Below are 72,089 nucleotides of genomic sequence, written 5' to 3' on the forward strand. Positions count from 1 at the left end.
GTTGTGTAAACCAAAAGGGTTTCAAATTGTTCTTGGCTTAACTTGTTCTTGGTTTTGGGGGCAATAGTGACTCAAGAGGCTATTATCTGTTACTTGGCAGCACATAAATAGCTAGGTCTGATGTAATTAGCTTTAACTTATTTCTGATGGCATATAACATTAAACTTCTTCAAATTATTTTGTTTAAAATAATACCCAACAAATGATGTAGATATTTTTGCTTTTTGTCCAAAAACAGCTCTTCAAAAAACCTGTCGCAGGTTCGAAACCCCAGCTCATTCAGGCTTTGCCATCAAGCTGCCGGCGCTCAGAGGGAGCAAAATTGACCCTGCTCCCTCCGGGTGGGTAGATGGCGCTCTCTCCCCTCATCACTTCTAGGGTGATGTCCAAAGCACAGGGCGTCTGTGAGCTGATGTATCAGAATCACTGTGCTTTCCTCCAAGCGTGCTGTGATGCTGCTCGCCAATGCTGCATCAGCAGCGGCTCGAAAAGAAGCGGTGGCTGACTTCACATGTATCAGAGGAAGCATGTGTTAGTCTTTACCTTCCTGGTGTGTTGGGGCATTAATAGTGATAGGGGGAGTACTAGTGAGTGGGTTGGGTAATTGGCCGTGTAAATTGGGGAGAAAATGGGAAAAATTTTAAATAAAATTATAAAAAAAAAAAAAAAAAAAACCTGTTAAAAAACCTGTTAAAAGTTCTATAGGCAACCAAAGGCCAGCACCCTTACTGACACCTTTATTTTTAAGGGTGTTCAGAGGAGCATCTAAATAAACCATCCGATTCTTTTTTCCTCACTTCTTGTATGTAATATGACAGGAAGTCGTTTCAGAGCACTTGCAGGACACCTCAGTGTAAAGGTCACTGCACACTGGATGCAGAGGGTAGACAGCTACACCACTTAAAGCTTTACCATGTCAGGTTCAAGCTTTTTTACCCTTTGCTCATTCATAAAAATATAATGGAATAAAACTTTAGCATTAAATATGAATGTTTTGCATCAGGAAATGTAACTGAAACATATGAGATGAATAAATGTGAAGCTAAGGACAGGCTAAAAAAAACGTGATATCGTGATTTTTATTAAAAGCAATCTACTTATAAAGATACTACTGATTATTCTAAAATATTAAAATAGATGCTGTTTGTTTCTGTTTGTTTTTTTCTTTACAAAATAAGTCCATGTTTTTCTTCATACTTTTGACTGGTACTGTAAATCTACTAGCATCGCTAAATATTAAAGAAATGCATTCCATGGGATCTTTTTAAAAAACACTGTTATATTGATCCAGGACTTGCAGGACTTCCAGGACTTCCAGAATTAGAACAGGGTTGTGTATACAGGTGGACAGTCTCTATACGAAGAACCAGTGAAAATTAGGGTAACAAATTATAACAAATGATAAATTGTATTTCTCTGTTAACAGGCTAATACCAACCAACATGCAGTCAATCTCAAAAGTAGCAATGCATTTGGGGTTTTTTTTTTATTTACTTATTTTTATTTTAAGCATTTTTGTACCCTTGAAACTGCGGTTTGCCAAACACTGCTGGATGAATGAGAAGCTCCAGGGCAGCTGCAGTAAATTTTCTGTCAGAAACATCAGTCTACTTTAGAAAGCTTGCTTGATGTACACAGCGTATACAAAGTCCACATGGTTGATGCAGTCTGACGGATAAAACAAATCCCCGCTTGCTGGAACGAATTTTGAGCAGGATGTGAGAATATTGCCGTAAGATTGCAGCATAGCTGTGATTTCTTCATTGCGCCCGGCTCTACAGCAGCCGCTCGGCCTTGAGACAGGTGCTGCGAGACCTCACACAACAAAGCATACCGCGCATTCTGAGTTATTACACGTTTGACTTGCTAATCAAGAATGGCATAAATAATGCATTGTTTCCTGCATATCTGTGCGCATGGTGTCCATTGAAATAGCTGACAAAGGCGAAAATAAGTCTCCTCTACTACAGAATGTCGAATGCGTTTCTTTGCTTCGACTTGCAAGACTTTTTCCCCCCTAAGGAAATATGCAGCTGAATTTCTTTGTGATTGGTATGCGAGTTATAGTTGCAGTTCGTACAAAAACTTGATCAATATGTTTATTAATTGAGAAAAAGTCGAGACTTTGTGCTTAGACGACTTGCGATTTTATTTATAGCTTAAACTCATTCACTGTAAGACTAGATGAGTTGATTTTACTATTACATAATGTTGACTGAAAACGTGAGTTAATTACACTTAAAACTTTTACTTGCTATGCCTAAATTACAAGCTAACTTCATTTATGTTTTTGTGTTTTGTAATATATTAATTGCTTTTCACAATTGTTCTGCTTTGAATGTTATGGCCAGGTGGATAAAATAGATTTAAATGAAGTCTAGTTTATTCAATAAACAATGCAAAACTAATAAAACAAGATCTAAGTGAAAAATATTTCACACTTTTACTTATTGATAAAACTCTTACATCCAGACTGCAATTGAAACAACAAGAGGACCAGTGAGTTTTTAGGCTTTTTCGGTCACATGACATCGCGTTCAGTAGCTCCTCCATTTCCACTCACTGTTGTGTTTACATGGATCTCCGTGGAAACATGCACCCAAAGTGAAATAACATTGTGTGTGACAGTGGACAAATATCTAGTTTTTGACAAAACTCAGAGATGTGTTTACAGGAGGACTACAGAGTTCAGTAAAAAACTGTAGGTAATTCAACCTGTAATTTTCTAAGAGGACGACTGAGAAAAACACAGACATGGTTGTTCCAGACAGGAAACCCCCTATAAAAGAGAAAATTACCCCAGTCCGGAGTAGAAATGTGAAATATTTTCAGAGGCGTCCCCCTGAAAAACGAATTCTGTCCAGATAGAAAACCAAATTAGGAAAACTAGACTAAGAACATAAAACTAAGAACTCTAGAACTCTGGGAACACCTGGAGAAAGTAATGAGGGGCGTGGTAAGAAACAAGACAGGTGGGAACACTAATGACAAGGGAAGAGATGAGACAGAAACAGATAAGAAAAGAAACTGACCAAAAAAGACATGGAACATTAAGAGCAAAGAAAAAAAAGACAGACAAGGTCTAGGAGTCCTAAACACAGAGTTAGCAGCTCAGAAAATGAAAATTGTACTTGTTCTTACAGCCTACAACATAGAGGCCAAGCAGATATTCAAAGCTAATCATAATTAATGATCTATAAGTTTACCTAAGTTTGCCTGGAGGTAATCACTACACACTGATGGTAAATGTCAGAAACTGAGACACATACACTGTATACAAATATATTAGAAGTTGATTCAGCACAACTATCTCTGTTTGAATGTATACAGCTCTGGGGAAAAAAGAGACCAAGAGATCATTTAAAATTTTGAGTTTCTTTGATTTTCCCAAATTGAAAACCTCTGGAATATAATCAAGAGGAAGATGGATGATCACAAGGCATCAAACCAAACTGAACTGCTTGAATTTTTGCACCAGGAGTGGCATAAAGTTATCCAAAAGCAGTGTGTAAGACTGGTGGAGGAAAACATGCCCCCATGGTGGTTATACCACCAAATATTGATTTCTGAACTCTTAAAACTTTATGAATATGAACTTAATTTGAGGTCTGAAAGCTCTGCATCTTTTTGTTATTTAACCATTGCTGATTTTCTGCAAATAAATGCTGTAAATGACAGTATTTGTATTTGGAATTTGGGATAAATATGTTGTTTGTAGTTTATACATTAAAACGACAATGTTCATTTTATTCAAACATCTACCTATAAATAGCAAAATCAGAGAAACTGACTTAGAAAGGTCTCTTATTTTTTCCAGAACTGTATGTGTCCACAAATCTTACTCAAAAGCGCTATGCTTGGAAATATCCAATTTTACATAAAACAGACTTAATTATTTGGGTTGGGGGTTTACAGTGTACAACACAGGGCATGCAGCTGTGTTGACAAGTCACTGCCAAGATAGCAATGCACATCTGACCAGTTGACATCTGCCTAGGTTGTATTTAGTCAGTGGCGAACTTGTGTTTTCCATTGCCAAGATAGCAATACACCTCATTTCCAGACCACCATGCCGATCAGCATAGTAGATATATTTATAAGCACCTTTAACCGCTAATAAACGACACAGGCAGAAGGTGAGAAAGTAGACTGTTGGTAGGGTGTAAGATAACAATGACTTAATTGAGTCCACACAGTATAGACATAATATATATGTATATTTTATCATATCACAGAAAATTGCCAGGAATCATCAATCAAGTGTCCAGTGATCTGAAAGAAATGGGGCGTGACAACATGTCATGGTGTTTTAGACGTCCGAAGCTTGTATTTCTGCAAGCAGTTAGCATATAGATTACCTCGCGGTGGTCCTCGCACTGAATAAGATGTCATATTTTTCAGTTTAGGCATTCAGTCACTTCACGGTGGTCTTACAGATTTGCATGTTGAAAGCGTGAGCACCACATCAGGAATGGTGCAGCGAAACGGATGATGACTGAGAGATTTCACAACACGTACCCCAGGCAGAGATTTATACTGAGCTGTTAATTCTGTTTTTTGTTTTTTTTCTCTCTCGGAGCCACAGATGAATTTATGAGCGTGGTTTAAGTCCCAGACAGAGTTATTATGTTTCTGATGTGTTTCTTCAAGTGCAAAAATCCATAACAGATTATCGTGATGGGAAAGTGACTGGACTGTGGAGGCTGTTTTTCAGAATTGACAGATACAATTAGTTTGCGCGATGCCGGTGTGTTTTTAATTCACACCACCTAAAAAATGTGAAGAATTCTCCTTCGCTGCACAGTTCTTTCTCACTTTGACATTTAAAGAGACCATATTCTATGTTTTTTCCTGCCTGGTTTTGCCCCTTAAGGTTCACTTTGGCATTTGTGTGAGTTTTTGCTTAAAAAAAAAGAGTCTCTGTTTTTACATAAGCATTTCCAACTACGCTTAGCACTTACTTTTTGACCCTATTAGATGTAAAGGCTCACAGGGCCCTGTATTAGCGATCTATATGCGAGCAATGAACAGTACACCATGCAGCCTGATTTAGGGCATGTCAGTGTGTCTTTGCTATCGTAACAACGGGAAAAGTACATCTTGCACGGCTTAAATCATGCAAAAGGAATGTACTAATTCTCTGAATTAATAATGTATGTGTGTTGGGCGTATTGTGCCAGTCCATATTGCCTCACTTTAAGAGTCAGATGCACTCTGACTTTGGCACATTGCTATTTCAGTGGGGCAGCTACCTGCAAATGTCTTATACTGACCTCTTTCAGTTTGTTTATTGTTAGTGTAAAAGTTTGGCCTCAACATAGATATGCTGTGTGTACATTGGTTTACATTTTAATGAGCATAGTTGCAAATACAGTTTCAAGAAAATAAAACTGATTTGTTTAAAAACTACCTTGTGCCTTTAAATATATGTTTTTAGGGGCAACAAGTGGTCCAGCAGCGTATAGCGCTTCCCCTATGATTGGAAGATTGCTGGTTCGAAACCTGGTCATGCAGCTTGAGTGACATCAGCTTCTGGATTCCAGAGAGAGCACAATTGGCCTTGCTCTCTTTGGGTGGGTAGACGGTGCTCTTTTCCCACATCACTCCAAAGGGTGATGTTGATCAGCACAAGGCTGCGTCTGTGAGCTGAAGTATCGGAACCAATGATTTTAGTTGAGTGGAGCTAAACTACTCAATAAATCAATAACTCAATAACGTTAGTAAAATAAGGTTATGATGTGCAAGAATTAGTTCTGGATCACAAAAATCTCTCCAACTAATCTTAAAGGTAGTGGATGGAGCTCCGTCAGCTTAGATAAAGAAATTCGAACATCAAACTCTGGCTTTCTAGAATGTTCTATTTTCTCCAGTTTTGACCCTCCGTGCCTCATTATTTCAGCATTCGTCAGCATTTGTCTCAAGGTCGGTATACGGCCTCAAGCTTGTCTTCCGAGTCACTGTTAGCAGCACTGTGCTACTGTGTTTTGTGAGCGCATGTACAGTATGCTTGCGTGCTGCATGTGACTGGGCTGATATTTTTAGATCTAAAGTGGTTTCTGCAATCAATATTCTCAGTGTGGAGAATAATGTGTCGGCAGTCTCGTTTCTCTCTCCTGCAGATGGGCTGGAGCTGCTGGGAACGACCTACATTGATATTCAGAATGAGTTTGAAATCAGTTGGGATATTAATCATTTTTTGTATTTTAAGTACAGTAACAAGTCTGATCACAGCCTAATACCTTCTATTGTCTTTTCATATTGTTCTCATTATGTGGTGTGAGGTATGTGAGTTGTCTGGAAGCTGATCTTTACCCTCCTTCTTACTAGCAGTCCAGTCATGGCCCATTAGGGCTTTGTATTGGCAAGAACATGATATGAGAATCATCACCATACAAGGGGTTATGATTCAATACAGTGGATTGAATTTAAAATAATTCTTTAACCTTTGTCACACTTCAACCTCAAACTAAAATGTGGGACATTCCAGGATTTTGGTACATTTCCTGTCCCACCACTTAAATTTCAAATGTACATATCCAAAATATTTAAATGACTATTTTTTTGTGAACAATGTACTTGTTATAAGACAAACTGTAAAATGTGGTGGAAAAATAAGCTCCTTAGATATTATTCAAAAGACTGAATACCTTTGGACCACCTCAAAAAATGGCCGTTTTCTCTTGTCCCACACATTGGGTGACCAACTCCTTTGGCAAATTTAACAATTAAAATAAGCTCTAAATAAATGACTTCCTCTTGTATATTGTTGATATGCACCTCCTTTACTTATGAGAACAACTTCTTTGGTCTACATTGTATTGCATGTTAGAGTTTCTATGCTATTAAGTTGTGTCCCACAACATGCGCTCAACCCTGTTACCATAAGGAATTTTACCTGGCAGAGAAAAAGTTAAAAATATTTAAAGTCTACTGGCACAAAGGAAGTTACATCACAAGGACATTTTCTGCCCACATGGCAAGACCAAGAGTAAGTGCTCTAACAATTTTCAAGTTTTTTTTCCAAATATGTTTGTCCAAGTTGTGTGTGTCACTCAGTGAACGCAACCCTGTTACTCATATTGACTAATAACGAGTAGAGTCAAAATTTACTTTATATACTTATACAACCATGTTTGTCCTTCATCTTGTATACATAGCTAAATTTTACAGTTAGCATCTGTTCCTGGGGTAAACCACAACTTAGCCTAGATTTGCAACCCTGTTACTCGCAACCCTGTTACTTTAAGTTACCAAATATATTGCATACCAACTTAAGCATCTAATATAAAAAAAAATGCTTTGATACCAGAGCTTGACGAATCAAACTTTTTGATAGTTTATTACCTGTATTTAATAAATATATGATTAAAAATGATCAAATTGAAGATCAAATTTTCAGAAGTGACCACCCCTGAAATGTACCAAAATCCTGGAATGTCCCATGTATTTTATGTCAATGATACATGGTTTACACAATTTTAATCAAATCAAAATCTGAAGTGTGATGTGCAAAAGTATTCGTCCCTTAAATTAAAACCCAGTGCAATCAAATATCTTCATTAGTTAGTAGAGTCCAGCTGTGTGTAATTTAGTCTCAGTGTAAATATATCTCTTCTGTGAAGGCCTCAGTGGTTTGTTAGAGAACACTAATGAACAAACAGCATAATGAAGACCAAGGAACTCATCAGAGCTAAGGTTGTGGAGAAGTTATAAAAACTTATCCCAGGCTTTGAGCCTCCCAAGGAGCATTCTTCAATCCATCATCTAAAAATGGCAAAAGTATTCAACAACTCAAAACCTGACCAGACATGGCCGTCCACCTAAACTAACAGATCAAGCAAGGACAGCACTGTTCAGAGAAGCAGCCAAGAGTCTCATGGTCACTCTGGAGGAGCTGCAGAAATCCACAGGAAAACTGTAAGTCATGCACTCCACAAATCAGGCCTTTATAAAAGAGTGGCATAAAGGAAACCATTGTTAAAAGAAAAGACATTAGCCACAAGCCATTTAGGGACACAGCAAACATGTCGAAAGAAGCTGCTGTAGTCAGAGGTCAAAGTTGAAAACCTGTTGGAGGCTGCTTCCAGCAAGACAATGACCCAAAACATAGAGCCAGAGCTACAGTGGAATGGCACAGTGAAAGTCCTGACCTAAATTCCACTAAGCATCTGTGACAAGACATGAAAACTGCTCTTTACTGAGACTATCTATACTAACCTGGTTGAGGTTGAGCTAATTTGAATGGCAAGAGGAATGGGCAAAAATCTCAGTCTCGAGTCATAGATTCATAGATTCATAAAGCCGGTAAAGAAATACCTCAAAAGACTTGTAGCTGTAATTGAGATAGAAAGTGGCTCTACTAAGTGTTAATATAGGGGAGTTGAATACTTTTACACGTCACTTTTTAGACTTTTTTTAATTTTATTTTTATTTGGTAAAAAATTTATAATTTTCATTCCACTTCACAATTATGTGCTACTTTGTGTTGGTCTATAACTTACACTGTAAACACACAATTGGATTGAATTTAAACAAATTAAGTCTGTTTTATGTAAAATTGGATATTTCCAAACATTACACAACTACTATAAATTAGGCAACTATTATAAATTAAACATTTTTGGGCACGTATACATTTAGACAAAGTTCCTTGAGTAAAGTCAACATATAATAACTGAATTTAGTCTTTCAGGACAAACAATTTGCATATTGGGTGTATCCTCCAGTTTTTGCACTTCTCATGGACATAGAGGAGAGACAACAAAAGACAAAATGATAAGGTCTGTCCCTTAGCCCTGGCCAGAGCCGTGCTGATGGCCCTGTCAGCTTAAATGAGACCCTGGCAATAGCCACCTGCTTCGCTTGGCACCCCCGCCATGCTCTTATTGGAACCTTTATTAATAACAGCTTGGCTGCTGCCTGTCCGTCATTGCCATCACAGTGTGAAGGTCCAGATATATAACGGAGTGACAGTGACAATGATTCAGGTTTCTTTTCTTGGAATGGTTGATTGATGTCTGATTGGACTGTCTTGATATACACTAGATAATGACAAATGGCCGCAGGGGCAAAGCTCTGTAGCTCTGCTGTTTTTTCGAGGTAAAAAAAAACCTGGACCCAAGAGATTTAAAGGGTCCATGCAATGAAAAAAATAGATTTGCTTCATTTTATTAAAGCTATTAAAGCTTAATGAAAAAAGGGAGGGAGGAAAAGTACAGAAGCATTGTTTATTTGGGTCAATACAGAGAATATATGGAGAAAACCTGCAAAAACTAAACTTTTTTTTTTTTTCAAATGTTTAGCCCCGCCCATTCACCAAGAAGGTGAGGACCAAACAGCATTTTCAATAGTTTTCAAAGTGTGATCACACAACACTGCATATGTTTCGGGACTGTCTTGATGTGTTTAAGCTCTGGTCTAAAGTATCCGGTGTTCTATCGGATGTACTAGGTGTTGGTATCAGTATCTCACCCTCTGTTTCTCCTTAAAAGGTCCATGCAATCAGTTAACAGACTGTGCTGACTCATAATTTGGGGAGAGAGCATTGCTAATTGTTCTCTCTCAGACTCCGGCTGCTAATGGAAAGCAGCATGATCCAGCATTCAAACCTTAAATCCTCAGATCATACTGGCAGCTCTTTATAAAAGGGATTTAAAAGGTCCATGCAATAGAAAGTCGAGTTTTACTTCATTTTATTAAAGCTGTTAAATCTATCTATCCATCCATCCATCCGTCCATTCTTTACCCCGGCTCTCCTGTCCACAGTACCTTCGTACTTTTACAGCTGCACAAAAATCTATTTTACAGTTCTGGTTTAACCCCACTCTTTCCTTATTCCAGTTCTCTGTCAATAGCTATTCATCAACAATCATACACTAGACTTCAAGGAGCTTCAGGTAAAACCATTAATATGTGGCCATATACTAAAGACCCTTTTAAAAAAGGTTTTGTAACAGGCTTCGTCTTTTTAAACTGCAATAATGTATATTTGTTTTTGTCTTTCTTCTTCTTGTCCCTATATTTAATCTCAGTTAAGCAATTGTGTTTTTTCTATTGCTATAATACTGTGTATATTGACTATATATCCGTTTCATATTATCCACTGTACTGACCTGTTCCACTGCTCATCTTTTCAATAAAGAAAAAGTTGTTCACAAAAAACAAAGTGTGATCACACTTTATATACAATTTATGTGTTTGTAATAATTGTGTAGTTACAAATTAACAATCTATGTTATAACAACGTAACTTGTAACTGCTGATGAATACAGATGCATTGCAATGGTGAACTTAAAATTTCTGTAATCTCACATGATTCATCTTGACTTTCACATGACTCATATGAAAGCATCTCAAATCTGTGACCAGTGACTGTAGCGAACACAGACGCCATGCTTCCATTCTTGTCCAGCCAATAGAAAGCCAGACTCGCCTACTCATTTGTTAACAACTATTCGCAAGTCTCTCAGACCATCTTCACTGAAGCCCCAGCCACACAAATCCTGGTTTTTGTCTCCATTTTCAAAAATATACCCATCTACACGGAAACTTAACTACACTTAAAAACGCTAAAATGAACATGGAATTTTTTATACATGGGATTCTTCAGAATGTTTCTAGCCACTCCTCAGCAACAACTACTTCATTGCTTGTTCATCCAGGCCTGGTCTAACATCTGTATTCGCGGTAAAGTTTGTACCTCCGGACGGGAGGATCTGAAAAAATTGCAAAAAGGGCATTTTGGTGCCTCCACTGTGTTAGATAATGTGAGAGTGACATTAAATTAAGCTGTAAACATGTTATTAATGCGCCAATCGCATGGAGAACCGAACCAATCCAGGTGCTTTCCCTGTTTCTGGCTGATTTTGACCAGGCTAAGCTAATGTTAAAAATAGCTTAGCGGTATACTTTGAGCTAACAGTTGCTTTAAGAGTAATTGCTAGATTGCTGGATAGAATTACTCAACAAAGTGTCATCACCAGAAAAGAACATCATTTTGTTCAGCTTTGCCTGAAAAACATTATTTTTCAGGAATTTCCTCAGCTTCATTGAAAACATCATCTTGAGAAGTCAGTTACACAAGAGAAACAAATTGGTGGGCGAATCTGCGCCATTTGCAGAAGCAGCAGGTTGCAAGTTGATGGTTTGTTTGGAATAAAAAACCATTAGGAGTCGAGGCTCATTGGTTCAAACAGGACACTTTAACAGGCAGTTGACAATGCGCTGGAGTCTACAAAGTGGTCGTAAAAAGGCAGCTTAAAGACACGCTTTAATCAAGCTTAGACAATTTGCCCCACATCTCAGAGTAAGTCTGTCATGGCAAGGTTGGTGCCTGATGTTTGCTTTTGTAATTTCGCTCTGAAACGTGATAGCTGAAAAAACTATCTTGGAAAGGTCCCCAAATTTGTGAAATAACACTGTCACTAGCAACCGGAGGAGTCTGTTCAGTGACCAACTGCTCCTCCCCAAGTGGAGGACCAATAGGTTCAAAAACTCCTTTGTCCTTCATGCCATTGGACTGTACAACTCCTCTCTGCAGGGGAGGAGGGGTTTCAGGAGGACAGAGACTTAAACATAAATCAAATCAAATTTATTTGTATAGCGCTTTTACAACAGGTGTTGGCACAAAGCAGCTTTACAGAAACATGATTACAGGGCAAAGAATCAGGCAAAACATTAAACATAGAAAATACAGAATACAGAACCCCCAGTGAGCGCGGAGGCAAGGAAAAACTCCCTCAGAGCTGCAGGAGGAGGAAGAAACCTTGGGAGGACCAAGACTCACATTTGAGGGGGGACCATCCTACCACTGGTCAAACGGCTTTTAAATTAAAATTTAAAAAGTCTTTTATACATCCATATAGGTTTTATGTATTCAGGAGTATAATAGCGCCACTAATGGCTTGGATGTAATCAGTAGTGGAGAATAAGATGGACGATGAGCAGCTGATCTGTGGTGGTGGTGGAGAAGAGCTGACTTCAGAAACTTCCATCAGTCTGGCCGGACAGGAGACACGAGAGCCTGAGGGTCCAACATCGGTATCGGGTCAGACAGGTGGGCAGTCAGTAACTCGGAGGAAGGCAGAGAGATGGAATTAGTTTTGACTGGATTTATGCAAAACTGAGAATATTAAAACATTATCAGAGTGTGGCTAATGACTCCGGCAGAACTGAATAAAACAGCCTAACTAAAGGCAGAGAGCCAGAAGGTAACATAGACATGGAGGCTCCCTGAAACACCGGCATCCACCCACTCCACCGTCCACAAACCTGAGTGACCGTGTGCAGTGGGAGAACAACAGCACCAGCATCTCAGTTTACCACAATTCCCTCTGTCCATGAACCCCTGAATCTGCAGCCTTATCTAAAGGAAAAAAACATTAATTACCAAAAGCTAAACTAAACAAGTAAGTTTTCAGTCTAGACTTAAAGATTGAGACTGTGTCTGAGTCCCGAACATATTCGGGGAGATTATTCAAGAGTTGAGGCACTTTATAAGAGAAAGCTCTTCCTCCTGCAGAGCTCCTCTGAATTTTAGGGACTACTAAGAAACCAGCACCCTGAGATCTAAGTAATCGTGGTGGTTCATAATAGGAGATGAGGTCTTGTAAATACTCAGGAGCAAGCCCGTGTAGGGCTTTATACGTTAACAGGAGAATTTTATAGTCTATGCGGAATTTGACTGGAAGCCAGTGCAGTGCTGACAGGACTGGACTAATATGGTCAAATTTTCTAGTAGGACCCTGGCTGCAGCATTTTGAACTAGCTGAAGTTTATTTAAGTGACTGCAGTAACATCCAGACAGTAGCGCATTACAATAATCTAGCCTTGAGGTAATGAAGGCATGGACTAATTTTTCTGCGTCATGCAGTGATAGGGCATTTCTTAGCTTGGCGATGTTACGTAGGTGTAGAAAAGCTGTTCTAGTAACATGAGATATGTGTTTATCGAATGCTAGATCTGAATCTATAATAACTCCAAGGTTTTTAGCTGCTGAACCAGGTGTGGCTGAGATTTAGCATTAAGTCTGATAATTTATTTCTAGCAGCTTTGGGGCCTAATAGGAGAACTTCTGTTTTTTCACTATTTAATAGGAGGAAGTTGTGCGACATCCACAATTTCACATCTTTTACACAATCCTCGATTTTCTTTAATCTCTCTCTGTCGTCAGGTTTGGCTGATATGAAGAGCTGCGTGTCATCCGCATAACAATGAAAATCTACGTCATGTTTTCTAATAACTTTGCCCAGTGGGAGCGTATATAATGTAAATAATAATGGTCCTAATATAGAGCCTTGTGGAATTCCATATCTTACCTTGGTATAACTGGAAGACATATCATTTATCCTCACAAACTGGTAGCGATCGGTTAAGTATGATTTAAACCATGATAATGCAGTTCCAGTTACACCAACCATGTTTTCTAGTCTTTCTAAAAGGATAGTATGATCTATTGTATCAAAGGCTGCGCTCAGATCGAGAAGTACGAGTAGGGAAGCACAGCCTTGGTCGGCAGCTGTAAGTCTATAGTTAGACAGTACAGTAGGATCAAGATTTGGTTTCTTGATCAGAGGTTTTATTACAGCTGTTTTAAAGGCTTTGGGTACATGGCCTAGGGTGAGTGATGAGTTTACTATCATTAACAGAGGTTTAATTATATCTGGCAGTACCTGCTTTAATAATTTTGTGGGAACAGCATCAAGTGTGCAGGTTGTGCTGTTTGAAGAGGAGATAATTTTCTCTAGTTCTAGCTGTGGAAGTGGGTTAAAGACTTCCAACCTAACTTCGGTGACAGGGTTTTGTTCTAAATTAGCCACACCAGATGACAGAGAGGATGTAATATTTATCTGTTTAATTTTATCCCGAATGTTTTCAATTTTACTATTGAAGAAGTCCATAAAATCATTGCTGGTGTGAATGGCTGGGATCTGAGGTTCAGTACCTGCCTGGTTTTTAGTTAATTTGGAAATAACACTAAAGAGAACTCTAGGATTATTTTTATTTATCTCTATCTGTGAGGCCAGATATGCTGAGCGGGTTCTTTTCTATATTTTACAAGACTGTCTTTCCACGCAGAGTGAAACACTTCCAGTTTAGTTGACCGATATTTACGCTCTAAATTTCGTACTAACTGCTTTAAGGTACGAGTTTGATCATTGTACCATGGTGCGAGCTTTTTCTGTCTCTCTATTTTATGTTTAAGGGGTGCTACCACATCTAAGGTAGAGCGAAAGGTATTTTCTAAACCTTCGGTTAGTTTGTCTAGTTCTACTGGGTCTACAGGAAAGTACATTATAGATGATAAATCGGGAAGCTTATCTGTAAATTGTTGGGCTGTAAAAGGCGTAATTGAACGTTTTACAGAGTAGCTAGGGGATGTAAGTATATTATGACTAAGATGTAATTTAAATGAAAGAAGGTAATGGTCTGAAATTGCGGAGGTTTGAGAACGAATATTTGGGTTATCTATGCTCACACCCAGGGTCAAAACTAAATCCAGAGTATGATTACAGTAATGAGTAGGTCCTGTTATATTTTGAATAATACCAACTGAGTCTAAAATCGATGTGAATGCCTTTTTTAATGGATCATCCAATTTTTCGAAATGAATGTTGAAGTCTCCAACTACAATCACTTTATCACTACTTACTGCTAAGTCTGTGACAAAATCACTAAATTCTTTTAAAAATTCTAAATAGGGCCCTGGTGGTCTGTAGATGTTAATTAAAGAAAATGCATTCTTTTTTGTAACTGGATTAATTATACTGGTGTAAAGAAGCTCAAAAGAAGTAAAATTTTCATAGTGTTTCTGATTGCTAACTAAGGTACTTTGGAAAAGTATGCAGACCCCACCTCCTCTACCGGACAATCTCGGATTGTGTATATAAATATAGCCTGCAGGGGTGGCTTCATTTAATGCTACATATTCATTTGGCCTAATCCAGGTTTCTGTCAGACACAGAACATCGAATTTCTGATCAGTTATGATTTCATTCACTAGAACTGCTTTTGAATTTAGAGATCTAATATTAAGTAAACCAATCTTTAGGCTTGAAGTGTTAGTACTACAGTCTGGATATGATTGTTTAATATAAGTTAAGTTATTTAGATTGACTGTTTTGATTTTTTGATGTTTTTGTTTGACTCGGGGGACAGACACAGTCTGAATACATTGGTATCTAGGTAACGTCTCTTTGCAGCTCGCAGACGGTTGGTTAAGCCTCTCTGTCTGCGGCCTGGTCCCGGCTCTGGATTGTCAGCAGCTTCTAATACTACTCTGTCGACTAACTAAAAGACTATGAGCTATGCTGCATGAAAGTAAGGCAGCACCCTCCCGCGTGGGGTGGACACCATCCCTACCTAAAAGACCAGGCTTGCCCTCAAAGTGTAGCCAGTTATCTATAAAGCCCACATGATTTTCTGCACACCACTTGGACATCCAGCGGTTCAGCGAAGAAAGCCTGCTGTAAGCTTCATCACCACGCCTCATTGGGATGGGGCCAGAGCAGATTACCTCCTCGGACAGCGTCTGGGCTTGTTTAATCACCTCTTTAATATTAGCCTTAGTTACTTCAGACTGCCGCAGACGAATATCATTGGCCCCTACATGAATTACTACCCTCGAATATCTCCTATTCCCTATCAGCCTAAGGTTGCCACTAATGTCCGGTGCTCTGGCTCCCGGTAAACAAGTAACTGTTGCCGCTGGTGCCCCTAAAGGAGTAGCTAATTTCACGTGTCGGACGATAGAGTCTCCTATCACCAGTTGGAGCGGGGCAAACCTGTTTGACACGTGAACTGGGGGAGCGTGGTGTTCAGGTGGGCTGGCTGTGGCCTTTGCGGTAGCATTTGCCTTAGCCTTTCGACTATGCCGCCGAGACGTTACCCATTCGCCCCGCTGTGAGGGCTCTAAGGCCGGAGTCAAGGGGGTACTAACTCTCCCTGAGACACCCGGGGCTGCTAACAGTGAATCCTGCTGTCTATCCCTTATTAAACCCCGGACGTGCAGCTCTAACTTATTCACCTTATCCACCAAGGTGCTAACTATCTCACACTTAGTACAAATACCACTATTGTTACCAGTATCGGTGGACAAGGGATCTAAGCTATACATGCCACACTCTAAACAGGAGTAAACCTGAGCAGAAGCCATGGAGGAAAAAAAAGCACTCACCTTGTTTCAGTTGAAACTAGAAACTTACACAAACAAACTGCAGCAGCAAACAGCTAATCCAGCAAACCTGAGGAAAAAGTCTATAAAAGTAGACTGAGAGGTGTGTAGAGCAAAGAGGAAGCAGACTAAAAGTGGATTAGTAAGTGTGAAGAGAGTAAAAGATAAGAAAACAGAGAAAAGTGTAGAAGTTTAAGATTAGAGCAAGCTTTCAGCAGCAGAGCAGCAGACCAGAGTAGTAGAGAGCAGAGCAGGGAGCAGATTATGTGCAATGATTTCTAAAAGACTGATTAAAACACAAACCGGACTATATGCAATAATTCAATAATTGGATACTTGTAAATTGTATTTTATTTATTTATTTCCCTCTGTTACTTGTGTGTATTTCTTGTGTGCATTTCGTGTACCCTGTTATGATTCTACTGGAATCCTAATTACCCTGAGGGAACCCTCCCAAAAGGAACTATCTATCTATGTATCTACATATCTATATAATCCGGTGCGCCTTATGTTTTATTTATTAATTTTACCAGTCAGGTTGTAAGAAGCAGTAAAGCCACTCCATTGAAGTGCAGTGTTATAAAAGAGTTTCAGTTTAGTTCTCCATACCCCTCCAGCTTTAGCTATTCACAGGTATGTGTTATTGGCCTGTAGCTTGCTGCTAACCCTGGCTAGCACTGCTGAAGCAGCATTAGCACTTTTGCATGTTTAGCTTGTTAAAACAAGCTACGTGGGACAAACCGCTAGGTAATATCGTCCTGGCTTACTGTAAATAAACGGGAGTCCTTTACTCACCCAAATAAACAGTTGTCAGGAGAGAAATCTGTTTAGATTAACATTCAGTGCTTGGTTGACTTAAAAAAAATGTTTTTATTTTTAAGAATTACAGTTTTGTTTACTCAGCTGTGCTTAGCCAGCCAGCGGCGAGACCTGATGATTAAATCTCTAAAGCTCTAAAGAGATATACTTGCTGTTTGGCCATTTGTGAACGTAACTGTTCACACTTGCCTCTGTGCTACATGTTACTGATGAATGCTGAATGAACAGATGCAGGATATGCGTGGTTAACAGCAAGTGTATCTCTATTGTTACAATTACAAAAATCCAACAACAGCCTATTTTTAATTAATTGCATTTGTGATGTAAAATCCATCAGCACACATTACAGCCATGTTAGAAAATGAAGTCACTTTTTTATTGGAAAAGTTCAAGTGTTTTTGAGCATATTTAAACATATGGACATTCAGAATATAATGTGTCTTGAACTGTTGGCACGATGCTGTGTGGTGGGATTACATTATTTGTGAGCTACATTAGCCTCAGAGCTCCAGTGGGACACTGAAGGTGTGGATGAGGCTTAACTGATTAGCCACAGCTGGGGTAAAGAAGAAGAAAATTGTGGCAAATGTGTTATTATTGATTTATGACTTTGGGATGCAACCCCAGTTGTTGCTTTTGCAAACAGATATCTCAGTATATCTCTAGGTTGTTTTACTTTTTGATATATAATCTGTACTTACTCTTTACAATGTGTCAGTTTAAGATGAATGGACCAATAGAAATGCTCCAAAGTTTTTGTATTTTTAAGATACAAACTATTGAACCCAAGAACGCCTTGCAAAAGGACAAAGTAAAAGAGGGAGGTAGAGATAGACAGATTTAAGGAGAGATGGGGAAATTAATGACATTTTTTATGAAAGCCTGAAAAAAGAGAGAGAGAAATAAGGAGGGAAAGAGATTTGGGAGAGAGACAAAAGTAGTAAGAGAAAACAGAAAGGACAGAGCAAGAGAGAGCGCAAGTGAATAAGAAAGGGTGCTAAAGAAGAAGAGAGGGCAAGCAAAAGAAGTCATTATGAGAGAGACAAATAGAGAAAGTAAATGAAAGAGAGAGTAGGACAGAGATGGAGAAGGAAAAAAGAAATAAAGAGGCAGTAAATGAGAGATAGAGAAGGAAGTAAGTGAGAAAGAGAGATGGAAAGGGAGATAGAAAGATAGAAAGGGAAGAGACAGTAAAGAAGACAGAGAGAGGAAAAGAGAGAGAGGTAGACAAGAGAGAGTGATGGAGACTGAGGGACAACGTAAAGGAGAGATAGAGAGTGAGGGATAGAGTGAACGACAGATAGAGAATGAGGGACAGAGTGAAGGATAGGTGGAGATGGGGAGAAATGGAAGTGATTTGTTTTTATTAATTATGTTTACATTGACTTCCACTGTTTCCTCCTGTTAAGTTTGTATTTTGAATATTTGAATATTTTTGCACACAGACAGAAAGGACAGAGAAGTCAGTATGTGGAGGTCAGTAAAGTGATTTTGTGTTTGTGTGTGTGTGTGTGTGTGTGTGTGTGTGTGTGTGTGTGTGTGTGTGTGTGTGTGACAGAGAAGTCAGTATGAGAGAGGAAAATGGGATGGGAGAGAGGGATGGGACAATGGAGAAGAGGTAGAGAGGAGGAGAGACAGAGAAAGATGGAATGAAGGAATAAATAGTAAATAAGTGAGACACAGAGAGAGTGAAAAAAAAGATAGAAAGGGAAGAGAAATGGTGAATAGACAGAGATAGGGAAAGACAGAGACTGAGTGACAGAGCAAAGCAGAGAGAGTGAGATAAGAAGAGGAGAAGAAAGTGTGAGTGAGAAAGCAATAGAGGGAGAAAAAGAGAGAAAGTGAAGGTTGATGGAGTAAAGGAAAGATAGTGAGTGAGGGGCAGAGAGAAAAGGAGAGTCTGAGAGAGAGATAGCATGAATGAGAGATGGGCAGTGAAGGACAGAATGAGACTAAGGGACAGAGTAAAGGAGAGAGATAAACAAAGAGCGTGAAGGAGACCTATAGAGAGGGAGAGAGGAAATGAGACAGTATAGAAGAGATAGACAGAGGTACAGTGGACAGAGAGAGATAGGGAGATAGAGAGAAAGAGTGAAGGGTAAAGAAGAGATAGAAAGAAAGAGAGAGAGGGGTAGAAAAAGAGGGGGAAAAGAGATGCAGGGTGGGAGAAATGGGCACAGAGGGGGGAGAAAGTGAAAGACAGAGAGGAGAAAATTGTGATTGAGAGATAGAAATAGGAGAGACAGATAAAGGAGAAAGGGAGAGTGAAAAGAGAGAGAGACAGAGAGGGGGAAGGAGAGAGTAAATGAGAAAGAAAGAGTAAATGACAATTAGAGAGAGTGAAGTTTCAAGGCAATAGGGAGAAAGAAAGTGAGTGACAGAGAGAAAAAATAGTAATAGAGTAAGAGGTGCAGAGAGAAGAAGAGAGATGGAGACAGAACTAGAAAGAATGAATTCGAGTAGGGAGAGAAATCGCAGTAAGATATAGAGTGAAGGAAAGACAGAGAGAAGAGAGAGAAAAAGAGAGACAGAAATAGAAAGAAGGAATTAGAGAGGGAAGAGAGCTAGAGATAAGAGTCAGTGAAGAAAGGAGGGAGAGTGGAAGAGAGACAGAGAGGGGGAAGGAGAGAGTAAATAAGAGAAAGATTTTAAGGGGATAGATAGATAGATAGATAGATAGATAGATAGATAGATAGATAGATAGATAGATAGATAGATAGATAGATGTAAGAGTAAAGTGGTAGGATAAAGAGTGAAGGAAGGACAGAGAGAAAAAGAGAGAGAGGGGGAAGGAGAAAGTAAATTAGATAGATAGATAGATAGATAGATAGATAGATAGATAGATAGATAGATAGATAGATAGATAGATAGATAGATAGATACTTGTAAGAGTAAAGTGGTAGGATAAAGAGTGAAGAAAGAACAGAGAGAAAAAGTGAGAGAAAGAGAGGGGAAGGAGAAAGTAAATTAAATAGATAGATAGATAGATAGATAGATAGATAGATAGATAGATAGATAGATAGATAGATAGATAGATAGATAGATAGATAGATAGATAGATGTCACAACTGGCACATACGCACTGCTCATTCTGTGGAGTGCCAAGTGTGACACCAGAGCTAACACTATGATTTTATCACTTTCTGTTGTGTGTGTGTGTGTGTGTGTGTGTGTGTGTGTGTGTGTGTGTGTGTGTGTGTGTGTGTGTTTGCGCTCAGTCACATGTGGCGCTCTCTCTTCCCCGTTGCCTGTGGTCAGATGCAGCATGTGCACTGACGCACATGTCAACACCATGAACTCACCTTCCCAGACTGCAGAGAGAGAGAGAGAGAGTGCTGCCCATCAGCTGCAGCTCCAGACCATAATATTTTATTTACCATCAGAGAGAGATGCAGCGTATACATCACAGCTGATGAATATGAATTATAAAAAGAGCTCCAGCACAACTGCATACAGCACACGTATACTGAGAGGTATATAATATGTACCATTTATCAAAAGACAATTGTACCCAGGGTAGCAATTTTTTACAATGCAAGATCACACTTGGTCTTCATTACAAGCACTGTGACAGCCCAGCATTATGTTAATAAGGTCTTCGGCTCAACACCAATGGCTCAACACTATGACCAGACAGTGAACAACTATATAAAATGGAAAAACTAAATACCTGCCAGGCAAGATCTACACAATCTGATGGTGAATGAGGTGGGAGGTGGGAGGACACACCTATTATGCAAATAAAGTATGTTAGAGGCCAATAAGAAAGATGTAACTTTTGTGTAACATACTTAGAAATGATTGCCTTTTAGTTAATTAAGGTAATATTTATTTAAGTCAATGCTACGTTATTCTTTACCGTGTATTACAGTCTAATTTACTGGATAGAATTTACAAAGCTTCTTCATGCGTTAGATTTATGTGTTTTTGCCTGGGCTTTAATCTCAGTACAAAGAAGCAAATTGCTGGGAAACATATTAAATATAACCACCAAATACTACTGTAATACATACAGGTGGCAGCTGTTTTCATAGGGCATCCCAGGATGCATTGTGTTCTACACCAACAATCTGAATGCAGCACTGAGCTGAACTCTTATAGGGTTAGGGTATAGGTTTATAGTTAATCAATTGCATTTTTTAAACACATATTTTATTGTAACTTGAGCATCTATGAGGCATCAACAATGGACCATCCAAGTAAAGTGTTACCAAACATTTTATTAATGCATATTTAATAAGCAGTCATACAAATAAATCACTGAAACATTGTTATTGAAAATCACAGTGAATGGATTTATCTCTCAATGCTGGTTTTCTGGTCAATTTCTTACAATACAATACTGACATCTAGTGTTAAAGTTCAGAACTGCACTGGTCTGCTATTGTACAGAGTTGGAATAATGAGGGTGATGCAACCGCAGGATTTCTGCTGATATTGTACAATAAATCTCTAACATACACTGCTGAGCCTGAGTCACCAAACCCTTGAAGGTCTACTGTAGGACAGTGGACTGACCATGTGGTCACTTTTCTAATATGGATCTTCTTTCTGTGTCTACATGGATGGAACTTGTACATTTTTCATCCTGGTACCTGTCAGGATCTAAAAGTAGACTTATATAAAGTATAATGTATAATGTGAAAACCTACAGGCGACCTTAACATTTTCTGCTCATTTTTTATCTTTTTGTCCCAGAATTGAGTCAAAATGTGTCAAAAACTTAAAAATAACCATTCTGTTGAATTTCTTGGCGCATAATTGTATGGAAAAGTGTGCTCATTTGTCTGTATAGGATTTTTAACTGAAGGAGCTATGCCAATTTCTTCATCCTTTTTAGGTTCAGATTTGGAAAAAGGTGTAGTAAAGGGTTAAAAATAAGCCCCACAGGACATTTTTTGTCCTGTTACCTGTCAGAATCTCAAAGCAGACACTTAGAGGATTTTCATTAATTTTAATTTTTGATATTTTTGTCCCAGAATTAAGTCAAAATGTGTCAAAAACTTCAAAATAACCATTCTATTGAATTCCTTGGCTGAGATTTGTATGGAAAATTGTGCTCATTTGTCTGTATAGGTTGTTAACTCAAGGAGCTATACCAATCTCTTCATCATTTTTTTCCGGTTCGAAATTGGCATAGATGCATTAAAGGGTTAAAAATAAATGTCATGGGACATTATTTCATCATGTTTGTCAGAATCTTAAAATAGACACTTCAAAGATAAAAAAAAAACAGGTGGGGGGGGGGGAAATCCACTATGTGCTCGTGGACCCCTGTTTCCATCTAGACTAATATATATGGGTTTATACACAAAATAACAGCCATAATATTCATTTTTTAAATGTTTTTAAACTGTCTTTTCCAGACTCCTGGAAAAAAACTGATTAATCAGGTTTTTTGCTGATATTGTGACTGATAAAATCTGCAAATTTGTGTACACTCCTTTTTAACCCCAATTAAAGATGTGGCATTATGGCGTCAAAAAAGGGTCAAATGTTTTGGGCACCAACAATATAATCCATAACCAAAACATTTAGAAATGTTTAGAAAACAATAGGACTATTATTGATATAAAGAATTTAAAAATCCTGTGTGCAAACAGAATATTTAATATTGAACAGAGAGTTTAATTGTCCGGTTTGTGTTTTGCCTTCAAAAGAAATCAGTTTTTGCTTTCAGTATTTTTATTCACAGTCAGCTTCCATAATTTTATAATAACAATGAAACCTAAATAAGTTCTATTACAGCCCAGAAACTTGAAGCTGCTTTTCCACTGCGGGTTTGCCAAGCGTTTCTGAGCATAGAGAGGAGTTCTGTTTTGGTGGTTTTTTCACACGGACCGCTTACCAGAGGCATTGCCTGGCCTGGGCTTCCGGGGCTTTAGCCCCAAATAATTTTCCTGTAGGCCCGAATCGTTTCTCAGCTCAGCTAGTTCAAGGATAAGATTCAGCCTTTCAGGAGAAACAGGCAATCAGCTTGCTGCTTTTTTGGAGCACGGTGGGGTATTAGGGTAGAATTAGCTAGCTTAGATAGACAGTCATGGTTTAAGGGGAAAAAAAAAAAATATATATATATATATATATATATATATATATACATATATATATACATATATACATATATGTATGTATGTTTAACTTGCCCTGATCAGTGTTGGGAAGTAACGGATTACATGTAACGGCGTTACGTAATCAGATTACAAATTATGAGTAACTGTAATCCGTTACAGTTACTGCTTCAGTAAATGGTAATCAGATTACAGTTACTCTGCTAAAATAAATGGATTACATTGCGGTACTTTTCTATTTTTGGTCTTCCAATCCAACACTGACAAAACGCAAACACATTCACATAAATCACGACATCAGAATATTCTGTGATTCACAACCTCCTGCTCAGAATGTTTTCACTGCAGAAGCGCCCCCTAGCCCGTCGGCGGGCCCGTTCTGACTATGTAAAGTTGAATGCTTATAAGCGTCAAATATTCTAAACACACCGACCAAATAACTGACTCATATTCTTTAGTACTACTTTAACTACCTGCATGCAAATTTACAACCATCTACATGAAACCAGTCGCCAGAAATCGCCAACTGAAAACAGCCTGTTTTTTCACATTGTTTACATGGGGAACACGCCTCCCCAACAAAATAGCCTTATAAAATATTATTAGTATATAAAATAACATCATATTACATTATAGAAAATTCACTTACTATCACAGCATCCACAATACAGCACTGAACCGCAGATAAAATATCCATAAAGTCCTTTATTCGCCTGCTCACTTCTCCTCACAAACATGCGTTTATTTTCAGCGGTCCACAAACCACTATTTTTCTTGAGTGATCGTCTTTTGAACCAATAACGTGAGCGCTGGATCAATCCAATCCAATCAAATCAGGTCATAGCCTTTCTCCAGCGTCACAAAAGTGATTGACACCTATTTCAACCAATAGTCCACCCTTAGACGAAAACATTGGTACGTAATTTGCCCTGATTGGTCTCCTAATGGCTGGGGGAGGGGCATGCCTAACCGCTGTCACCAAATTCCCTCTGCTAAACATAAGTGCGCCCACAGCGCGCATACGTGTGATTTTGTTTGTCATTTCATCAAAAAGTATTAATATTACTCTGAAATAGACTTACATTCATTTATTTTATCACAAACAAACAAAAAAATTACAAACTCTGGCTGTATAAAGACAGATTTACTGGAGAGGTTTTGAACACTTTGGAGACGCCTGGTGGACACCTAATATAATGCAGTGTAACTCTTCAATGCTTTGTGATATAAATTACAAATTTTGTAATTTGTTTGTCAAGACCCTACTGAATCAGGAAATGTAGAGAATGATTGACTATTCATCACCAACATCCATACACACATTGTAAACTCTAAATATAACAGGCGCTTTTTTTTTTTACATTTTCTTCTGCATTTGATGTTCTCAAATGGAACTTAAATAATGGAAATTAAAGTGTTGAAGTGAATTATTGTTTACTGTTTATGATTACACTGCATTTGACATTTAATAATAAAACATTCAAATTATATTTTGTTTGCATTTGTGAGTTCTTAGAAAAGGAACAGATTGTAATCGCATTAAATCCTATTGGACCGAACTGTATCGTATAAAGACATAATTTGAGGTATCGTACATTATCGTATCGCTGACTAAAATAATCGTATTGTATCGTATCGTAATGAATCTTGTGATTTACACCCCTAGATAATCCTGGCAAAAAATCCACCTGTGTTAAAAATATAAGTGTGTTATAAAATTGTTTGATTAAATGGTTTCATAAGTATTTTTATAGGGTGATTGAAAAGGCTGTTTTATTTGTCTATCTATTAACTGGAAGGAAAAATAAAACAATAATATGCAAGATGTGGTTGCTACATTCATTCAGGCTTAAAAAAACGACAATATTGTAAGTAATCCAAAGTAATCAGATTACGTTACTCACTTGAAGTAATGTAACTGATTACGTTACAAATTACATTTTGAGTGATGTAATCAGTAATCTGTAAGGGATTACATTTTAAAAGTAACCTTCCCAACACTGCCCTGATGTACCTGATCAGCCAATAACTATTTCATTTTTAAATTGTTTTTTTTATTAATTTAGGATTGCACTGTAAGCTATAATAATTTATGTATTAATTTAATTAAATAAATTAATTTAGCTAACCAGTTAGCTAAGAAGTTGGATGTTGTGGATAGCCAGAATTTAGTACTATATTTAGTTTAAATAAGTTTCTTAACCCTGGTCTCTGCCCTAAAATTGTATGTTTTTCACCAACTGATCAGCTAATAAACTACACGTTTTAGTGTTAATTAACTGGGCTGAGCCCCGATCTTTACATACCCAGGCAACGCCTCTACCGCTTACTAACCGAAACCGGGTCTACCCGGGGACACAGAGCCGCTCAGAAACACTGTGGCTCACCTGTGATCTATAGTTCTGCTAACTGGTCCATGAAGCTCTGTACTGTGAGGGTTCACCATTTTTCATGAGCCATACGTCACGGGTAAAAACTCTGAATGCGAGAAAGTTCTCACATTGAAAGCAAGACTGAGAGAAGCTTAACTGTGAAAAAAATGAAAGCAAAAACAGATTAACAGATAGCTAAAACACAAAAACGGAATATTAAACTCTCTATTCAAAATTAAATATCCCGTTTACAAACATAATTTAAAAATGTTTGATATTAATTGATTCGTCACTGTGTTGATTTTGTTTGTCGCCAAATCGCATCTACAAATCACTGCCTCCCAAAGGAAATGAGTTAGAGTATCAAAATACAAATAAAGCTAATCCCATGCGACAAGCAACAAGAGCATCCAAGCATTTAGAGCATTTAAGCATCCAAATAGTGGCACTTCTGATTTGTATCTAGTATTTTTTCAGGTTAGTATTTTCTTGCATATTGCTTTATCTGGATGACAGTTTAAAGTCCTGAAGGCATGGACATCCAATCCAATCCAGAAAGTACAGATCTTGTTAATAATGAGAAGCTGTCCTAGCCCCAAGACAGCACAGCAGTCCCCAAATGTGATACTCCCAACCCCATACTTCACGGTTGGGATAAGTAACTTATGTTCGATTACTTATGTTTTTTTATTAACAGAACAGTTCTATTTTGGATTTGTCTGTCCATAAGCATGCTCCCAATTTCCAAGATTTCTTTGGTTGGCTTCATACTATGAATAAGTGAACAAATCTTGTATAAGAATTAATCTTTTCTGCGTATTTTAGAGCATAGTTCCTATTTTTGGCAATAAATAAAAAACACACAGCATTTACTTTAACTGGATCTCATGGTCTAAGTTTGGTACATTTTAAGCAGTAAGGTGTGCAGATTGTTATGTTTAATGTGTTTTCACACATTCTCACACACACACACACACACACACAGAAACATGAACAATGAGATGTTAAAGTAAAAAAATTAGTCAAATATAACAGTAAGAGATAAAGAATAAAGAGAGATCAAAAGCAGTGTCTCCCATAGTGAAAAAAGTAGATTAAAGTATACTAAGTATTATTATGCTATAGTGCACTAAAGTGTTTTTGTAGCCACATTATTAATCAGTATATTTAAAGAGTGCTAAAATGGAAGTTTTTTTGTACTTGTTGTACTTTAATTGTATAAAATAGTACAAATGTCTTACTTAAATTGTGCTACGTGTACTTAACTTTACTAAAATGGAACTATTTTAAAAACACTTAAGTAATATTTAAACATACTACATCATGTATGTAACCCTATATTTTAAATATGCTTACAGTAAAATTATAATACATTTAATGAGTATTAAAACTGTATTACTATTATACACCAGGATATTAGAAATGTCCTAAAAGTGATTTATTTACATTAGAGAACACATATGCGTCTTGTTCCTGTCTTTTGTAAGAAGCACACTTTTAGTATACTTTGTTGGATATAAAAATATATTTTAATATACTGTACTACAAATTTAAGTGTGTTACAAACTAATTTTAACTAATAAAAGTTACTTTCTAAAAAGTTACATGATACCTTGTACTTACTGCTGTTACTACTGTAACAGTGGTTTTAACACACTTTGCTAAAAATGTACAAACGTATATTTTGAAATAAGTATTTTATAAGTATATTGAATTACATTAAACAAACGTGTACTTCATAGTTTTTTTTAAATACACTATATTTTTTTGTTAAAAAGTATAATCAAAGTGTACTTTCAAACATTTGAAGAAAGCATAATATTAATGTACTTTTAATATATTTTAAGTTAGTACATAAATCTGTTAGTATATTTGCAGCACACTTAGACATTTCTCAATGTTTTAATACATTTTTTTTTTCCAGAGTCTTTCTACATGTGCCAGCAAAAGGAACACAGACAAGAAGGATGAAATAGAGAAGGATAAGGGGGGGGACAAACAAGACTACAGTTTCATAAACCTACAGTTTCAGTGCATTTACAATACCATGCAAACACATAATGCTGTAAGGTTTCTGGGTGGCATTCTTATATGAATGCATATACTATAGTAGCACGTACCGTGTATTATCTGTGGTTTGGTAAATGTATATATGTACATTTATGCCTTTCAAGTGTGATTGTGCTTTATAGTGTTCAGAAGCATTTTGGCTAGAGGCAGCTGTGACCAGAAGATTGCTGGATGACCCCTGACCTGGCAGGACGTGACTAAAGTGTGTGCTTACTAGAGTGTGTTTTTGCTGCAAGTTGAGGACAAATTTGTATGTGTGCAGCTCAAATGGTGTTTTTTGGTCAAATAAGTGAACTTATTTTTAGTAGGCCTTCTGTATGGTGCTGTGTAGTAAACAGTCACACGATTAGTGTTTAATCAACACTGTGAGTGTTCAATTTTAGCAGTCAACACTGTTTTATACTGGAAAGTTGACTAGATACAGAATGATACAGGATGAACAGTTAAAGCAATGCCATAGGAGAAGCACTTTGGTTCAATAAAAGTCTATATATGTTTCTCCAACAGCTTTTTCTATGTTTTATTGACTTTAAACCTGCTTATATATTCACTGGAAGCAGTTATGGCCAAGGCTCAGAAGATGCAGTGGCCCTAGTGGGATATGTTTAGTGCATCTTTCACCCTACTGCTGGGTAATTTGCCACAGCAAGAGAGCAAGTGTGTGAGAGAGAAAGAAAGAAAGAAAGAGAGAGCTTGCAAGTGTGTTTGTGTGTGTGTGTGTGTGTGTGTGTGTGTGAGAGAGAGAGCAAAAAAAGAAAAGCAAGTGTGTGAGACAGAGAAAGTAAAAGAAAGTGAAAGCAAAACAGCAAATAAAACAGAGAAGGAGCTTACAAGTGTGTGTGTGTGAGAGATGGAGTAAGTGAGTGAGTGAGAGAGAGAGAGCAAGGAAGAGAGAAAGAGATAGCAAAATAGTAAATGAGTGAAAAAGAGCAAGAGTACAAAAGCAAGTGAAAGAGTGAGAGCAAGTGAGAGTGTGAGAGAGAAAGTAAGAGAGAGAGAGAGCAAAAAATAAAGAGCAAGTGAGTGTGTGAGAGAGAAAGTAAAAGAGAGAGAGAGCAAAAAATAAAGAGCAAGTGAGTGTGAGACAGAAAGAAAGAGAGAGAGCAATCGATCGTTTGAGAGAGAAAGAGAGAGAGCTTGCAAGTGTGTGTAAGAGAGAGAGAGAGAGAGGGAGAGAGCAAAAAAGCAAGTCAAAGAGATACACTTTAAAACATTACAGCCACATTAAGTTATGTGAATTCAATTGTTCTTTTCAATTCCAATTGCCATGACAATTTTAGGATATTGAAGTTCCTTTGTTTTAAATAAAAATAACTTAAAATAACAAATTGTCTTAACTTCCTGTGAGTTATTCAAATTTTCCCACGTTTATTCAACTTACGTTTTTAAGTTATTGGTTAAAAAAAGGAAAGTAGGAAGATTTGAAAATGCAGAGAGGTAGAGTGATAGGCAGCAAGTTAGAACAGACTGGAGTACTTTTTACAACTTTAAAACCGGGGGGACATTGGGCTAAACACTTTTTAACCAACGCATAGCAATTAATAATAACAAGGAGCAAAAAAACTAAAGGGGATTACTTTCAGCTGCGGAGGGACACGCCTCTCTCCGGACTCCTTGAGGGCGGCGTGAGTCACCAACACTCTAAAAAGTAATTCTGTGTTTTAGTAAGGAGAACTAATATTATTAAGTTGAGTGAACTCACCGGCCAGTACAACTCAATTGTTTTCAACCGTAAAACTTAAAAATGTTTGTTGAGCGAATAAAAAAATGTGATTTCAACCAAATGTTAGCTCTTTCTACAGTGTTGGTTCATGCAGCTTTCCTATAGGCTCCTGGTACCATATATCTGCATATTGGGTGTGGCCTCTCCCTTACTTACCATCTTTGTGTTGTCTGTTGCCCAAAGCTACCTTGTCCTGGGCGTGCAGTATTATAATATATGTATTGATTGGCAGGCCTCAGTGTTGTAGGCTGTAAGAGCATATTAAATTAATTCTGTGTTCTTAGTGATCACAGTATGCTGGCTTTGAGCTACAGAGTGACTCTTTACCAAGTTTACTCTTATACTGCCCTAGCGTTATACTGTCAGTATTGGCAGTTAAATAATAATATATTAAATATGTTGAGAATACCCATGGTTAACTTAAAATGATAAGTTATGTGAATATTACTTAAGTTTTATTAACTTGAAAGTGTGTTAAAATAAAGATGATTTTTTAGTTTATTTGATTAAACAGATCATTTTTTAAAAAGGACCAATTAAACACTTAAGTTGTTTTAACTAAGTGCATCAAGTTGAAACAATAAGTAATGAGTATTTGAACAACTTGTTTAACTTAACATCTTGAGTTGATACAAAGGTTTTTATCAAGTTGAGCTTTTTAAGGCAGCAGGGGAACTTATGTTGCTGAGTTTAACCAACTTGAAATGTTTTACAGTGTAGAGGAATTGAGCGTTTGAGAGAGGGAGAGAGCTTGCAAGTGTTTGTGTATGTGTGTGAGAGAGAGAGAGAGAGAAAGAAAGAGAGAGAGCAAAAAAGCAAGTCAAAGAGATAGCAAGTGAGAGAGTATGAGAAAGAGAAATGAAGAGAAAGACCATGCATGTGAGAGAAAGACAGAGGGAGGGGGAGACAGCATGTGAGAAAAAGAGAGAGAGAGAATGTGTGTGTGTGTGTGTGTGTGTGTGCTGGGAACGTTATGAGAGAAACGTTTTAATAACGTTGTAATGCAAACTATTATTACATCACTCGTTTTGAGACATTCCTGAAACATTACTTCTGTAAGGTTGCAGGCTAACTTTACAGGAACCTGCTAAACATTCTTCCAACAGGTGTTACCCTACCTAACAGACTTAAACAAAGTGGTTAGCCATTACATTTATGCAAATAAGATGCAAATTTGAAATTTGACAACTATGCGCAAAATTGCTGATTTGCATTACATATCCAAACTACAGTAATGTACTCCAATTCTTGAACAGAACTGAACACAATGGTGTGGATCCTCATGGATCACTTATGTGCCTCTTATTGACTGTCTGCAACATTCACTTCCACCCAGATCTCAGTTCAGCTCCAGATTCTCTAATAATCTCCACAAAGTGACTTTACACCTCATTACACAATGATGGAATCGCCCATATTCCCCCCACAGTCCTGCTACTGTAGGCCATACCAGCACATCTGATTTAGAGATACACTGTAAACAAGGACACAAACAAGTCCTTATCCTTATCTCAATCACACTGCCCTTTACTACCGCCATTAGCCTGTGTGACGTTCACAGTGAGACAAAACACAACAGAGGAAATCTACATTCCTAAAGAAAATATATCCATTTAAACAGAACATCATCACTGCACACACATCATTTTACCAGCTTATATACAGTACCATGATTTTCTCACTTATTTTCTTACTTATGGCACCAATCTGAGTGTGTGTTCTAATCGAATAGCAAATGATTGATTCGGGTTAGAGTTTTTAACATAACAGGATTCCTATTAAAGGCTAAGGAGGTTGGGTCTAAACCCCATCATCTTCAGGAGTTTCTACACCTGACCGGCAGCATCACCACCTTGTACGGGAACTGTACTGCTCTTGAGCGAAAGAATCCCTGCAGAGGGTAGTGCGTACAGCTCAGTACATCACTGGGGTTCAGCTATCAAACCTTCTGGATTTATACACCAACCACCACCTGAGGAAATCTAGAATGATCATGAAGGACCCCTCCCATCCAAGCCACTCCCTGTTCTCACAGCTGCCAAGTAGAAGGAGGCTCAGAATCTTGAAGACCAGAACCAGTCGGTTCTGAAATAGCTTCTTCCCCCAGGTGACCAGGCTGCTGAACAGCCAGTAGAACAGTGTTCTGCCCAACCCACACCACTGCCATCACATACAAACTCACTGCACCCTGCATTTTACTTCACACTGCACCTATCCTTTCTGCACATTGTACTTCCCACACAACTCACTCGGTACCTGCACTTTACTCATAGTTACTAATACTAGTTACACCTGAATTATCTCCACACTTCCGCACACATACTTACAGTAAGCAATAATACATAAAAGGGCATTGTATTATTGCATAATACATAATACATAATATTGGCACTGCTGTGCTGCGGTCGTGCACAGCAGTGCTAATATTACACGTTATAGCACGAACCTTTAGTGTTTTATTGCGTTTATACCACAGATCCATTATCACTGTTTATTGAAAGATTGAAAATTAACAAGAACGAAAAAAATATATATGATCTGTTTGGTTTTAAAACTCTGAATGTGAATTAAAAGAGATCCATTGCTGCTCTGTTTGTAGCTGCGCTGATTGGCATGTAAGCACTGCATCACTGCTAGGTTACGTGTATGTGGCGGAGTAATACATGGAGAGCATTACCGGCTGATAACGGCACTCACAGAACGCCTCTCAGCCAATCACATTGCAGAGTCGAAACTAACTGTGGTATAATCTAGATTATTTGCACATGTATATGGCATTGTAATAACTATATATTCAGTTATATTTTACATTACATCTACAGTGCAAGTTATTTTGTACTGCATATTACATTAATTGTATATTTTCTATTTTATTTACTTATTCCACTCTATGTTGTAAATATTGTGCACCCAAGTTTTTCACTCACCTGTACCACTCTGATGTTACAATAAATCTGATTTGATTTAATAGTTGATGTAACTATTATAAGGTCTTGTTTTCCTTACCTGAAATAAACTCCTTTTACATTGACTTCAATTGAAAGTTAAGAAGGCTTTATCTGTCTCCTGTGAAACTGCACATTTGAAGACAAATGTTTTTCATTGGACAGTGATGGTGTGCACTATGCCACTTGGTAAATACATGTTTTTTTTTTTTAATAACTACAAGCCTATACCAAGCTAACAGAAAACTTACTGAAAATGTTTTGCATTATTTTTAAAAAGGTTCCAGGAAGGTTAGCTTTTAACATTACAGGCATAATGTTCCAGAAACGTTCTAAAAACATGTGAAATTATAATGGTTTGCATTAAAATGATATTAGAATGTTTCTCACATAATGTTCCCATCTAAATGAATACTAACATTATAAAAACATTAAAAGCAACATTCTCAAAACTTAACATCGATTAAAACAAGTGATGTTGCAGTAACCATACCATAATGTTTAAAATGTTAAATAAAAAATATATATATAAGAATAATAAGAATTCTAATAATATCTAGAAAACTTGACAGATTGAACTTTCTAAGAATGTTAACTGTAACATTCAGGAAACATTCTAATGACAAAAATAGATAGCTTGGAATCAGTCTTTACTTTAAAGCAGGAAATTAAAGGTAATTAGGACTATAGGTCATTTTAGATTAAGATGAGACCTTAAAGTATAACCCTATATTCAAATATTCAAAACACACCTTAAATTCAGTGCTTTTATCATTATTTGAAAAATTTCTGCATTGTAGATAATACTGTTAATACTAAATTCATCCTAACTATAAAGAAAAACATGGAATTATTTAGCAAACAAAAAGTATTAAACAAATCAGAATATGTTTTATCTGTTAGATTCTTCAAACAGTTTTCAAACCTCTTGCTGAGACGGTACTTTGCACATATTAAAATGTCCTGGAAGGACCTGGAATGGCTTTCAGTTAACAGCTGTGCTGAACTCATCCAGAATTAACTACTTAAAGAATGTCTTGCCTCTAAATGTGTTTGGGAGCATCAGTTGTAAAGTTGTTAAGAGGTAAATCGGTATACAGTGAATAGTTCTATTTGAGTAATGTTCTAATCCATTACTCCAATTGCAAGAATTACTAAATTAAGTAAAGATAAAATGACTTTAAGAAATAAAGGTCAGTCAATCCGAAAAATCTGAAGAAGTTTGAAAGTATCCTAAAGTGCAGTCACACGTCAAAAACATTATGATGAAACTGGCTCTCATCAGGACTGCCCCAGAAAACAAAGTAAGACCAAGAGTTTTCTCTGTTGCATGGGATAAATTCATCAGAGTTACCAGCCTTAAAAAACAGACAAGAGCCACCTAAATGCTTCACAGAGTATTTTGGTGTCTGTTTAGTACTTTTAAAGCTGATGTGCTTAAGTTTTTGGCCCTCTCTGGTGAGAATGGGTAATTGCAGCAAGCATGCGGAAGAATCAATGTAAACTGGGCAGGTGTGATGCAGTCTACTTTAAGAGCGGATGAATCCGATTCTAGGTTATGATACATATACATATATCAAGAACTAACAGAGTGAAAAAAAATGTAATTGTTGATAAGGACAAAAGTTGAGTCTCTGATAAATCACAGTATTGATATACACATTATTTGTAACTTAATACGTAATATGTGTTGTATGTAAACTCTACCAGAAGCACGATAAATAATCTTAGAAAGAATCTAGTAACGTTAATCTAGCAATCTTTTAAATAGTGATCCCCAGCCTTTGCAAAATTTTAGTCTGTGACTTGTCTTTAGATGTGAGAGGGTGTCAGACTAAAATCATCTAATGCAGGGGTGTCCAAACTACGGCCCGCGGGGTATTTTAGAAATAGAATGAAAGTTAGCCCGCTGTTAACCAGGTTTTTATAACGCTAGGTGTTTTAGCGCAGAAAAACGGGCCAAAGAGTATAAAAGCGGAGAGAGTGCGCATTTCTAGCGCAAAAAAACAGCCAAAGAGTCTAAAAGCGGCGAGAGTGAAGTTATAGCAGGAAAACGGGACAAGGAGTCTAAAAGCAGAGAGGGTGCATGTTTCTAGCTCAGAAAAACGGGCCAAAGAGTCTAAAAGCGGAGCGGGTGCGCGTTTCTAGCGCACAAAAACGGGCCAAAGAGTATAAAAGCGGAGAGAGTGCGCAGTTTTAGCACAGAAAAACGGGCCAAAGAGTATAAAAGCGGAGAGTGCGCAGTTTTAGCGCAGAAAAACGGGCCAAAGAGTCTAAAAGCGATGAGGTTGTGCAGTTTTAGCGCAGAAAATCCAGCCAAAGAGTCTAAAAGCGGAGAGGGTGCTCATTTCTAGTGCAAAAAAACGGGCCAAAGAGTCTAAAAGCAGAGAGAGTGCTTATTTCTAGTGCAGAAAAACGGACCAAAGAGTCTAAAAGCGACGAGGTTGTGCAGTTTTAGCGCAGAAAAACGGGGCAAAGAGTCTATAAGCGGAGAGAGTGAGCAGTTTTAGCGCAGAAAAAGGGCAAATGAGTGTAAAATTTGTTTAATTTTTTTTAATATTAAGAGACATCATGAAATTAAACATCAATTTGAAAAATCTTAGTTTACACAACACTGTCAAAGATAGATAAAGATAGTAAGTCAAGTAAAATGGTGTGTAAATGAAATAATCAGGAAAAAAAAGTGGTATATTTCATTATTTGTTTTAATACAGAGTCTGTGGCCCGTCACTTCAAATATACTTCTCCTTCTGGCCCCCATCAAAAAAAGTTTGGACACCCCTGATCTAATGTTAGTGTATGGACAGCATTAGTTAGGGTTTGATGAGGGGAGCGTGCTCGCGCTAACTGACTGACTGACTGAGTGAGGGACTGACGTAGTGCGCAGCTCCGGGTCACGTGAGTGTGTGTGGAGGTGCGGGAGGGAGGAGGGAGCTGTGTCTCCGTGTTTACATCGGAGCGGAGCGGCGACGAGCAGCAACAGCAGCCTCAGCAGCCTGAGCCTCGGCCTGGGGCTCCATGCACTGTTCCCCCTGCTCTCCAGCCTAACGCGACAGAAGCACCGAGCGCGCCGCCCTGCAGCAGAGGAGAAGCGGGAGGAGGCGCGACCACACGGCGGCGGCTGCAGCAGCCACAGACACCCAGAGCAGCAGCTACTGTTACACTGCGGGCAGCAGCAGCTAGCAGCGCCATGGACGAGCTGGCGGTGGAGGTCCGGGGGGCGAGCGGGGCTTTCTATAAGGTGAGTCTCCTGCGTTCCGTCCCCTCTATCTCTCTGCTTCCGAGTTTAGCTCCGTCTCCGGGACCCAGCGCGCCTCGCTGGGGGTCTGCGGGGCTCCGTGCGCGGCTGGAGCCGTCCAGGCTCGGTAGCTAGGCCCGGCCCGCCGGGGCAGTCTGTCTGTATGTAAGCTGTGTGAGAGTGCGTGTGTTTGCGGTACATTAAGCTCGGTTCAGCCGCTCATAACGCTGTATACCGGGGTCTGGTCTGCACTAGCTTTCAGTTAAACGCTGTTTTAAGCCTGTAATTCAGAGCCGGGCGCTACATTTGATTCACATTAAGCCTAAAATGGCTGGACGGCTGGTTTTAGGCCACTAGCTGCCATTGCTCGTAATGCTGGGAGCTGCAGGGGATGGTGGTTAGCTGGCTGTGCTACACACTGTGTGATTCTGGGACTCAGACTTCATAGTTAGCTGGTTTATCTGCTTCTGTTCATTATTAGGACTTTCAGTTTCAGTTAGGATTCTGTTTATCTGAATTGTAAAGACTGTTCACATCATTACAGCTAACTACATTTGCTATGCTGGTGTTTGAAGCCTATGTGTGGCATGTCCTGAGCGGCCAGCAGTCAGCACTGTGTCACCTGTTCATTTCTGTACAAGTTTGTGGCATTAGATCAGTGCTGATCCTGTTTGTCTGGCTGGCCACTGCTATTTTATATGTGCTAATATTACTTATTACTTCTGCTTATCTGTGCATACAGCATGGTAGTGTAAGAGAACTGGAGGCAAATGTTGTATTGTAAATGTGTACTTTTTTCTATATTCTCATCTGTATATGTCGCTGTACAATGAAAAACACGTATCTCCCTTTTTGTTTTTTTTAGTTTTCGACATAATTTAAACAAAAAAACAGTTCCTTTACAATTTATCAAAAATTCTTTGTGAACGGACCTCCAGAATTTCTTTGAAATGACCTCAAATGAACTCTTTTTACATTGACTTCCATTGAAAGTTAGGAAGGTTTTATCTTTCTCCTGTATAGTTGTTGTTTTGGAGATGCATGTTTTTCATTGGACAGTGAAAATATACTTTTATGTTTTCTATATTTAACACAATTATACAACATTTGATGCTGCATTTGACCTGTTCCATTTATGGTTCCGTATGTGCACGCTGTTCATTCAGTTTCTTTATTCATATCTTCAATCATTTGCACTTCTGCTGGTTAGATGTTAACTTCATTGAGCTTTTTTGGCTAGTACTTTTTTCAATGACAATGAAATTAAATTTAATCTTAATTGTGTTTAATGTATTAGATATAGTAGATGTTTTGTAGTTATATAGCAAGCTAAGTAAAGCAGCTCCAAAAAGAGGGGATACAGGAGAAGGATTTACTTAGTCAAATACTGATGCACTGAGTATTTGGCAACCAACATTATTGGGCTGAAAATGTAAAAAAAAAAAAAAAAAAGCACTTTTGGTGTTAGGCCAAATGAATAGGAAAGACTGAATTTGATTTGATCAGATTGTAACCAGCATGGAGTAATGTGCTGTAATGAGATAATTAAAAATGTTTTGCTCAACACAATTACAGGTCATAATAATATACTAATATAATTCTGTTATTTTAAAGTAAGATCTAAGAGACAGAAACCATTTGTAAGAATTCTCAGTTTCCCCATATTTCTGCTGGCTTTACTGCTTAGCTGTCGTCTAATGTTACACATAATTTACTAATGGAATACAATGTAATACTAATTAAAGCATAGGTCATTCAATTGTGTGGTGCTCTTTGTAAATGTGGCAAAGATGAAAAAAGTGCAAAATGATGAATACTGGGCAAAACGTGTTCCTTTTCATTTTGTGTGCTTTCTATAGATCACCTATTTTAGGTGGTTATATTGTTGTCACTTGTATGTGCTACACTACTCAGAATCTATTCAAATGCTGCAACCCAGTGCAAGCTTTAGAGTACATCTAAACCTGCATTTTGCATGCAGGCAATTTAAAAGTAGGGATGCCCTGATGTGTGAATTCTATATACACATTTATAAATTAGTCTAGCCTAGACACTTCAGTATAACTTCAGAAACAAAAACCTTGTATCTCAGATTTTGTCATATCAATATAATTGTTTGTACTCAAAATGAATTGTTCAAAAGGAATGAGCGGTCCAAAACATGACAAATGAACCAATAAAATGCTCAAAATTGAAATAAAATCTTTTTACATTGACTTTTAAAAAATAATGTATTTTTTCTTCTTCTCCTTCTGTTAATTCTGCCATCTTCATTAACATTGCAGTTCTCTAAAATCACTTCATTTCATGAATTTCAAGACTGGAATTTACATTATGTGTATATAACTGTTTGCTTATATTGAAAGTAGTTTCAGTGTAGAAACTGACTGAATGTTTCTCCTTGCAGGCCTTAATAAAGGATGTGCATGAAAACACAGTCACTGTGGCTTTTGAGAACAAGTGAGTATCCACTTATTTTGTGATGATATAAGTGATAATTTATTTTCATAGTAGGAAAAGTGGTTGCTGTGTATTTTGCTGTGCTGTTTGCTGAGTGGAGCTCAGTGGCACCTGAGGGTCTGTAGAAACACTGAGCAGTATTGATAAAATCAGTCTCATCAGTACCAGATGATATTTGAGTCAGTATGGTAAACTTAATGGACTCATTCTAAGTAAATGTGTTTTTTCTGTGCAAAAAGAACACAGGAACTTGTATTTGGTATTTGACTAAAGAATGTAACTATTCTGCTTCTTTAAAAATAAGCATTGTTATCTTAACCAAAGTCTCAGAATGTAAATCATACTGTATCATTATTTCATGGACATTATTATGCACTTTATAATGCACAGTATTTTGGGGGAAAATGCCATAGCAGTATAATTTTGACTTTGATATACAGCTCTGGGAAAAAAGAGGCCATTTCAGTTTCTGAATCGGTTTCTCTCATTTTGCTATTTATAGGTATATGTTTGAGTAAAATAAACATTGCTGTTTTATTCTATAAACTACAGACAACATTTCCCCCAAATTCCAAATAAAAATATTTTCATTTAGAGCATTTATTTGCAGAAAATGAGAAATGGCAAAAATAAAAAAAAAGATGCAGAGCTTTCAGATTTCAAATAATGCAAAGAAAACAACTTCATATTCATAAAGTTTTAATAGTTCAGAAATGAATATTTGGTGGAATAATCTTGGATTTTAATCACAGTTTTTATGCATCTTGTCATGTTCTCCTCCTCCTCCACCAGTCTTACACACTGCTTTTGGATAACTTTATGCCACTCCTAGTACAAAAATTCAAGCAGTTCAGCCTGGTTTAATGGCTTGTGATCATCCGTTCTCCTTTTTGATTACATTCCAGAGTTTTTCAATTTAGTAAAATCAAAGAAACTCATAATTTAAGTGGCCTCTTATTTTTTTTTCCAGAGCTGTATATGGCAATATTAAAATAACAGGAGTTTTCACCAGAAATCAATATTCCAATATGTCATGACATGAAATGTTTGTTAAAAAAAAAAAAAAAAAAAAATATATATATATATATATATATATATATATATATTGTTGTTGTATATGTGGTATTTTGTTTTTGAGCTATTGCACGTGCACATGATTACGGTGCTAAAACTGTTTCTTTTGCAACCCCTATGCAGATGATATACTGTATATCACCCATCTATTTAGGCCTAGTCTGCAGGCTTTAATAAAAAAAAATACAAATTAACCTGATTCTAATCTTTTCTAATAAAACCTTTCTGAATATTAATTCTTCTTTCTTTTTGCATCTTAGCTGGCAACCAGAACGACAGATTCCGTTCCACGATGTTCGCTTTCCTCCCCCTGTTGGGGTTCAGAAGGAGATCAGTGAAAGCGATGATGTTGAGGTGCGTACAGTCACAACATGTTCACACCACAGATACACATGTAACCAGCAAGAGCCTGGCAGAGCCTGTGTTGTCTACATAAACTGACTCAGATCTGTTGGTTTTCCTGAATGATCTGTAGGTGTACTCCAGGGCCAATGACAAGGAGCCATGTGGGTGGTGGGCAGCCAAAGTGCGCATGGTGAAAGGAGAGGTGAGCAATAGTAGGATGATTGAGTTGGATGTGTGGGGGGAGAAACGGCTGCTTTGAGCTATAAGCACTCTACCATCACTGTGCCTGCTTTAACAGAGCTTTGCTAAAGTGAGGCACCTTCAAAATAACAACTAGGAGTAGGAGGTTTCCTACATTAATCTGTTTTGCGTTTTGCGTTCAGAGTGACTAGCCATTTCCTGCGTCATGAGCTGACTGTGTCTAAATCTGATCTTGGATGGAGAACTTTTACATATTCATCTACATTAATACCATAATCATTTCTGATGAGCTGAAATGTATACCTTTGTATGCCATCAGTATTGGATACAACTCTAAATTCTTTATAATGGCAGATTCACAGAATAGTTTTTCAATGGAAGTTTCAATAGGTTAAGTTTGTGTAAAAAAAAAAATTATTTATCATTTAAATATCAGAAGCCTACTTCAAAAAGATAAAATGGACCACTTGAAAACTTTTAAGAGCTCAGGCTGATCCCGATATTTTAAATTACTTTATCTTTTTCATATTTTTTAATCATTTTTAATTTGTTTTATTTCATTTCATTCATTTATTTATTACTTTTTATTTACTTTTTATTCAAATGTTTTTTATTCTTATTTTCTTAGTTCATTATTATTAATTTGATCGTTTCTTATCATTCTTTTCATTTTACTTTTACTATTATTATCTTTTTTATTTATTTTAGATTTTATAAATTATTTACTTTTTATGTGTCAATTTGTTTGTCTTTTTTAGATTTTTTTACATATGTATTTTGTTCAGCTTTATTAAATGTTGATTTTAAATTAGTATTTATTTTATTTATTATTTTATACTATTTTGTTTCTTATTATTTGTAATTTCTTATAAAATGTTTTCTTTCCCGTTTATATTGTAAATGCTCGGCAACATTGTAAATGATGGTCACCCTCAACGTATTCTCAAGTGAAAATAACGGTTGATTGATTCATTTTAGAGCATTTCTATTAGGCAATTCATCTTGAAATTAGGAAAAAATGTTAGGTACAACTTTCCAAGAGCAGTGTTATATTTAAAGAGTTTGCTCTAATGAAATGGTTGACTAAAAAACGTAATTTTTCACATGCCCACATCCGGTACAGTGCCTTAACCAAGGTTGAAGTTTTTCTTACAGTTTGGTCATTTTGGTTTTGGTTTCAAGCTGCACGTGAATAGAAGTCAGATTTTGGCACAACACTGTTAATTTTTTTCTTCTTTTGTTATTATGTACAACAGCAGAATGATGTATTTACACTGACCTTGCTTGGTCTTGACTTTCAGATTCAAACTGTAGCAATAGCAGGTGTGAAAGGAACCGCAAACTCTGGTCTAATGTTTCCAGTTAAATGATTATAATTATTGAATGATCATAATTATCACATAAAAGGATATAAATGAAAATTAAAGGATATGAATGTCAAGAATCCATGGGTAGAGGCTTCCCAGATCGCTCCCATCACCTGGAAGAAAAAAGGAACAGGTTTTTTTATTTAAATCTGAATAAAGGGGCTTAAAAATCACAATGGTGATTCCTGTATCTACTCTAACTGTAGATTAACCGTTATTGGGTGATGTGCCTGCATTCAGTTGATGTCAGATTCTGCCAGGGAGGCAGAATTAGGCACCACACCTGGAAAGCCAACACTGACCAACTGATGTCAACATGCTGCATCTGATGCAGGCCTTTATGCAAAGAGAAATGCAGCCATGAATGCTGCCTCATCTTTAAACTGCAGTGTGAAACCAAAACTAACTAGACCAAATTAATATAATGTAACAAATACATGATTCTTGGTTCGGACTTAGAGTGAAAATGCCCTTATATTTCAATGTATCTTATGTGGCATGTTAATCTGTGTCTCTTTGTCTGTCGTTTGTCTAGTTTTATGTTATAGAGTACGCAGCCTGCGATGCCACGCTGAACGAGATCGTCACGTTAGATAGGCTACGGCCTGTGAATCCAAACAAAGCCGCTGCGAAGAACACGTTTCTGAAGATCCGACTGGACGTCCCTGAAGACTTGCGGCAGATGTATGTGCTTTGTTATTTAAGCATAAGCACAAATAACAGTACACCTTTCATGATATGTGTGTTTATTTGGAGAATATGTTGTCCAAGCAATGATTGCAATAACTAATCATATTGTCATTTTAGGACCATTGATAAAATGATGATATAGAAGAATAATGATGCTATTACAGCCTTTTAAAGAGCAGTTAATATTTAATTAGGAATATTCACAAATTTACATTGGTGTTGGAGTATGGTACATATAGCTCTGGAAACTCTTAAAATGAGTTTCTTTGATTTTACCAAATGAAAAACCTCTGGAATATAATCAAGAGGAAGATGGATGATCACAGGCCATCAAACCAAGCTGAACTGTTTGAATTTTGCACCAGGAGTAAAGGCATAAAGTTTTCCAAAAGCAGTGTGTAAGACTGGTGATGGGTGAAAACTGTGATTAAAAACCAGAGTTATTCCACCAAATATTGATTTCTGAACTCTGAACTTTATGAATATAAACTTGTTTTCTTTGCATTATAACATAACATAAACCTATTATTAGCAAAATCAGAGAAACTGATTCAGAAACTGAAGTGGTCTCTTAATATTTTCAAGAGCTGACATACCAGCTCATTCACATTAATGGGCTGTCACTGATAATAAAAGCATAATGGCCTATATTGCGGACATGTCCATATTGTAATTTAGCTACATAATTTGGATTATTGTGACAGAGACAGAAATATAACATAATTGTTTTTATGTTGTTGAGTAATTAATGAATGAATGAATGAATTGCTTCCTCGTGGAATTGTCTTCTAGGTGTGCGAAAGAGTCTGCTCACAAAGACTTCAAAAAAGCTATCGGAGCATTTAACGTCACATACGACTCTGAAAAGAAACAGCTGGTTATTTTGGTAAGGCTTTAATCAGCACAGAATCTATCTATAGTATCCATTTTTTTGCACGTTTGTTTTTAAATAATGATTTCTACTTCTGTTTCTTTCAGTCGGTCAATGAGGTTACAACTAAACGAGCCACCATGCTGACGGACATGCACTTCAGAAGCCTGCGCACCAAGCTGGCCCTCATCCTGCGGAACGAAGAGGCCAGCCGACAGTTGGAGGTATGAACGTTTAAGTGTGCCAAGTCTGACATCAGCCTGTTTTACACTCATTCACACCAGTTCACCAGTACAGTACTGTATACTCCACTGCTCTGCTTACAGTTATCCAGTCTGCCAGCGGAGAGGAGTTCGTAATGTAATGTAATGAAAATGGACTTTATTAGTGACGTAACCTGATCTGTCCTACAGGTTTGCTTGAATGCGATCATTGCGAATCCCAAGCCAAGCATGGCTCCTGTTCATTATAGGACACAAATCTGCTGTGTGGCACTTTAGAGCATCTATATTTAACAAGTGCAGCGGGGTATTACTTTCTCCTATGTGCGTACGCACAGCTGTTACATTCCAGGCCTCTGCAGTTAAATGTGCTGCTGCCTGGATGACCCATAGCAATAGGCGAGTCTCGGGCAGAATATGATTCCTCATTGATGGACGGGTCTTTTTCAGAATAAATATAGACGTGGTGTCGTAAACGGTGTCGTATAATTAGAAACCTTAAAAAGTCTGGTCACCTCTGATGCCAAAAAGGGAGAGATGAGTGAAGTAGTATTTGTGCTATTGATAGAGATTATAGTGTGGGTAGTTCTAATTTTAGCTAGCTGCATGGTTGCTTTTGCATTGTGCCTTGAAAAATACATCTATACCTAAATCCTAAGTGAAGGAATACTTATGATTTTAGGGTTGAGTGTTGGCTAGGAATTGGTGATAAATACAAATCAGGGTAAAGGGGTTATGATTCAACATATTGCAATACTGTAAATAATATATAAGGTGCTGTACTGTGGTTCTTTAAATCAAATGTTCAAGTGTTCACATGTCTGATTAGATGAAAAGTTTACTTTTTATGCAATACTTTTTGAAAAGTGGGATCTGAAAACTGTGTACAACTTCTATTTAGTGGGTGGAGTTTAAACACTGTGCAAAGTAATCTCAGTGTCTGCCCATAATTTTTACATGTAGTAATTATAAATAGGTTCTCAGCAAAAATGATTGATGTCTTGTCCATATATTATTTGATTATTAAGTCAATCAGGCCTTTTTTATGGACAATGTATCGTACCAAAAATGAATGAGTTTTGGAAATATATATATATATAAATATATATATTTTTTTTTTAACCCTACTGCAATCCACATTGTGTGTATTGAGTCACAGTTGTTAAGGCATTTGTCAGTGCATGACCTGTTCATCACAATAAACAATATCACAATTATCAGATAATATTGAGGTCATGTTCATTTATTGTATGATAAGTCGATAATGTAATTATCGTAACAGGCCTAAAGTTAGTAATCTAATGATGTTGTCCAGCCTGCTATTTCACGATTTCATGTTACGATAATAGTGATATCTCGATATTGTGATTCTGCGATACTCTATATATTGCAAGACAGTTCGGTTAGTTCGATACTTCACACCATCTGTTTAACTGAAGAGAATTAAATACTCCTAAATAAGTAAATCCCAGAAATTATGGCTTTATTGGTGTCAGTTTTATAGAATTTGACAACCAATATTCTTTACCACAGGTTTAAGTCAGATTGGGGGTCTAGCACCTATGTTTCAGTAAAAAATATGGATGGGTTAAAAGGGTGATGTATGTTTTACGGACCCTTTAATTTATTAAAGGGTTTCTTTATTACAGTAAGAGTGAATGAGCTGTTCAATTTATTTAACAGCTTTTAGATTTTGGTCTGCCTCTTATGGGTTAAAATCTAACGATAAATGGTAATAAATAATGAAACTGTAGTATAATCTCAATAATACATTGGTTGGTTTCTGTATTGGGAAATATTGTGCCATTGGATGAAGGCCAGTATCCAATATCTCATGTTACAGGACTCCCTCACCTGTATGTCTGCTTAAATATAATAGCACCCTAATGCAATTATACCCCTGTAAACAGGAAAAATCCTAATTAAGAATATTCTTTAAGAAAATACTTAAATGTTCTAAATAATTAAGCAGATGACAAAGTAAACATTCCAGCATTTTTACACTAATGGGCTCTCAGCAAGAATGATTGAGGTTATGTCCTTATATTATTTGACAAGTCAATAATAGTGTAATGATGTTGCCCAGCAACCTGCTGAAAGCATTCTGTTTCAGTTAGAAATATTATCTTTATGAATGAATGTGTACATTTCACAGACTGTCTCTTCATGTTTATCTATATTACCATCTGTCTGACATCTCACCTCTCCTCTGTTCTCTGTAGAGCTCTCGGCAGTTGGCCTCCAGGTTCCATGAGCAGTTTGTGGTACGTGATGATCTGATGGGGCTGGCCATAGGCACGCATGGAGCAAACATCCAGCAGGCCCGCAAGGTCCCTGGAGTCACCAACATAGACCTGGATGAAGAGACCTGCACTTTTCACATCTATGGAGAGGTACACAGCAGGAGAATATTTGGCAACCATATCAAACCTTGGACTGAAGAAGAAATGTGTATCAAAATACAGCTCTGGAAAAAATATGTATATGTTTGAGTAAAATGAACATTGTTGTTTCATTCTATAAACTACGGACAACATTTCTCCCAAATTCTCCCAATTTTGTGCTGAATCTTTGACTTACATTTAAATATCCATTATTAGGAGCTTAAGAGAAGCTGGTATGTCACATGGTTTACACATACATGCACTGGTGATTTTAAGACTTTTGTTTGTTTCAAGTTAAAAAAATTGTTTTTTTTATATATATACTGCTTTGGGAAAATAGAGACCATTTAAAAATGATTGATTTTACCAAATTAAAACCTCTGGAATATAATCATAAGGAAGATGGATCACAACCAATCAACCCAAGCTGAACTGCTTGAATTTTTGCAATAGGAGTGGCATAAAATTATCCAAAAGCAGTGTGTAAGACTGGTGGAGAAGAACATGCCAAGATGCATGAAAATTGTGATAAAAAAAAAAAAAACAGGGATATTCCACCAAATATTGATTTCTCAACTCTTGGAATATTTAGAATTTGTGAGAAATGTTGTCCGTAGTTTATAGAAAAAAACAACAATGTTCATTTTATTCAAACATATACCTATAAATATCAAAATCAGAGAAACTGATTCAGAAACTGAAAGGGTCTCTTAATTTTTTTTGCCAGAGCAGTAGTTTCCATCAATGTATTTAACAACCAAACATTATCCTTATGAAGCACAGGCTAGTCCAATATTAGATTTCTACATTTTACAATTTTTTTATGGTGCAAAATAATGTTTATTATCCTAATTGTGAGAATTAAAGAAATTGTAGAGATTCTGTGTTTTGTCTCGATCACACACCCCTAAATTAGACCCGCCACTGACTGCAGTATGAATGGGATTTGTCACAACACGAATTATGATGTCTGTTCAATCATAAAGTTTCACTTGTAAATTTCTTTCATTGTTGACAGGTCTGGGGTAGGTCTGTCACAATAACTGGGTTTGTTTGGGTTTATTTTAATCAATTGTAACAAATTAAGTTAATATTATTTTAGGACCCTTATATACCACTGGTATAAGTATAATGTAAGATTTGTTTTAATATTATATTTAGATCAAATAAAATACAATTAAAACACTGACATTATGTCCACAAATCAGCTTATTCATGTTGGTAAGTTATTTTTTCTAAGACAAAATATCATGGTCAGTATTGGGGTCAGCAAAATTAATTGAGATCATACCCATATGATGTACAATACGTTTATAATGTAGTTGTAATTGTGACAAGCCTAGTTGTGCACATTATCAACAGTTTTTCTGTGTTTTTTAAATTAATCATATTGAAATCGGATAAAAACGTTAGAGATGGCCACAGTTCTGTTCTGAATGTGCATTGATGTGTAGGACATATATGTAACCGGTGTGGGTGTTAATTCCAGGACCAGGAGGCAGTGCGGAAAGCGAGGAGCTACCTGGAGTTTTCTGAAGACATTATCAAAGTGCCCAGGAATTTAGTAGGTAAGAACAAGAAAAAGTGAAATATCTGATTTATGGACACGACCCCCAAAGTGCTACATCCTCCTAAAAACCCTGCTTTAGAAGTCTGCAAGTGAACCGCGTTGCTGCGACCCTGGCGCATCATATGGCATCCATGGCTGGGGGGTCTGGTAGAGCGTAATTGGCCATGTCGTCATTAGTGTTGAGCAGCAGCGGGGGTCCTCGCTCCCCTGTAGTTAAGAAACACGACGTCCAATCAAGGCTTCTGTTTTCTAACGACTGAGTTCAGCAGTTGGCTCCTGCAGTGAGCCGTTTGAAAATGCTGACTATGATCATTCAGAAAGGCTTTACATGCTTCAGAGGAAGGCTTGTTTAGACCTTTTGACCTCCCGGTTGATGGCGCTGTGCAGTTATATGGCAAACACCTGTAATGCTGCTTATTAGCTGTGACTAAGCTTGTGAGAAAAGTGGAAAAGTGTCTGATGTGATTAAATGTTCGTAGGTGGCTAGTAGCAAAACTATTTTTTTTTCTGTGAATTCTTCACCAGGAAAAGTCATTGGGAAGAGCGGGAAGCTGATCCAGGAGGTTGTGGATAAATCTGGGGTTGTTCGAGTAAGGGTAGAACCAGAAAACGACAAAAAAACACCTCCATTAGAGGAGGTCAGTACTTGGTAGTATTTGTTTATAGGCAAATGTTGTTATAAATATCCTATAATATATAAATAAATCATGACTAACGTTCTAAGGATTTACTATTTGTTTTCTTTTGGCTGAAGGGCATGGTGCCATTTGTGTTTGTTGGGACGAAAGAGAGCATTTCAAATGCTCGTATACTGCTGGACTACCATCTCAACTATCTGAAGGTAAGCCCTTGCGTCTTACATTACCCATGAATAGGGCTGGGGATTGAAATTCAATGCCAAAAAGTTTATGATACTACGATGTTTATTTTCGATACTTTGCATGAAATGTACAAAAAAATACAAAAATAAAAAATACTTTTAAGGATCCATCTACACTTAATTTCCCTTATAAATGTCCACACACTGTCTCTGTGCTGAAGTCTCAAGCTCTGTTTCTCTTTCTCAACCCTGAGATATTATAATAAAGTAAAAAAAGGATCTAGTCTGCAAGTCCTAAATCACACTACACTGTTATTACTGTCCCTCTCCCAAAAACACAGGCAACTACCAGCATTAAAACAATTATCTGATTGATATTTTTTGTATATAAAATATGATTTAATTTTGCCAATCTAATGCTAATATTTCTTAACAGTATCTCTTAAAAACTGAATTGCATGCAACATTAAGCTTTGGGGGGGAAAATATATATAGTTTAAAGGTGTCCTTCCGCTAAAATCCACTTTTCCTTGATGACGTCTACATAAACCCGTCAATTAGTATTCATGGCCTCGTCCACTATAGCTTGTGACCGCCCACAGGCAGCACTGAAGACAGGCAGCGACACCGTTTTGTCAGACAGGAGATAACAGAGCTAGGATCAGCATGGTAGTTCGTTCCTGTGTTATTTGTGCAAATAACACATTGTTGTTATATTTGCCCAGTAATTCAGAGCTAAGGAACAAATGGTTATAATTTGTCTATGAAACACCACCAGTGAAGTACAGTTGAGATAGTTATGTTTAAAACAGTTCTTTTTATACTAGTTAAATGTAAAAATCCACTCTGGAATCCACCCCCATGCCAACAAAATTCCGGGGGCTGGATTTTTACTTTCTGGACCTGGACTACCCTTCTCTGTGTGTTTACATAGGATCTCCGGTGGATTTTGCGTTTTACAGAGACTCTAAGACTAGGTTAGTGGCTGAATTGCACTTAGCAGGGCAATAAAGATGTTGTAAAGTAATGACATTGCTAAGACCGTTATTAGTGTAAAATTGTCTTTATTTTAAAATGTTTCTTACCTTTGTCCATCTCAATGCCTTGCAGTGCTGTTAGCCAATCAGAGGCGATATATTTGCGTGTATGAATATTCATGAGCAAGAATTGACACTTTGTTATATTCAGGAGGTGGACCAGTTGCGGATGGAGAGGCTACAGATCGATGAACAGTTGAGGCAGATTGGTGGAGGACCCAGAGCTCCTCCAGGCAGGCCTGAGAAGGAAAAGCCCTTCAGCGCTGATAATGGCATGGGACCTTCACGAGGAGGCAAACCCTTTGGCCGCGGTGGCAGAGGAAGACGAGGCCCTACGTTTGCTTCAGGTACATGAAGTTTCTTATTTTTTTTAATTGTCTAGTGTCTAAAGTTGGTGTCAAGGTAAGGTATAGGCCGTATTTAAGATATCTTTACTGTTTTAGCCTTGAGACTGCATGTTTATGGTCTGTTTTTATAATTTAGATAACAGTGTGGCATAACTTGAGTCATAACCCACATTAACAAGTCTGTCTGAGGTTATTTAACAACATTATGGCATGTTGTTATAAACTGGGGCTATAAACATACACAATAACTAAATTAGCTTCATAGCTGCAATCCAAATCTACAGACCCAAAGTTCCATAACTTTCTGTGGTTGTTATAAAGACTTTTTTATTTAGAAAATGCATGATGCATGTAGATTGCAGGGCAAGCCTGATCTCTAGTCTTTAAAGCAACATGTTGCATGTTTACCTTTAAAAAAAAAAGAATAAAAAATGTGATTCTCCACTAACTAGTCAAGACAGCTTGCCTGTCATTAGTACTCTGGACTTAATATGTTGCTAACTGGAGAAGCAGACAGGATAAAACTTAAAATAATTGTGTAACGTTGCATAACCATACTTATATTTCTGAAAAAATCTGGTAATATTATCTTAGTTTTCCTTTTTTAGTGTATCTCTCAGCTTGTCCAAAAAAGTGTGTCCTTTTGTGCTGGAATTTCCCAACTGTAGGAGAAGCCCAGGAGCAAGAAATGCAAATTTTTCTTTGTCTTGCTTTTAATGTAGATGTTGTAATCTCTAGTGTAAACTTCATGAAACATATATAACTGGCAACCATTTAAGATTTTGGTGTTCGACCTTTTCCTCTGTATTTGTTAAGGTACCAACTCTGAAGCTTCTAATGCATCAGAAACCGAATCTGACCACAGAGATGAGCTGAGTGACTGGTCCCTGGCCCCGACAGATGAGGAGTCTATGGGATACCCTAAACGAGTCTCGGACGGGCGCAAGCGGGGCGGAGGCACCCGGGGTCGAGGAGGAAGAGGCAGAGGAGGAGGGGGTTACAAAAGTCAGTCGTTACATCTTTCAATATTTTGTTAATTTACATAAACATTGGCAATTCATAGAATAAAAATATATGAAATGCTTAAATTTTGATTTTGAACTGCAGTTGTAATAGTGATGTTTTTTTTTTTTTTATCTGTGCTGTGCAGCCCAGTCCCTTAGATATTATTCAGAATATTCAGTAATAGGTCTGCATATATTTGGGGCACACTTTATATTCTAGATAGAGCTATCTGCTGCTAACATATGTGGGGCTGTATCTTGTGTTTACTCAGCTGAAGAAATGCACTGGAGTGAGTCCCGCTCCCGCAACTCCAGAGACTCCAAGCCAAGGCCTCAGGAGGATTCCCTGCAGGTAAATGATTGCTCAGGCTTCTGTGCTGTGGGTAGAGGTGTTTTAAAAAGTCCCAGTCTGGTGTATGCTTATTTAATTAGGATTTAACACTTATGGTTTAAATATGCTGTAATAAAGAGACTAAACCAGCAGCTGTTGAGTGCGAATTTACACTCCAATTTCCAGTGATTTCATAGAGTGGTACCTAGTTAACACAAAACTATATTTATTTGTTATAGTGTTGACGATAGGTTTCCCAGACCTGCCAACATATATGCATTTTGCGTAACAGTTACTCATGTTGAGCGGTTACGCATGTTCTTTGATCTCGCATTTCTCCAGTTTCAGTCAGGTTGTCACTGTAGTTGGTTCCACTGCTTAGCCACAGATATCTTGCATGTAAGCAGAGTGTTTCCAGCTAATCAGAGCAATTACCATATTTTTTGCACTAGAAGGTGCACTTAAAATCCTTTAATTTTTTTCAGAAATCGTCAGTGTGCCTTTTAATCCTGTGCCCCTGTGTTGTTGTACTTTTCTTAGTCAGGTTGTAAGGAGCAATAACTGTTATTTCCCTGTTCAGAGGTTAATATTATCGCCATGTAGCCTGCCCTAACTCCGGCTAGCACTGCTGTAGCATTATTAGCATTACCCGCTAACAGTTAGCCGCTAATGCTATTGCTCCAGCCTTAGTGCTGGAGAAATTCAGGAATCTAAGCTTCCTGTAAATAACGGAAGCACTTTACTTACCGAAATAAACAGTTTTTTAGGAGAGAAATCTGTGTAGATTAACAGCCGTGCTCATTTGACTTAAAAGAAAGTCTTTTTTATTATGGTTTTGTTTATTTAGCTTAGCTTTACTTAGCTTAGATATCTGTTTCTGCAGCTACACTGTATATAGTTAATTTCCTCCATTAAAGCTTTCAGTTAAACTCAGTATCTCGGTACTCAGAATTTTTTCATAGTTGGGCAGTCTGGGTTTCCCCATTTAAGTCTTGATTCGCCTTTCTCACAATTTAGATTAGCTGGTCTAACGAGAAACCACTTGAGCTAATGCTGCTCCAGCTTCAGTGCTAGAGAACTAAACTGAAACTCCTGTATAACACTACCTGACTGGTCGAATTCATACATAAGTTGATGCTCTCTTTTAAAGAGCAATTAAAGATTAATTATTAGGAACATTTAGAAAGTTGAAACTGGAATATAATTATATGAAAAATGCAGTTTTTAAACAGAGATAGTGTTGATTTGTGGCAATGGCTTTTGGTCATGTCCATAAATTGTAATAAAAATTTGTTAACCTAATATGTAATACGTAAAATGCCTGCTTTTTATATTTACATGTAACTAATGGATCTCTCTCTTCTGGCCTGCTCTATTTTTCTTTTCTTCTTAACAGATTCGAGTCGACAGCAATAACGAAAGAAGCGTGCATGCCAGCCGAGCCCCGCAAGCACCCACCGGAGACGCCGGAGCCCCCCGACAGCGGCCCGTTAAGGAGCGAGGCTTGAAGAAAGAGAAGCAGGACGGGCAAGACGGCCAAGTTGTAGTGAACGGGGTGTCATAAACTAGAGAGCCCCAGCCTCACCCTTCAGTCTCCCACTCAACTTCACCAATCCAGAAGCTTCTTCATTAGAGACATATTAGGCCAAAGACAACCAGGTCAGTAGGGCTGTCGCAAGACATGACATCAAGCACATTTTGTAATTGCTAAAAAAACAAACAAAAAAAAAATCTGGGGGTCAGTAGACAAAGGTCTCTGGTGGATGGTCTCTGGTGTTGCATTTTTGTAGTCTACATTGCTTAGGGAAGCCGGTCTCTAAATCAGAACAGAAGCTACAGGTTTTGTAATTGACTCTCTAGGCAACTACCTATGAAACTAACTGAAGCTGTGGGTGAAATACGTTTAAAACGAAACAAAAAAAAAAACTGTGTGTGTTTTTCAAGTTTTACCTTCTTTTCGTTCTCCATAAACTCAAGGACAAAAGAGGTGTTAGAGGTATGAATTCAGATTCCGATGTTTGATGTTAGTTTCAGTGCCACTTCTCATGGCATATAGAGTTCTTTTTTTGTTTATTTAGTTTTTGTTTTATTTTTGTTTAATTTTCTACCCTTCGGTGTTCTAGAGCCCATTCAGATGTGAAGTCTCAGCCACATCGCTAGCAAAAAATAAAAATAAAAGACGTAGACCTAAAAATGCTCCTATATGATCTGTGCCTTTTAACTAGTGTGGGTAGTTTCAGAATTTGGATGTACGAATCAGGGAAGAAGACATGAACAACACTTATCCAACCAACGTTTGTGTTGCGTTTTCAGATCTCAGCCAGCCACTGAAAAAAAAAAAAAAAAAAATCATAGAGAAAAAAAGAGCAACCTTTTTTGTGGTGCATGTACAGTATTTCATACCCATCATTTTTGTACATCTAAAACGCAGGACTCCATCGAGTCTCTGTTTATGGTTTTTCATGTGGCTGAGATTTGAGTTTTGAGTAGAGATAATTTTTCCAGAACGTTCTCCTGACCAAGTCATGGACGTATTGATGTATCGTAGTCAACCACTTTTTTAATGATGCGATTCTTTTGGATAAAATGTGTCGAACCACATCAGAGGTGTTTGGGTTGATTTCTGTTTCTTTCTGCACTCGTAAAAATCGAGCTGTTTCCACTGGTTCTTTGAGTAATTCCATAGAGGACCTAGTTTTCCAATTTTAGTTCCATAAATAGAGGAAACCGTGATTGGACCAGAGATTTTAGTGTGGAGGACCATTACATTGGACATTGTACATTTAACTACAGTTTTTAGAACTTTTAATAAAATTTCTTTACACTCTGTTCTTTCATTTACACTGAAGTCTCTGATACAAATGTGGTTTGATCTTTATTGGTGGAATATGAACACTGCAGCATAATAATGCGATTACATATTAGCAATAGACTGTTTTATTCTTAAGAATATTCAAATTCAAAACAGTTACCTATTAAATGTGCCAAAAAAAATAAAACAAATAAAATAAATCTGTTTTTTTTTTGTATACATATTGACACAGTAGACATACTGGCTCATTCATATTATACATATTATTGGGATCTCATTATTAAGTAATTAATAATATAATTAATAATACAGTAGCATAATTATGCATTTACATATTACTCTTCAAAAAGCAGTAAATGTTTCATTATTAAAAGTATTCAGACCTTTGAACTGGAATATAAAATTGTTAAATGTTAAATATCCTCTATATAAATAAATGTCCTCTATATCCTCTAAATAAAACCCTAAAATAACCTTTTTTTAACATACTGGTTCGTTTAACACAATGAGCAATATTTTTTATAGTAATAATTATTGCTGTATTTTTTTTCATGTCATCTAATTACACTGATATAATAACAAGACAATAGCATAATAAATTAAATTGAGTTACTCATTACACACTTTTCAAAGAGCAATGAATGTTTAATTGTTAAAAAGTTTCAAACATTAGAATTTAATAATATTAAGTTAAATATCCTAAATAGATAAAATCACTGCATTAAAAAAAAAACATATTTAATGGATTTACCTCACCAACCAAGTAAACACATTAGTTTTATTGAGGTTGTGCTGATATATTGCACGATAAATTTATAATATAATTACTGTGATGGACCTTTATGGGTGTTCTTTCTGGAAAAAAAGTGCTACTTATATGGCATCACTCAAAGAACCATTAAAAGCATCTTTATTTAAGAGTGCAGGTTCTCGTTGTGACGTAATCATCCTCTTTATCTGGTCTTGGTCAGATTTGTTTGTTTGTCTTTCTCCCCTCGAATCTGTTACACTTTCTACTATAGTATTTCTAGTCTGTACCATCCAAAAAAAAAAAAAAAAAAAAACTTTAGAAATAATGAACATAATGTTTATTTCCCCCCACATTATCTGTCAAACAGGGTGAACATGACATTTTTGAACCCCCATACTGGCTACACTATACTGCCATCTGTCCTGCTGTATTTTTTTTTTTTTTTTTTTTTTTTTTTTTATATCTTTTTTTTTTCTTCAGTGTCATGTTCAGGTGTGAAACACCGCTATGAAATCTCTTTCTGTAACCGTGTCACTGTCCTTACAAATGGATCTCTATGGATCATCATACAATCGATAGAGAGCGTTTAGCAGCAGCGGGGATGCATACTGTATATTATATCATTTGTTAAGAGATCGATCGTCGCTGTTTCTTTTGGATTGAAAACTTTAAATGTGCACTTATCATGTTTGTGTTACTCTGCAAGTACTTAATCTATTAAACTCTAATAAACTAGAATGTGATAAGACTTCTCAGCAGGTGAATCACATGTATGCTGTCAACATAATGAACTGAAGTTTAGATATCTTTGCTAATTTTGAGTCTACTGTACTTTTTTCGCAGCTCGAAGCGCTTAGGGGAGGGGGACGACAGTGAGAAAGAGAGAGTGAGAGAGGGAGCGATAGAGGTGACGTGACGTTTTTAAGTTAATGCTAATGAAACCGTTTGTCTTATCTTATCTGAGCAGTGCTTGTGCATTAACCTCTATAGGTTTACACTTTCGAGAAGATGTAATGCTGTTCTGAACCCACAGCCGTTTAGTTTATCTGTTTTTCTGCCCTTTCCTTTCTTTTTTGGGGAAACTTACTGTGACAGTAACCCTGGTAGTACTTTCTGCACTCTCTGATTTTGCTGTACAGCTAGTAACCATTAATTTACAGCCAGTTAGATTCAGTTTTTTTCCTCCGTTGCTGTACGCTTGCTAAACTCTCTCTTTGGCGGTAAAAGGAAAAAAATAGACAGCCCTACTTGTTGTGGCTTAAACCACAGTCTTGATGTGATTCGCCTGGATCAATATCTTATGAAAATGAAAAGGAGACTCCAGTGTTCTTAGCATGATGTAACATGCAATTTCTTACTACAGGCACTAATTTTGACGCTATAAAAAAACAGAATACATGTTAAAGAAGTTGGGGAACAAATGGGCCCCAGAAGTAAGTTACCATTGGTTGCTGTTATAAATGTGCTCTGTTCTTTGCTATACTCTTAAAAATAATGGTGCTACATTGGGCTGTTTGATTGATTGCCATGGGAAAAAAAAAACATTTTTGATTCTATAAAGAACTTTTAAATTGGTTCAAAAAAGGTAAAAGGTGCATTATGCATGGGGTTGAAAGGGCATAGGTTTGTCACATTTGACGTTACTTAATGTTTCTATTAATATCTTTAATAGCAATAATACAGTGCAGAAAAAAGGTTTACAAATTGGCTCAATCTTTACCTCTTTCTAATTTAATTGCATCATATCACAAGATTGTATGTGACTCAAATCCGGAGTTACAAGGTTATAAACAGGGTAGTGAATTCCATTGTGCCCCAGTGCCTCATTCTCATTCTCTTGAAACAAGTTTAATTGGAAGGCTGTATTTAACCCCTTAATCTGTTGATCCCTCTCTTCATCATCTCATCACTAGATTATAGTCTGTTAAAATCAGTTTTATTGGCCCTAAAAAAGAGCCCTGTGGGATGCCACAAGATGTACTAAACCAAACTGCTATCAAATAATTCGCAGTAGTTTATGCGAGGAACAGACTTTAATTAGTATTAAGTTTATTGGTGATTTTCTGAATGTCCATGGGGCAGTTTCTCACATAGGCAAAACATAGACATGTGCAAATCCACCAGTTACAAATGAGGGGCTAATGGCAGATTCACAATTGGGCAAGTGGTAAAGGATGAGCTTTTATTTAGCTTTGCCGTATTAAAGGAGAACTCCTGTGTGAGATGGACATGGTGTGTAGTGAAACGTGGTAACGAGGTTGAACTTTTGTCAAATATCCCACTTCCGTTCATCCCCAGCTTTCTGGAATATTTTACCCGATGCTCCCAACAGCCTTACAATGCTAGTGATGGGGGCATATCACTTCCCATGTAAAAAAAATAATAAATATTATAGAGATATTTTCAGCAACAGCTGGAATTCATGCATTCCCACAGAATTCGTTTTACATTGTTCCCCTACCCAGAGAGCTTCCTCTAGGTACTGTGAGTATAAACAGTGTTTTAATAAACTAACTGTGAATTTCAAATTTCTCAGTGCCTCGTTTTAAATGTCAGGGCCCTCAATGAAGTGTGGATCTACTTTGAGCTAGTTAATGGTGTAAAAATAGCTATTTCTTTGCATGGCCAATGCTATGCCCCTATCCCCTATCACCAGCATTGTAAGCCTTTTGGGAGTGCTTTGCTATAATCGATGTATTTCAAAATGCTGGAGGTAAACAGAGGTGAGCTACTCGACAAACTATTGTACTTGATATCATGTTTAATTTCACCCCAAGTCCATTTCACAAGGCAGTTCTCCTTTAATCCAAAGATATTGCTGGAACAAAAGAGAAAATTTCAATTTGGTGTATCGCCGTGTTCCTTAACCTCTGAGAGATAACCTTCATAAGGTTCTCCTCACACACCTCTTTTATTAAGAATTTTTTTTTTTCTGTGGCGTTGTTTATAAACAAAGAAAAGCCTGCGTAGTAGCACCCTTATTTTGTAAGAGTAAGAGTTCAAAAACAAGAAACTGTGTCAAAATTAGAACAGTCTGTAGTGATCTACCAATGTAGAAGAAAGAGTCTGCATTGAAAAATACTGGAGTCTTTCTTGGAGTCAGACATTGAAGGCTTAGAGAAAAAGGTGCAAACCTTCTACCGACGTTTTCGATAGAACGCAAGGTTCGCAAGACAACTAAAAACTGATCTTCTTCTAAAAACGTACAAAACCAGATCGAGCCAAGCTGGTAAAGCTTTGCTACAGGCAGCGGATTTACCGAGACAGGAGTGAAGGAAAGCTGCCACCTCTCGTAACTCCTGAGCTAAGACTATAAGAAGTAACGTCAACCACCGATAAACGGTTTACTCTCAGTGATTTTACAGCCTGCTGATCTGAGACGGGCTGGAGGCTGACGAGATTCACGACAGTCTGTCATCGGATAAGAGAAAAAAAAAATCTAAAAACTACTCGCGTCTCGCAAGCGTTGCCAAACAGACTGTTTTCTAGCTATTTATTTGTCGGAGAGCATCTTATGAATTTACAGGACGATGAAAACGTGCAAAAAAAAGAATAAAAAAAAAGAAAAGAAAACGTCTCTTGCTCACTTTGTAAGCTCGTAAGTCGTGGTCAAAAAAGATGATGGTGGTGATAAATTGAACAGGAGAATAAAAAAAAAAATAAACCATGGAAAAACTGTAGATACTGAACCAAGGTAGACTGACCTTGTGTGTTACTGCACTTTGGGTAATAATTTCTTTGTACATAATAGCGGAACAGACTGGGTTTTATGTTGACATTGTTTGGTTATAGTGCAATATATTTTGTATGCAAGCAGTTTCAATAAATAAAGGTTGATCTTCCTCTGCAAGCTCAAGTGCGTCTTTCTCCTTCTTCTTGGAACTGAACTTGACTGCTTTTACACGCCATATGTCCTGAGGACATACTGTAAATACAGCCTGACTCCGTGCTTTGTTGGGCAATTTGCCACGGTGTTAAAACTTGTGGGAAGAAATGTATGAAAAAAACACCCAATTTTAGATTCTGTAAAGAAGATCTACACAGAACTACTTTTTGAAATTAAGTGTATTGACCCAAAGGAACCCATGGTAATGTACACTGCCTGTAATAAAATATTAAAGAGTGTGACCTTTTTTTTTTTTTTTTTTTTTTTTTTTTTTTTTTTTTTTTAACATTTAAAAGATGTTAAAATTTCCTTAACACCCTGTCCTTCATCTTAACCCATGAAGTTCCTAAGTAACATATACTGAACTTCCTGAGAGCATCACTACAGGGCAGTGTGTGAATCTGTGTGTGTTTATTTCACCTTATTTTCAGAATGTAGGATTGCTTGCTCCTTTTAAAAGTGTATTTATTTATTTGCTTCTAAAGCTCTGTTCCAAACGTTTACCATTTAAATAATTTAATGAAATGTTCCATAGAACTAGTTCTGACACGATTTCTAGAACAAAGCTAAAATACAAGTTAAATTGTTGTCATTTGTTATATCAGGATTTAACCTTAAATTTTTTACATTCATGTGCCCACTATAAGAAATAAATATAAATGATCTGCTCATTGAATTATATATCTGATTAAATTTTGAATTGGGCATCAATAATCAGAAAAGGGTCTGGACTCTTAAGGGTTAAAACAGTTTATTCTGATTTGGTTTGAGGAAAAGTCTTTACTTTTGAGCAAAGGCTTTCCAGAGCCCATTTACCCCATTTTGATGCCATTAACTGAATTATATTGAATGATTCATTAATAGATGTTAGGGTTGTACGATATTAAAAACAATTTACATTGTGATAAAAACGTGTTCTGTGATTATACTGGTGCATCTCAACAGTTTGAAATGGTCATATTATTGAAAAGGTACTTCAGTAATTTAGTTTAAAATGTGAAACTTATTATATATTATATAATAATCGTGCTGGAAAATGTAATCCGCATCTCCATAAAAGTTGTCAGCAGAGGGAAGCAAGAGGTGCTGTAAGAGTTCCAGGAAAACACTGAACTGATTTTGGACTTGATTTAACACTGTGGACCAACACCAGCAGATGACATGGCTCCTCACACCATCAGTGATCATCAGTAAATTTTACATTTCATTTTAGAATCAAGTGATCAGAGTCTGGAGGAAGAGTGCAGAGACGCACAGTTCAAGCTGCTTGAGGTCTAGTGTGAAGTTTCCACAATCAGTGATGGTTTGGAGAGACATGTAATCTGCTGCTGTTGGTCCACTTTGTCATATCAAGTCCTGACTACTTGCATGGAGATGCAGATTTCATTTTCCAGCAGGACTTGGAACACTGCCCACACTGCCAAAAGTGACAATTGCCCAACAGTGCTACCTGAGTATGCACAACCCTGCATTCAAGTGTCTCTTAATAATGTCAGTTAATAGAAGGAGAACATCACAACAAAAAGAGTGTAGGTGCCATTTTCATTTATTTCTATTTTCTTACCACATTATAAAAATGTATTTAGAGTTGATATTCCTGTGTTTTCTTATCAGTAATTTTGCTGATTTTATTATTACTAGAGCTTGTGATTCTATACTCTTATCCCTCCACTTGATGGCGCCTTTGCACAACAGACAGCAGTGAAAACAGGAGTCTGTTGCTGGCATTGTGCTGCTCTTTGTTTTATATCCATGTTCTCCAGCTGAATTGTACTTGTATATTATTTAGTTGTAATTATTAATACAACATTTCAGATTCAGTTCAACATTGTACATTCATTTTAGTTTAAAATGGTAATTAACAACAGCTACAGATGTACAGAAATGGTTAAGAATGAAAATAAAATTGTATGTTTGAGAGAGGGATCTCTTTATTATATCTAATGATGATACATGGAACAATAATCATAAGAAAATATTTAGCAAATGTATTCTGTTAGTATTCAAGAGCAGAATTTAGTTTAATTAACTTCAGTACACCTTCATAAGATGTTTAAAAGTGTATCTTCAATACTGATCAGGATACACTTATGCATATGTTTTGAAAATGTATAAAAATTCTAACATTTTGGAGAGATGTCCAATAAGTTGTTATGAAAATGTTTTCATATGTCACCATTTTTGTATCTTCTAAGCTACAGCCCTGATAAGCTTATTTATTGGGAGTTCTGTCATATTTTACTAAATGCATTTTACTGTTGTGGATATCTCCATATGTTCCCTCACTCAGCATGTGGCTGAAACAGGTATAAAACCTTCTTCCATTGGAGAAAATTTTAAAAATCAACAAAAGACACCAAACATTCTGTGAAATCTGGTCTGGAAAACACTGGACGATCTGTGATTTTTCCTTTTGTATCATACCCATCTTGTATTGTATTCAAGGTTTAATTCTTTATTTTTTGTACTTTTTTCACTATAAATCCTTTAATTTTCCAAAAATAGTCAGTGCGCCTTATGTATGAATTGTGCCAGTCAGGTTGTAAGAAGCAGTAAAGACACTCTGCTGAAGTGGAGCAGTATAAAGGAGTTTCAGTGAAGTTTTTCTCCAGTGCTGAGGCTGGAGCAGTATTAGCATTAGCTGCTAACTGCGCTAAGTGCTAGCTCTTTTGCTGTTCAGAGGTGAGTATAACCAGCTACATAGGATGAACTGCTAGCTGATTGCACCCTGGATTACCAGAACAGTTAGTGTTACTCAATCGCTGTCGGGCAGCATTTACTAGTGCTAAGCGTTGCTAACCGGCTAGCGCTGCGGCTAATTACGCTAAACAATAAATCTAAGCTTACTGTGAATAAATAGAAGCATTTTTCTTACCCAAATAAACAGTTTTTAGGAGAGTAGTATATGTAGATTAACATCTAGCACTCGTTTGACTTTAAAAGAAAATGTTTTTTTTTTTTTTTTTAGGTGCCTCCCCCAGCTTCCTTATATAACACTTGTTCCTTACTATTGTCGCTGAAAATTCCCTCTGATGCTGATGTGGCAAGAGATTTTCAATTTGTTCTGATGCAACTTAATCTCTGTAAAAGTCAATAAAGTTATAATTACAAAAAATAAATAAATAAATGATTATATGTAATTATATTTGCTGTCTATTTGGAACACAGGTTCCCACATAGCAGCAGTATTCCTACCAGTAGATATTCTGTTCTGTGTAATATTTGAGTTGTATACTGAGGAGAATAGCCGTGGCCTCGGCCTGATCTCTGCAGTAATGGCTTCTGTACGGCCGTTAAGCAGCATTTCAGTTTTAATAGACGAGAGAAAATGTGCAGAAACTGCATCTCCAGTCTTTAAAAGCCGCCTGCTACCTGTTCGTTCTTCTCAGTAATATGTCAGGAAAATAAATCCACCCCTCCGTGCTATCTCATGCAGTACTGGAGGAAGAGTGTTGTGCGCTAGGCTAATCTCCAGCAGCGCAGCAGGACCGCACTTCTTTCCCTTCAGCTGCTCCGCTCTGCTTTCTGCCTTTTCCACGCCTCACTGAAAGCATCTCAACGCCATATTTTTGACCAAAAATCTAATTTACACACTTTCCCTCTTTCCCAAAATGTAGTCAGTCGAGCAAGACATGTATGGGGTCTGACGTTTGCTTCTGTAATGTTAAAATGGATCCAAGAGGCTAATGTGGCTAATCAGCTATGTAGTGCTGCATTCCATTTTTAACTTGCATGTCAGAATTACCCAGTTTCAAGTTAAAAAATTTCAACTGAAAACCCTACACAAGTTGGATTTCCTAACGGGAAATTCTGAAAGATCTTACCAGCCCTGGGCTCCAGAGTTTAGATTTTCTGCCTGACTCAATGTCCAACCCGAACTCGGACTGGGGTCAGGCCGAGATTACCCACGACTTTTAAAAATGGTCTATGATGTAGGCCTACGTTTCTTAATCCTATTTTTATTGTATTTAAACCTCTGGCATGATCATCACAACACAGCAAAGTTTAAATGTGAAGTTTAAAATTATGCACGGCAGTCGGTCATCGCACCCTCCTTCAAAATTTGTTTAACTACATGAGTGTGCGGATGCAGTATGGAGAAGAATTAGTGCCAAACTGAAAAGCAACCACTACCATGGAAAATGTAAATGCAATCCACAAGATGCATTGCCTTTCCTCACAAACATGCAGAATATGTGCCAACATGAAATGCAAAACCACTATTACATTACAGTTCACTGCTCTTGATTTCTTTATTAAAAACAATACACAAGAATTAACTTTTTCAAAACCAAACACTAAATTAGTGTTAGAAACCTTCTTAATATGCAATCAGCTTAACTCTACTGTATTCCACTGTGTGGTGCTGCTAATATTCCAAAGCAAATCACAATGCACAGGATTGCATTTCCTCTAGGAGCAGCTTGCTATTTAGGCCCAATTTAATGTAATGACTGTCCAATCAGAACCCACTACTGAAATTGGGGTGGAGCTCACAAACCAGTCAGAAGAACACTCATAGTTGTATTTTAAACCAGAGAAAATGTCTTTGCGACAGGATATACGAGGACATAAACACTCTTGTATTCTATAAATTAAGGCTGGCACAGTTACAAATAACTGCGTCCTTTGAGTCGAGTAGATTTTAACACAGGCTCAGTTCTCACACTTGGAGCATTTTCATTTGATTTCTCCAGGACTTTGGTGCGTTTGGTCCAGCATGAATGCTGCTTTTGATCCCAGAAGTGATCAGAGTACTGATCTCCAGTGGGTTGTCTGGGATTTGCTGGTGCAGATCGCCCGGTGTGAAAGCTATGCAATCCCGGGTGCGCTAGGTTGGTGTGGGTGTGTTTGGTTAATTTTTTTAACATGACGCTTCCTTTTATTGAGTTTTACTCTGACTGAAGTCTTTGCCCCGCCCCAATTTCAGTAGTGGGTTCTAAATGGACAGTGATTACATTTAATTTTAGGACAAATACCGTGCTGCTCCTAGACAAAATGCAATCCTGTGCTTTTGAACATTCGCAGCGCCAAACAGTGGAGTACAATGCAGTTCAGCTGATTGCATTTTAAGTGCAATTCTGACACAAATTCAGCGTTTGGTTTTAAAATAGTAAATTCTTGTGTATTGTTTTTTTTTTAAATAAAGAGATGTTCCTCTCGATAATGCAGCCACCAGGCAAGACAGTAGAAAATATTTAGGGCACAGATTAGGAATTACAGGCACATTTAGCTCAGAATTGTAGTTAAAAAGGTCAGTTTTAACACTCTACTTATTAAAAAATGTGTTGTTTATATCAGACTCATAATGACTGTTGTTGGGGCAGGCCGGATCGGGTTCAGACAGAATGTACACGAGCTTGGGTAGAGTTGAGCTAGATTTTGTGAGCTCTACAACGTTCACAGTCTAAGGTGGCTGCCATGCAAAGCAGTAGTATTATACAGTTTATCGCCTAATTCTATTCATGTCATCCACACAGTACTGTCCAACTATTATCTGTGAACTTAGGTTTCATAAATACTGCCATCATTAACAATGCTAATAATAAAAACGTGGGGCATGACAAGACAAGACAATATTTTAGTTGGATTCATCATAAATCACTAGTAAATAGCTATCAATCCAGGTCTTTAGCCACCTGTTTTTGTTTTGGAAATGAATTAGCATAAATTAGTGTCTGAATATTTAACTGAAATTCTGTCAAACTGGGTGTGACATCATTCAAACTTTGACAGACATATTTTGAGCTTTAAAGAACCATTCCACTCTATAGTCACAGTAATGAGAAGATGAGAATTTAACTTGAACAACGTTTTGAACAAAACACACCTGCTTTGTGCCTCATTCAAATCAGTCAATCAATTCAGGCTGAAACACTCTTTATAACTTCAGTGCGAGTGCGTGGGGCTAAGCTGCTGTAGGCTGCATAGGCAGAATTATATATTATATAAATGCATTCCATTTTATGACATTCATTTATGACATTTAAAAAAAAGGCACTGAGAACTTTGAAAATGCAGGTAGTTTATAAAAAAAAAAACACTGTTTATGGGCACTGAGTGGTCCAGCGGTCAAAAGTGCTGCAACTATGATAAGGAGATTGCTGGTTCGAATCCCAGTCATGCAGCTTGCCATCAGCTGCCTGAGCTCCGAGACAGCAAAATTTGGCTTGCTTTTTCTGTCTGAGTAGATGGCGCTCTGTATCCACATCACTCCAAAGGAGTTTGAGGAATGCTGGGGGTGAACTGAGGTGGGCTATTTGACAAAGGTTTGTACACGTATTTCTGTTTTACTACACCACAAGTCTGTTTCACACCAGATTTCTTCTGTAAAGTGAGCTGTTGCTTTTTGTTATTAGCATGGTTTGAAACATGTTTATGTTTAATGTACATTATTCTCTGTATTTTAGCATATGGGCCCTTTAAATTCTTATGAATAATGTATTGCATTTTATTGCATTTACTTTTAATACCGTATATTAGATATTTTGTCTATATTTAAGATTCTTTTACTTACCAAGCCATTTTTTTATTTTTATTTTAGCAGTGGGAAGCAGTTTGCATTTTGAAACAGTGCATTCGCGCCGGTGCTGACACACATTCAGCCCATCCCGACTTCCTTCAGGTGGAACGGGCCCAATTATCTGCTCTCCCAAACAAAAGTCACTCCTCGCCTTTTGCTCTGGAATCCAAGCTGCCATTGACTTCACGGATCCACCAGACTGGCCTAGTTGTGTCCGCAGGAAGACACTCAGACCTGAGATGCCTTTTCCCTCTTTTTTTCCCTCGTTTTTGCCCTTTTTATTCCACCATTCTTTATTTCTTTTCATCATGCAGAGTCTGATTCATTTAAAGCAACACTTACGACCCTACCAACCACCCCCTCTACACCACACTACACCCCCACCCCACCCCTCCTCGCTCTCTCCCAGTGCGGTCATTAATAAATGCATGGGAAATTAATGGCAACACTTAAAATTGTGCCTGGAGTACTATTTAATTAGCATATAATGACAGATGCTGTACATTCTTTAGAGCTCAGTCCCAGTCAAGTGACTGTTTGGCTGGGTGTAATCTCTATTTATGCTACAGTGAACGGCACCATCAGGCCTGTGGAGTATCAATGCAGTTGTTTGAAGACGTTTGGATGGAACTGATGATGTGAATGCGTGATTGGAGTTGGTAAGTACTGTAGATGATAGCTACGTAGGTAAGTAGGTAGGTTTCTGTGATGTGCTCTTATGTCCTTTTTATAGCAGCATAATAAAATGATTAACTGGAGGTCAAACATAAGTCCCCTGCTCTTAGGATCAGTTAATGTGTGAATAATAAGCCTGAACAATACATCATTTGTTAATTGTCATAATATCCCCCTTTGGGAAACTGAATTTTGCAATATGTTAATGGCTCTCTAACTGCTTTACCGTTTAGAGGACAGTGGGGCACAACCGAGCGTGGGGTAAAGTATACCAGTTAAATCCAGAACTTTCTTTATCATGTCACTTTTTTCTACGGAATTTTGGAGTATTTCAATTGGCCCATGAGTCATAAACTTTTGTTACAGTGTAACGAAGTGGCAGAATCATGTTATGACAACTACAATAGAGATACAAAGATTTTATACAACAGTGACAGTATTCACGATTTCAGGACATATCAGCTTAGCCCCACCCACTCATGCTGAAGTTAAAAAAAGGTTTGTCTTCTTGAGTAATGTTTAGTATTTTGAATGAGACACAATATATATAAAGGGAAGTATAATAGGGAAAGTAGCAACACTATCGTTGCTACTCCGGCTCAACATGCTACTAACTGCACTATGCAACATTGGTGAAGCGGTCGTAAAAACTGCATAACACAGCTTAACATTTGTTAATTAAGCAATAGAACACAAGAGGGAGTGTGTTATCACAAATAACATCATGGCTGTGATTTGTTCATAGGCACGAGCCGAAGGCAAGTCACAGCCATGATGTTATTTGTGATAACACACTCCCTCTTGTGTTCTATTGCTTAAGCTGATATGTCCTGAAATAGTGAATACTGTCACTGTTGTATAAAATCCTTGTATCTCTTTTTAGTTGTCATAACATGATTCTGGCACTTTTTTACATTGTAACAAAAGGTTATGACTTATGGGCCAATTAAAATAATCCAAAATTACATAGAAAAAAATGTGACATGATAAAGAAAGTTCTGGATTTAAATGGTATATTTTACCCCACGCTCGGTTGTGCCCCACTGTCCTCTAAACGGTAAAGCAGTTTAGGAGCGTGGAAAAACACTAATACAGTCCTGTGTCTATATACGCCGTTACTCTGCAACGTGTCGGCAGAGAGATACAACTTTAGTGTGAGAAGACCGTGATGTTATCACAAATATCAGCATGGCTAGAACACTTCTCAACCAATCAGATTGTGAGGTCGGAGCTAACTGTTGTATAAAACCTGGTAAAAGTACTCTACCTTCCTGCTGCACATGCTTCTTCCACTTCAGATGACAGTTCTCTCAGCTTGTAAAATACATCTGATAAGCATTTCTTTAGCCTTGTCTCAAAACAATTATTTCCCCTTCCTGATTGTAGGGGGAACCCAGGCAAGAAATACTAATTCTGCCATAATATTGCTTTAATAATGAGACTTATAATGCTATAATGCTTACAATAAAAAAAAATACTAATAATCATTTGGACTCTTTAATGGGCCTGGGTTGCCTTTATGTCAGTGTATCAGCCTTTAAAGCAACTGTTACACTTAACTCCTCAGCCAGTTAGTTAACCCAGCCTTTAGAGACATTGTAATGGGTTGGGAGCAGTAGCTCTCCAGCCCAGAAGGTTTTAGAACCCAAGTGCAGAGCAGTAGATCTCAAAGCAGGTAAAGCCAAGAGAAAGAAAAATAATAATAATAATAATAATAATATATAATTGTTAATATATATTAATAGGATATATAAATATAAAATTCTTATTATTAATACCCCGCTCCACACGGGGATTGAACTCAGGCTGTCGCGGTCGCAGTCCAATGCTCTAACCACTGCACCAGCGAGCGGATTGGGACGTGGCCGCTTTAATCACCACTTAAAGAGCCTCCGCCGAAAGGGGCGGAACAACAAAAACGGGCGGAGAATAAAAACTGGTGGAAAACAAAAAGCCACGCCTAGCGTGCGTTAGAGTGAGGGGGAGAAAATGTAAATAAGGCTTGCCTGGAAGCGGCTACATCTTATGAGACAAGGTGAAGGATTAACTAAACAAAAGGGGCTTCCAACGAAAACAAAACTGAACTGAGGTGCTTGTTACGGTGGCCGAGAAAGCCCAACGCAGTGCAAATTGAAAAGCGCTGCAAAAGCACAAAACACATCCATCAAAATTACAACACAGGCGCAGCAAATAGAAAAACGCGCTGCAACTAGAAAAACGCGCTGCAAATAGAACCACAACACAACGGAAGTGAGTCACAACACAACGGAATTTTCCCGGGGGACCTTAAAAGATACTGTACCAGCTAAGCTGCGTCTTCAGTAACGTCTCGGACTTCACTATGTGTACAAAGGACAATAAGTGGCAAACAAGGCGTTTTGTGAAGCAGAACTTTTAATAATATGCACACAACCGTGGTAATCACAGGTAATAAACATAACTTACTTTTCAGAAGCTTTTTTGCCACTTATTGTCCTTTGTATACAGCTGGTACAGCATCTTTTAAGGTCCCCCGGGAAAATTCCGTTGTGTTGTGACTCACTTCCGTTGTGTTGTGGTTCTATTTGCAGCGCGTTTTTCTATTTGCAGCGCGTTTTTCTTTTTGCAGCGCGTTTTTCTATTTGCTGCGCCTGTGTTGTAATTTTGATGAATGTGTTTTGTGCTTTTGCAGCGCTTTTCAATTTGCACTGCGCTGGGCTTTCTCGGCCACCGTAGCTTGTGGATTTAAACGCTGCTCCACCAGAGAGGGGAGGAACAGCGCGGGAGAGAGAAGGTAAACAACCGCGTGCCTCGCGGTGAGAAACACACACAGACACAGAGAGGGGCGGCAGAAAAGAGCACACCGCTCTGCTCCACCAGACTAAAGACAGGGAGATGGCGGCTGTGGAGCTCACTGCTCTACACAGCTCCACCAAACTCGAAGGGAAAAAGGGATAGAGATAAAGAGCCGGGGCTCGCTCGGAAAACCGGCATAGATTCGCTCTCCCGAGCTTCAAAGATCCAGCGCCGAGTGGCCTGGCGCGCCCTCTGTTGCCCCGGAGGGTGCCTCGGTCGGCCACCAGCCCTTACAGACATAACATGTAAATGTTCATTTATGTTCCATACAGATATACATACAATAGAGTTTTTAATTCATTCTCTGTTTCCATTTTGTCCATTACTAGGTGGTTCTTGTCTACAGTTGTTGCTTAATGTTCTTTGTATTCTTAATTTGTAAAGCACTTTGAATGACTTGTGTATGAAAGGTGCTATATAAATAAACTTGCTATGCCTTGCCTTGCCTTAATGGTTACCAGGGTGTTGTTAGGTGATTACTAAGCAGTTGCTATATTCTTCAAGGGGGTTGCTCTGATTTCACATGTGGTTGCTCTGGTGACTTGGTTACTATTAATTCCTATAATACATGTATTAAAACAATGGATTGATCAGAAGCTCTATACACAGCCCTGTATCAAACAATCTGACAACACAATTCTGGAGATGGAATGGATTTGATATCTCAGAAGCTGAAAAAGAATCTTCCCACAAAAAACAAAAAGAGATAGAGAAAGAAATATTTAAATAAAATAATAAGTGAATAATGTTTATTGAAAAAAACTTTTTTTAAGCACAGGTGAAACCCAAGAGTCACACACACACTTACTCAGCCTGCTGTACGATTCTCAACTCTGATCACACTAGATTTTACACCAACGTTCACACCAGTACAGGCCTGTCCCCAATCACACCACATTCAGTACAGACCCTTACTTCAGCCTGAACCCAGAAACCCACTCAGCTTCAGCAACTTATCCCTCTCTATACTCCCTATACTAACTTATAGTAATGTATATTCCCTATACTATTCTATACTACCCTATAATAAATTGTAGCACTGTATATTTTCGGTTTTTTGTTTTGCGCCCGTTTTCGTTTTTTTTTGTTTTGCGCCCATTTTCTGGTCTTTGTTTTCCGGCCGTTTTCTGGTCTTTGTTTTCCGCCCATTTTTGGGTTTTTGTTTTGCACCAGTTTTAGGGTTTTTGTTTTCCGCCCGTTTTCCGGTCTTTGTTTTGCGCCATTTTCCGGTCTTTGTTTTCCGCCCGTTTTAGGGTTTTTGTTTTCCGCCCGTTTTCCGGTCTTTGTTTTCCGCCCGTTTTCCGGTCTTTGTTTTGCGCCATTTTTCGGTCTTTGTTTTCCGCCGGTTTTAGGGTTTTTGTTTTGTGCCCGTTTTCCGGTCTTTGTTTTCCGCCCGTTTTCGGGTTTTTGTTTTCCGCCAGTTTTCCGGTCTTTGTTTTGCGCCCGTTTTCGGGTTTTTGTTTTGCGCCTGATTTCCGGTCTTTGTTTTCCGCCCGTTTTCGGGTTTTTGTTTTCCGCCAGTTTTCCGGTCTTTGTTTTGCGCCCGTTTTCGGGTTTTTGTTTTGCGCCTGATTTCCGGTCTTTGTTTTCCGCCCGTTTTCGGGTTTTTGTTTTCCGCCAGTTTTCCGGTCTTTGTTTTGCCCCCGTTTTCGGGTTTTTGTTTTGCGCCTGATTTCCGGTCTTTATTTTTCGCCCGTTTTCCACCTGTGTTGAGGGGTTCCTGTCGAGTTTTTACCTGCTTCGTATTCGGCTGCTCTGCACTTGGTTTTTACAACCTTCTGGGCTGGAGAGCTACTGCTCCCCAACCATTACAATTCCCTATAGTATTCCATACTACATATACTAACATATAGTACTCTATATTCCCTATACTATTCCATACTCTCCTAATACTGCCCTTTACTCCATACACTAACCTATAGTACTGTATATTTCCTATACTATCCCATACTCCTCTATACTACCCTATACTTACCTATAGTACTCTATATTCCCTATACTATCCTATACTCTATATACTAACCTTTAGTCATCTATATTCCGTACACTCTTCCATACTCTCCTATACTGCCCTATACTCTATATACTAACCTATAGTTCTGTATATTCCCTATTCTATTCCATACTCTCCTATACTACCCTACACTCCATGTACTCCCTATATTACCCTATAGTACCCTATATAGTATACTTCTTATACTACCCTCTTCTACTCTGTCCTCACACAAGTGTCCAGGGCTTTATCCTGCGTCAGCCTGAACCCAGAAATCCACTGAGCTCCAGCAAGTTCTTATCTGATGTGCTACAGAACCGTAGAGGAATTAGCTGAGAGTAATACTCCTGACTTGCATGTTTCGCGCTCTGTATCAGCCTGCAAATCACTCAGCATTTGCCCCTGATCTGTTCTCTGAATTATGCAACATGATTGCCTTCTGTATGTCTGTCAATAGCACGCAGCCACAATGAAAAATGAAGTTATTTATACAGCCTTGGAACAGGCAGGGCAGCCAGGGAGTCTGGATGAATAATAGAATAGGCTACAACTCACCAAGCTCCCTTAAGTTGAAATAAATCACTGGATAAACGAAGGGGGGAAGTCCCATTAAAGCTGCTACACAGCATTAATTAGCACTACGCTGGATGATGCTAGCTACCTACCTGCGTGCTCCACATTTGGAGATAATACATGGGGCGCGGGGGCCGATCGTTATTTTCGAATGCGAGCTAATTCAGATGGATGGGAGACAGGAGGAATTTATGTTTAAAGAACGGCGAGGCTGACCTCTGTTGGTTCACTTAATTGAAAAGTGAAATTAAATTATTGATTTTTGTATTTTTTGTCTCCTAGATGAATGGTAGGAACCCACTGACATCTGAAAGAGGTGGAGAGAAGTGAAGGGCTCAGGAGGGCTATTTTAAAGAGCCCATAAGGGGGAAAAACCGATTTTCATGCTTTATGAAATGAGTTTGTACAACTGACCATTCACCCCCCACTCCCCAGTCTATTCACCGTATTTTCTATGATAACAATAAGGGGCCATGTTTGCTTTCTTTCTGTTGGAACGTCTGGTGCGACAGGGGCTCTTGTTATAGATTAAAACCTCAGTGATAATAAAATGTTTGTTAATAAGCTCATTTAGAGGGTTTTACAAGAAGAAGAGAAGAATTTCATGTACAGTTTTTTACGACTGCTAAGAACATTTACCTGTACTTTAGATATTTTTTCTGAACTCTAAATTCAGCAATACACCTACATCATACGACTAACTAATATAGTTAATTTCCTGCTTTAAAGGACATTTTGTTGTCGAAATATTTTTTATTTAAATTTCTTTAGCCTTAATTCCATTTGTGCAAAATTAAAATACAGATTGTTTCATTCTAATAAAAAAAATGATGGTTTAAATTAATTAGGGCTGTTTTTGATATTTCCAATAATCCACACAGATGTTGTAAGTGGACCTCAGGGAAGAAGTATGACATGACAGTAAATTTTAGGATAAGGCTCCTTTAAAGCGCGTGTCAGATGCTTGTCTGCTAATGCATTTTGATGAGAATGAAGTCTTCTCCTGCTAATGAGGCGGCGCGTCGGGGTGCAGCTGAGCGAGCCGATAGCTTATCTCTTTGAAGGAGAAACAATAACAGCAAACAAACGGCATCGACCTTTATCTACACATCGCCGTAGCACAAAATTAGCGATTTACATCTGTGTATCTCATCCCCCTGCTATCAGTGCAGCGAGGGAGGCATCTGTCACTTTTGTGGAAAATACAAAAGCCTGTGATAAAGTGTGACAGTCGCAGCCCAATGTGTTTATATCAGTGTTCTGTTGTTGTTTTAAATAGAATTGATCGCAATTGGCAAATAAAAAGTAGTATTATCTATTATCCACTGCTGTGCATGCTCACTGTTGCAGCTAATCTGCCATTATTATCCCTGCTATAAGAAGGTTAATATGATGTATATGTAGTGCACAGGCCTTTCAGAAATAGAAACAACATATAATGCATGGGGAATATCATCTAATACAGCATTAGGGGCATAAGATTCCAGTGTAATTGCATATTATTATAATAAAGGACTAATATGAAATGTCTGTGCAACTGGACTAAAAGTAATCTATGTGGATCAGTTAATAGGTGAGCATAATATTTACATCTGTGTTTTTGTGAGGTAATGTATTAAGCTATTGTCATATATTTTTTATATATTGTCTTATATACAGCTCTGGAAAAAAATAAGAGTCCACTTCAGTTTCTAAATCAATTTGTCTAATTTTGCTATTTATAGGTTTGAGTAATATTAATATTAATATTGTTGTTTTATTCTATAAACTACGCACAACATTCCAAATTCCCAATAAAAATATTGTCATTTAGAGCATTTATTTGCAGAAAATGAGAAATAGCTGAAATAACAAAAAAAGATACAGAGCTTTCAAACCTTGAATAATGCAAAGAAAACAAGTTCATAGTTATA

General features: G+C 37.5%; 1 protein-coding gene across 1 annotated transcript; it reads left to right on the top strand.

Annotated features, from left to right (window-relative positions):
• The first annotated feature begins 35,099 nt into the window (after nt 1-35,099).
• fmr1 (fragile X messenger ribonucleoprotein 1) lies at nt 35,100-57,861 on the top strand. The gene is made up of 15 exons (XM_022683460.2): nt 35,100-35,409; nt 37,814-37,866; nt 39,201-39,294; nt 39,416-39,487; nt 41,389-41,537; nt 42,336-42,429; nt 42,522-42,638; nt 44,858-45,028; nt 46,509-46,587; nt 47,115-47,227; nt 47,344-47,430; nt 48,598-48,793; nt 49,610-49,798; nt 50,070-50,149; nt 51,525-57,861. Exons 1-15 carry the CDS (start codon nt 35,359-35,361, stop codon nt 51,690-51,692), a joined length of 1,713 nt encoding a protein of 570 aa, XP_022539181.1. The 5' UTR covers nt 35,100-35,358; the 3' UTR covers nt 51,693-57,861.
• Nucleotides 57,862-72,089: the final 14,228 nt, after the last annotated feature.

This window comes from Astyanax mexicanus, chromosome 10, assembly GCF_023375975.1.
Source record: "Astyanax mexicanus isolate ESR-SI-001 chromosome 10, AstMex3_surface, whole genome shotgun sequence".
NCBI classification, from domain to species: domain Eukaryota; kingdom Metazoa; phylum Chordata; class Actinopteri; order Characiformes; family Acestrorhamphidae; genus Astyanax; species Astyanax mexicanus.

Excerpts from the sequence above, each read along its gene's own strand:
- fmr1 (XM_022683460.2), top strand. The coding sequence starts at position 35,359 with ATGGACGAGCTGGCGGTGGAGGTCCGGGGGGCGAGCGGGGCTTTCTAT. Across the intron at positions 42,639-44,857 it reads AGGCCAGCCGACAGTTGGAG|AGCTCTCGGCAGTTGGCCTC; the intron begins GTATGAACGTTT and ends TGTTCTCTGTAG. Across the intron at positions 45,029-46,508 it reads CTTTTCACATCTATGGAGAG|GACCAGGAGGCAGTGCGGAA; the intron begins GTACACAGCAGG and ends TGTTAATTCCAG.